Below are 72,089 nucleotides of genomic sequence, written 5' to 3' on the forward strand. Positions count from 1 at the left end.
TTTCTTGATCTGTTGAACCTAAGCACTTTATAGATCCACTGCTTCAAATCAACAATTTAAATATTTACATATATAGAATAAAATGCCTATTTTGAGGATACTAGTATTGATTATAACATCAGAGTCATCAAGTTAGAGGTCTCCAGGAGAAATAGTGTGAAAAAAAAAAAAAAAAGGTGAATCTGTTGCCTAAAGTAGTAGCTTTGAGCCACATCAACAATTTCAAAAGATAATAAATATAACTCTTCAATTATTATTTTATAAATATCTAAAAATTTTCAAAACTAACATTTAATCATTACATAAAATCTCACTTTAATGACTAATAAAGCTTGCTCAATGAATTTACTATGTTTATTCTAAATTTGGACTTCCCTGGTGGCTCAGATGGTAAAGAATCTGCCTGCACTACAGGAGACCCAGGTTCAATCCCTGGGTCAGGAAGATCCCCTGGAGAAGGGAATGGCAACCCACTCCAGTGTTCTTGCCTGGAGAATACCAAGGACAGAAGAGGTTGGCAGTCTACAGTCCATGGGGTTGAAAAGAGCTGGACACAACTGAACAACTCTTTACCATTTCATTCTCAATTTACTGTCCTTTTTTAAATTGTAGAACCCACTTTTAACTCATAGGATTTATTGAATACTCTGTCCTAGTTATACTCTGAAGTTCCTAGAACTTCACAATGAGAAAATCAGACAAAAACTCTTCCACAGAAAATAGCCTGAGAGATTTAGGATTAATATGGTGGAGTTTGCTAGTGGAGGTAAATTTCTATTGTAAGTATATGAGAAACTTGGGTGAGGTGTTTATATTTAGATATCATTGGTTATGACAAAAAAAATGAGAGAAAAAGGTAAAGTTATCTCCAAGCAAGTTATCCCCTTCACATTTGGTTAGGCAAGAAAGAGTAACTCAAACATGTCTGAGAAGGAACATCAGATAATTGGACAAAATCAGGAATATATACTTTTATTGTTCATTCAAAAGAGGAACATTTTTCTAGTAATACTATTTACCAGAACAAGCATCTAAAAAAACTGAGAAGAATCTGAAAGAAGGGTTAGAGAATGAATAAGTCAGAGGAAAAAGGTTTTGAGAAGCCTGTCTACAAAGAGGAACAGAGAAAATAGGCTGTGTTTGAAGTAAAGATGTGGCAAAGTGAGTGCCAGTCACTCAGTCACACCCCACCATTGGCAATTCCATGGACTGTAGCCCGCCAGGCTCCTCTGTCCATGGGATTCTCCAGGCAAGAAGACTGGAGTGGGTTGTCATTTCCTTCTCTAGGGCATCTTCCCAACCCAGGGATCAAACGGGGGTCTCCTGCACTGCAGGCAGAGTCTTTACTATCTCAACCACCAAGGAAACCCTAATGTGGAGAAGCCCTAATGTGATTCAGTGCAATCAATGATGAGTTCACCAATGAGGAATAGTCCCTGAAAAAATAAAAAGGGTACGGCCAGTGGGAAGGGTGGCCAAGATAAACGTGGGGACATGGGAGATACAAACGATTGGGTGTGAGAGAGGCACAAGGGTGTGTTGTACAGCATGGGCTATCTAGCCAATACATTGTAATAGCTAAATGCAAAGCAACTTTTAAAACTGTATAAAAACTTAATTTAAAAAATTAAAAATAAAAAGCCTATGGCATCCAGAATACACTGTAGTGACTAATTTTTGATAGAAAAAGGATAAATCTCATCATAGAAATGAAAGAAAACAGTAGGAGCACAGATTAGTAGTCTACTGTATTTATGGATAAATATATTTATATGGTTTCTGTCCATTCATGGCTATTTCAGCCATTAGCTGAAAGTGAAGTGGTGAAAGGGAATGAAAGATTTGAAAAGAGAAAAAGTGATATTAACTATCCCTTGGGGAATGTGAAAGTGATTTTATAGCTATTTATCAAAGAAATGGAGTACATTGCTGAGCCAGCTAAAGGTTTATCTGATCTTGCAGATTCTGAATTCAAACGGATCCAGTCTGCATAGGAGGTCACTTTTTTCCAGCCATGCTTAGTCCCTACCTCCCTACTTCCTACTGTAGGAAACAAGAGAAGGATAGAGGAAAAATAAATCTGAGACAATTTTTTATAGTGAATTTATGAAAGGTCATGGATATATTAGTTTCCTTGGGGTTGCCATAACAAATTGCCACAAATGAGTAGATTACTACTAGAGAAATGCTCTCTCACAGATGTCTAAAAGTTCTAGGAAAGAATCTTCCCAATTTCTGGTGGCCTCAGATGTTCCTTTGTCTGTGTCAGCATAGTTCCGATCTCTGTCTCCTTTTTCCAAGGGCATTCTTCCCTCTGTGGATCGGTCTAAATCCACCTCTCCTTCCTCTTATTAAGATTCCAGTCATTGGATTTAGGTTCTACCTAACTCCAAGGAGACTTTATATTTACACCCTTAACTGATATATCTGCAAAGATGCCTTTAAAAATAATTACAGGCAGTCATTTCACTATGGCCTAGAGATAATTATTTTCAAAATTAGCTGAAATTGAAAATCTCAAATGCAAGCATTAAGGGGTCATCAGAAAGAAGAAAGAGGAAGTTCTAACTGGTACAGAAATATTTAGCCTTCACTGAGGTTATGAGCAGATCTTTCAATATTACTGGAATGAAATGGAAAAAAGAATGAGTATTATAGGCAATTTTGGAGACGGATGGTGAAAGTTTGAGAATTAGCTCATTTAATGTCATTTTTAAAAATTGTGCTACACAAATATGTGCTGAATTTCAGGCAACGATTTTGAGCTCTGAGAATGAAAGAAATGTTTAAAATTGAGAGTGAACATTAAGAAATACTGCAACTGCAAGGAGATCCAGCCAGTCCATTCTGAAGGAGATCAGCCCTGGGATTTCTTTGGAAGGAATGATGCTGAAGCTGAAACTCCAGTACTTCGGCCACCTCATGTGAAGAGTTGACTCATTGGAAAAGACTCTGATGCTGGGAGGGATTGGGGGCAGGAGGAGAAGGGGACAACAGAGGATGAGATGGCTGGATGGCATCACTGACTCGATGGACGTGAGTCTGAGTGGACTCCGGGAGTTGGTGATGGACAGGGAGGCCTGGCGTGCTGCGATTCATGGGGTCGCAAAGAGTCGGACACGACTGAGCAACTGAACTGAACTGAACTGAGGCAATGGTTTTGAGCTCTGAGAATGAAAGAAATGTTTAAAATTGAGCGTGAACATTAAGAAATACTGCAAGAGTTTGAAGAGAAAAATTACAAAAGAAAGAAAAATATCATGGGTCAGGATTTTGGTTTAATAAAATCAGTGACCATGCTCTTAAACACAATTCTCTAATGTCTCCTAAAGCCAATATATGTAATGTATAAGTTTTTATATGCCAGATGTTTTACATCTATTATTATTGAATCTCACTAAGACTCTTTAACTTTGGTACAGTTATTTTTACACAGGAAGATTTTAAGACAATGTTAAGATTCACTGCATTGCACACTTTGAAAGATAGTCTACCATATTTTATTTTATATCAAGAAGTAGCAAAATTAGAATTATGTACCTTTAAGAAATATACTATTATTTGGAAAAATACTAGGGCTTGCTTCATTAAAAATGAAGATTAAAATCTAATAAAAATAGAAAATAACTGGGGCAAAAATCCTTAGAAATAATTTTCTCAGATTAATTTTCTTGCCACCATAAGACAATATACTTCATACAGATTTGTTTTGTCCATACACTAATTTGCTTTTATCACTGAACGTCTTTCTACCACTTGAATATAAACTGCTAGATTTTGCTTAATATGATAATTTAAATGTCTTTTTCTTTTTAATTACCTGCAAGAGAAGGTGAGCCAGAACAATTTTATGCTTCATATGGTGTTCATAATTTGGCATACTACAATCATGAAAAGACCAAAAGCATGGAGTTTAAACAGATGTCTAACTTGTACAGGTCCATAATACGTTGGCAGCTTTTTCATCATGAACTTTGAGGCATCCTGATTTCAGTTAGGTGGAAGAAAAGATAGGCCTGATAAATGTCTAGGAGGAAAAAAATAAATCAGTGCAGCTGTGACCCAGGTCAGGATTATTCTTAATATTCACAATTAATTTCTGGAGAACAGCTTGTATACAACATTACCAGCTGCTTTTTAAACAAATATGTGCACATTTTGGCAACCATAGATTTAGTAATTTGCTCTACTCACATGAAAACCAAAAGGTGAACTCATTTTGCACGCTTTTCTTTTTTTTCCTAGTTTCCTTTATAGTGATAATGCTTTTCATTGTATGAATTACAAGTGAAGTAAATTAAGAATGATGTGATTGACATCGGAGCTATGAATGAGCATTGTTCAAGTTAGGATACATGTCTTAATTAAAATGTTGGTGAATGGTAAAGGTAGACTTCTCAGTAACTTTCTTTTCTTTTTTGTTCTGAATCATTGTAGAGATAGTTTCATTTTTGCTAATCTGTTTATGTATTTTGCCTAAAGTGTAGATATCGATTTAGATTATATTAGTTTAGATTTAGTCTGGAATGACTTGAAACTGTAATGAAAAGACACCCTTTGTGTGTGTGTGTGTGTGTGTGTGTGTTTCCTTTATAGAGATGAATGCTTGAAAGCAGCCCATGTGTATCTCCTATGCAAGGTGACACCCCTCTCTCCTACTGAATCTCTTTTAGGATTGTTTTTTATAGATTCCTGTCCAAGGGCTGAAGGATGAATTACATGACCTTTCAACATCAATTCCATCTGCATGCAGTCTTCTAACACTAGAAGATACACTAATTAAGAAAATTCAATAGTATCATGTGAGTATTAGTTAAATGTGTTCAAAGGTGAGGGGGCAGTATTAGAATTCTATAAAACCAGAACTGGGGGGAAATACAGACTTTGTTTTTGCACCTTATCAATTACAACCAGGGTTTACTTAAAAGATCCAATATTTTTGAGTTTGATTTATAAAAATGAGTATATGAATGTATACATAGGATTACTGAAATGCAGGTTCAAATATCTGACATCACATATATCATTTTGTGAATCTGGTGCTTAAAATGAATACAGATTATGACCCTCCTTTCTAAAATAGATTTGAGAAGATCAAGAACTAAATAATGTGAGAGGAATAGGGGAGAATTCCTAAGGATTATACTAAAAAATCTAGTGTAACAGTTGAATAATAACCAATTTTTATTTTGAGCACTTGTATACTCAAAGAAATAATGGAAAGGACCCACTCAAAATTCATATTTTATTCATTGAAAAATAAGTTCTACTATTAATTAAATTAACCTATAGATTTTTTATAACTTTTGCTTTTTTGTGAAAGTAAATATTTTTCAAATACCTTTTTTAAAAATTTATTTGTAATATATATAGCCTCTGTTATTTCAGGGATGACTGGGAGAAATTAGGACTTGATTTTCTTTAAAATTCACATATATCCAAGTAGTGCCTTAATTTGCTGGGGTTGCCATATGAAATGCCACAAGCTAACTGGTTTAAACAGCATAAATTTATCTCCTCACAATTCTAGAGACTTGAAATCCCAGGATCAAGGTAAAAGCAGGGTTTAATTTATTTTAAAGCCTTTCTCTTTGGCTTGTATATGTCCATCTTCTCCCTGAGTCTTCTCCCTACTTCTCTAAGTCTCACTGTGCTTGTCTGTGTCCAATCTCATCTTATAAGAATGCTAGTCAGATTGAATTAAGGTCCCCCCGTACGACATCATGTAATTGTCTCCTTAAAGACCCTTGATCCTAATACAGTCACTTTCTGAACTACTGGGGGACTAGGCTTCAGCCTATGAATTGGTGAGGGAGGCATGATTTATCCCATAGCATATGCCTCACTATGATTATAAATGTGTTGTATTTTTAAAAATTTATTTATTTCTGATTGCATTGGGTCTTCGTTCCTGCATGGGCGGGGGATACTCTTTAGCTGTGATTTGTGGGCTTCTCACTGCAGTGGTTTCCTTGCTGCAGTGCATGGACTCTAGAGCGTAGACTCTGTAGCTGGGGTGCATTCACTTAGTTTTCCCTAGGCATATGGAATCTTCCCGAAATAGGGGTTGAACCAATGTCCACTAAGCTACAAGGGAAACCCAGTATGTTCTTTTTTTGCCTTACAAAGAAATTGGCTTTGCAATACTCAACGATATAGTACATGGAACAGCATAGGACACACTTGAAGATTTGTGTATTAGTCATTATGAAATACTGATTTTATCCCTTTCTAGTATCTTGATCTTCAATTAAACTGAAGACTATTGCTATCAATGCTTTTTTTTTTTTTTGTAGTTTATATTCACTTGCCTGCTACTTTACCATTACATGACATTCAGTGATGCTGTATTATTATTTTCTTGTTGCTGTTGTTCAGTTGCTCAGTCATGTCTGAATCTTTACAACTCCATGGACTGAAACATGCCAGGCTTTCCTACCCTTCACTATCTCCCAGAGTTTGCTCAAACTCATGTCTACCAAGTCGATGATGCCATCCATCCATCTCATGCTCTGCTTCCCCCTTGTCCTCCCGCCTTCAATCTTTCCCAGCATCAGGGTCTTTTCTTGAATATTCATTGGAAGACTTGATACCGAAGCTGAAGCTCTAATACTTTGGCCACCTGATTCGAAGAGCCAACCCATTAGAAAAGACCCATACTTAGCCCGACCCAGAGACATCTGATATAGTCAGTTCCTACTTAGTTCAGTGCAGTTCAGTCTCTCAGTCGTATCCAAGTACTTGTGACCCAGGGAATGCAGTACGCCAGGCCTCTCTGTCCATCATCAACTCCCAGAGCATACTCAAGCTCATGTCTACCAAGGTGGTGACGCCATTCAACCATCCATTCCTCTGTTATCCCCTTTTCCTTCCACCTTCAATCTTACCCAGCATCAGGATCTTTTCAAATGAGTCAATTCTTCTCTTCAGGTGGCCAAAGGATTGGAATTTCAGCTTCAGCATCAGTCCTTCCAATGAATACCCAGTACTGTTTTCCTTTTGGATTGACTGGTTTGATCTCCTTGCAGTCCAAGGGGGTCTCAAGAGTCTTCTCCAAAACCACAGTTTAAAGGCACCAATTTTTTGGCACTCAGATTTCTTCATAGTCCAACTCTCACATCCATACATGATTACTGGAAAAACCATAGCTTTGACTATATGGACCTTTATTGGCAGAGTAATGTCTCTGCTTTTTAATATGCTGTCTAGGTTTGGCATAGCTTTTCTTCCAAGGAGTAAGCATCTTTTAATTTCATGGCTGCAAGCACCATCTTCAGTGATTTTGGAGCCCCCCAAAATAAAATCTCTCACTGTTTCCACTGTTTCCCCATCTATTTGCCATGGAGTGATGGGAGCAGATGCCATGATTTTTGTTTTCTGAATACTGAGTTTTAAGCCAACGTTTTCACTCATCTCTTTTACTTTCATCAAGAGACTCTTTAGTTCTTCTTCACTTTCTGCCTTAAGAGTGGTGCCATCTGCATTTCTAGGTTATTGATATCTCTCCCGGAAATCTTGATTCCAGCTTGTGCTTCATCTACCCGAGCATTTCTCATGATGTATTCTGCATATAAGTTAAATAAGCAGGGTGACAATACACAGCTTTGACTACTGTTCTCCTTATTTGGACCAGTCTGGTGTTCCATGTCCAGCTCTAACTGTTACTACTTGACTTGCATACAGATTTCTTAGGAGGCAGGTCAGGCTGTCTGGTATTCCCATCTCTTTCAGAATTTTCCACAGTTTGTTGTGGTCCACACAGTCAAAGGCTTTGACATAGTTAATAAAGCAGAAATAGTTGTCATTCTGGAACTCTCTTGCTTTTTCAATGGTCCAATGGATGTTGGCAATTTGATCTCTGGTTCTTTTACCTTTTGTAAATCCAACTTGAACATCTGGAAGTCAGGGTTCACATACTGCTGAAGGATGGCTTGGAGAATTTTTGAGCATTACTTTGCTAGTGTGTAAGATGAGTGTAATTGTGAGGTAGTTTGAACATTCTTTGGCACTGCCTTTCTTTGAAATTGGAATGAAAACTGACCTTTTCCAGTCCTGTGGCCACTGATGAGTTTTCCAAATTTGCTGGCATATTGACTGCAGCGTTTTCACATCATCATCTTTTAGGATTTGACATAGATCGACTGGAATTCCATCACCTCCACTAGCTTTATTCATAGTGATGCTTCCTAAGGCCCACTTGACTTCACATTCCAGGATGTCTGGCCCTAGGTGAGTGATCACACCATCATGGTTATGTGGGTCATGAAAATCTTTTTTGTATAGCTCTTCTTGCAACCTCTTCTTAATATCTTCTATTAGTTCCATACAATTTCTGTCCTTTATTGAGCCCATCTTTGCATGAAATGTTCTTTTGTTGTCTGTAATTTCCTTGAGGAGATCTCGAGTCTTTCCCATTCTATTGTTTTCCTCTATTTCTTTGCATTGTTCACTGAGGAATTCTTTCTTATCTCTCCTGATCTTTGCAATTCTCATTCAGATGTGTATATCTTTGCTTTTTCTCTTTGCCTTAGATTTCTTTTCTAGCTACACATAAGGCCTCCTCAGACAACCATTTTGCTGTTTTGAATTTCTTTTTAGGGGGAGATGGTCTTGATCACTGTCTCCTGTGCAGTGTCATGAACCTCCATCCATAGTTCTTCAGGCACTCAGTCTATCAGACCTAATCCCTTGCCTCTATTTGTCACTTCCATTGTATAATCATAAGGGATTTGATTTAGGTCATACCTGAATGATCTAGTGATTTTCCTTATTTTTTTCAATTTAAGTCTGAATTTGGCAATAAAGAGTTCATGATCTGAGCCACAGTCAGCTCCCCATCTTGTTTTTGATGACTGTATAGAGCTTTTCCATCTTTGATTGCAAAGAATATAATCAATCTGATTTAAATATTGACCATCTGGTGATGTCCACATGTAGAGTCATCTCTTGTGTTGTTGGAAGTAGGAGATCTCTATGATCAGTGCATTCTCTTGGCAAAACTCTATTAGCTTTTGCCCTACTTCATTTTGTGTTCCAAGGCCATATTTGCCTGTTATTCCAGGTATCTCTTGACTTCCTACTTTTGCATTCCAGTCCCCTATAATGAAAAGGACATCTTTTTTGGGTATTAGTTCTAGAAGGTCTTGTAGGATTTCATAGAACTGTTCAACTTAAGCTTCTTCAGCATTACTGGTCAGGGCAAAAACTTGGATTACTGTAATATTGAATAGTTTGCATTGGAAATGAACAGAGATCATTCTGTCATTTTTGAGATTGCATCCAAGTACTGTATTTCAGAATCGTTTGTTGATTGTGAGGACTACTCCACTTCTTTTAAGGGATTCTTGCCCACAGTAGTAGATATAATGGTCATCTGAGTTAAATTCACCCATTGCAGTCCATTTTACTTCACTTATTCCTAAAATGTGAATGTTCACCCTTGCCATCTCCTGTTTGACCACTTCCAATTTACCTTGATTCATGGACCTAACATTTCAGGTTCCTATGCAATATTGGTGGTTATAGCATTGGACTTTACTCCCACCACCAGTCATACCCACAACTGGGTGTTGTTTTTGTTTGACTCTGTCTTTTCATTCTTTCTGGAGTTATTTCTCCACTCTTCTCCAGTAGCATATTGGGCACCTACCGACCTGGGGAGTTCATCTTTCAGTCCTATCTTTTTGCCTCCACTTCCTCCTATCTAATAACTTTTCTCAATCTTCTCCTTCACCATGCCCATGAAGGACCTCCTTTTCATTCTCAGTTTTTCCAAGTTCTTTGCCTAGAATTTGCATATAGTACTTCTTGCTGGAATGAAATTCTACAGCTTGTGACACTGTTGGCCAAGACTAACCTTTAAATTTTCAGGTTGTATTGTTTCTCTTCACAATAGCGTTCTGTGACTTTGCTTTCTGTTATGCTACCAGCTTTTTTTTTTTTTTTTTTTTTAATTCCAGTCATTCTGTCACATTACCATCCCTTATTTCTTTCACAGGCCACCTCAGCATTGAAATTTCGTCTCTGTCATGTTACTTCTATATTAATACTTTTCAATAGAGAGTTGTACAATAATCGAAGTGTTCTATTTGCATTGTCCAGTACCGTAGCCACTAGCCACGTGTGTCTATTGAGCACTTGAATGTAGCCATTGAGACTGTGGAACTAAATGATTAATTTCATTAAATTTCAGTTCATTCACATTTAAAATTATGTAGTCAAATGTGTCTGGTGGGTTCTATATTGGGCAGCACAATTCTGTCTCCTCCATTAAATGCAAAATTCCAGAATAACAGGAAATTTTTCTGTGATAAGGACTCATCTACCTTTATAACATAGTACTTAGAATGTTCATACTTAATGATAACATATATAATGGTATATGTATATAAAATATTTGTTTATATTACATTTATATAATGATAAGTATATAAAGAATTTGTAGAGTTAATAAATGAATAGATGAATAAATAATAGTACTATGTAATATATTCATATTCATTGTTGTTTTTCTTATCTTAGTTTGACCATCTTTCTTCTTTCCCCTCTCCTGGCTTCAGTTTGATTGATCAAATCTTCATTATTTGTTTTAATCTTATACATTTGGATGTTCAAATTGCAATCATAATATATTTTAAATTATTAGTAATTAATATCTGACATGTCTATGAGTTCTTCACTTTTCTTACCTTGTCTGATGCTCACAATAGCCCCATGAATTGAGCTTCTTCATTACCCCCATTATATAGACAGGGAACCTAAGGCATAAGGCATTGAATTCGCATGCACAAATTACTTATGTCATAAATGAGGGATGAGGTTTTACTCTATAGCACAAGGAACTATATTCAGTATCCTGTGATAAATCATATTGGAAAAGCATATTTAAAAATACATATATATGTATTACTGAATCACTTTGCTGTACAGTAGAAACTAACACAACTTTTAAAATCAACTATATTTTTATTAAAAAACTAATATGTATATGTATATGTATATATACATACATATATATATATAAGATTAAAAAAGTGAGGGAAGGTGGTTTCAAAGGTTATTTTCCATAAGTTTTACATTGCTTCTAAATTTGTAAGCATTCTTATTATGCTAGTAGCTATCCTTAAATTAAAAAATTTGAAATTATATTTACTATTATGTGCAGTTGCTCAGTCATGTCCAACTCGTTGCAACCCCATGGACTGTAGCCTACCAGGCTCCTCCTTCCATGGGATTTTCCAGGCAATAGTACTGGATTGGGTTGCCATTTCCTTCTTTAGGGGATCTTCCCAACCCAGGGATAGAACCTGGGTCTCCCGTATTGTAGACAGATGCTTTACCATCTGAACCTATATTGAAATATAAATACTAAGAATCACATGCTGCAACTGAGTCCACGTGCTCCAACGAAAAGTTTTGCATGCTGCATTGAAAAATAGAAGATCCCACCAGTTTCAAGTAAGACCCAGCATAGCCAAATAAAAATAAATATTAAGAAAAAAGAATTGAGTATTAAAAAAATATATCTGTATGGCACTTTCCTTTCTAGCAGTTTCTATATTTTACCATCAGCATTACCCCAGGCTGACAGTTGTGCTGTACAGTTTGGATTTGGAAAGAGTTGAAAGGACAGTTGTCTCTTTTCAATAATTCCTGGCTTCACCAGGCAAGACCCTAAAGGAATTTCAGAACCAGCTAAGCCACAGGCTACAACTGTGGGCTCTTTCTTTTCTATACAGGTCCTATCAATTCAGGAGACCATAAAAGATGCAGGTTCAATCCCTGGGTCAGGAAGATCCCCTGGAGGAGGGCATGGAAACACTTTCCACTATTCTTTTCTGGAGAATCCTATGGACATAGGAGCCTGGCTGGCTACAATCCATAGGCATAGGGTTGCAATGAGTTGGATGTGACTGAAGCGACTTAGCACACATGCATGAACAGCTACCTCAAATACCAAAATGCAACAGGACATGATGCTTTTTTCTCATCATGTTTCCTTCACACTTCCATACTGACTAACTGATAAATAGGTAAAGCAAATGTGATATATAGTTATATAAATTATTAATGTTACAGATTTATCTATAGTCAACAGGAAAACTAATTGCTCTATAGAAACAAAAATAAGTAAATAAATTAAAACTCTTATGCTTAGAAATACATATTTATACACAACCCAAATCCATCTTTTGGCTCTGTTTGCATTTTTGACTTGTCTTTCTGGAACTATCTGTGTCCAAGTACTGCCTACAGTCATTCCCAAATTAGACTTGCTTCTCCACTCTTTATTTACATGTCATTTATGGCATTTAAACTCAAGTTTGGAGCTTGCATCCTTGAAACCTGTGCATTTATTTCTTTGTAATGACCCTAAAGCTAGCTGATTCTCTTCCAAATGTCCAGAGAATATGTTTCTGTGATCAAAATTATAGAAAGAACCAAATGTCTACTTTCTATTATAAAAACCAGTTGGTATTAATATGACCTTCACACTTCTTATTTTATTATTTATTATTCTTATTATGGAGTTTATTTCTAAAACACTATGTGTTAAATATTAATATATTTCAGTTTTTTCTTTAACATTTTACTCCCAAGATGTATAGATACATAAATAAAAATAGGAAAATATGTAAATTCAAATTCTGATAGAATTAAGGCAAAAACAATACCTTAAAATTTAATACCCAAAATGTAATACCCAAAACAATAGAAAATGTTTTTTGGACCTGGTATGGGAAGGGATTTCAAAGTAAGATGTATAAGAAAAGTTTCATAATTTGACTGCATTGAAGTAAAACACACTTAACAATTGTATAGATTACAAACTGTGAAAGACTTAAACAGGCACAACGAAGAAAAATATACATATGAGGATTACATAAATAATTTGTAAAAATCAATAAAAACATCACAAAAAAATAGGAAAGAAAAATAATATTAACAGATAGTTCGAAGTCTAGGAACCACATATGACCAGCTAACATACAGAAAGATGTCTAAACTGTAATCATAAATTCCAGTTGTCTCTTTTTATTCTTTTATTTAATTTTTTTCAGCACTGTATAATGTGGTCACATTCCTTTATGAATCTCTTTTCTTTTCTGGCTTATAGTCCATCCCCAATCACACTCCTTTACTTGTCAGACAAATTTCTTCATGTTACAACCTCCTGCTTATTCTTAGTTCAACAGTTTCATGTAACAAACTTGCTAATACACCTTTGTATCCCAAGTGTTGACTCAGGAATGATAGGAAATGAAAAAGATAAAGCCTTTTTTCTCCTTGTCCTTGAAGTGCTTATGATCTAGTAAAAGAAGACAGACACATCACAGCTAATTTTTAACATCAACTTTCTCACTCAATGATTCCATCATACTAATATGATATATAACCTCCTCTCTGAAACCTCCTCAGAGTTAGCTTGTCAGCTGTCACAGACAATCTAGGTCCTATGGGTACCATGATGACTTTGTTATCTGCTTTTTGTGGGCAGAAATGAAATTTCATATGGTCTAAGAAGAGGATAACCAATGGAACATATCATAAAATTTATGTTATACATTCCATAATGAAAATAATAAAAATGCATAGAATTTTAATGCAAATAAAATCAATGGGAGAAACTTTCAAAAGGAAACAGCAGGGGAACTATATGATGGTCAAAATGGATATATTGGTAAAGACACATTAGAAATAGGAGAAACATGATTCAATGTTTATTTTGATGTATGTAGAGAAATTAAGGCTGTGATTTGGCTCCAAAGAGGTCTTTGGCATTATAAACTTTGTTTCAAATCAACTAGAAATCATGAGCAAAGAACTGGTCACAATTTTAATAAAAGAGCATGTTTAGGGTATATAATGCTAATGTAGGTGACTATTGCACATATAAATTATATCTCCTGCATTTAAAGAACTACAGTATTGTGAGAAAAAACATAGCTATATAACATAGTATCAAAAGTGCAAGAAGTTAAGAGAGATGAGTTAGAGATCATACTGATAGTTACAAGGTTTTTCTCTAATTGTAGGAGTATTTGTGTGTGACTCTGCTTTAGTTCAGAGAAGGCGATGGCACCCCACTCCAGTACTCTTGCCTGGAAAATCCCATGGACAGAGGAGCCTGGTGGGCTGCAGTCCATGGGGTCGCGAAGAGTCAGACGTGACTGAGCAACTTCCCTTTCACTTTCATGCATTGGAGAAGGAAATGGCAACCCATTCCAGTGCTCTTGCCTGGAGAATCCCAGGGACGGCAGAGGGCTGCCGTCTATGGGGTCACACAGAGTTGGACATGACTGAAGTGACTTAGCAGCAGCAGCAGCTGCTTTAGTTCTTGTATAAAAAAGAATGAGACATTTTGTAATCTCTTGTAATTTATAATGCTGCTGAAAGTTTATGCGTAGCCAAGTGAAGTCTCAGAAATCATCAAACTTTAGTATTTGTCTAAATTCTTTAGTTTTGGTGAGTGGCATAAATGTACAGCATGGATAAGGATAGACTAATTTCACTATTATATTGGTTGGCAGATAATAGTCTGAAGGATTTGGACAGAAATATTTAAAAAAAAGACTCCCTCAAAACTAGCAATTATGTATGCTACAAAAATTGAACATAAGTAACCTGAAATCTGACCTTATTTTTATGTTAATTTATTCAAACATTTTAAAAGTTCATTCAAAAATATCTATGCTATGAGGGCTTACTATTTCCTGGGTTTAATGCTGGTGACTATGTGTGGACAGTGATAGACATTTCCACTTCAAAAAGCTCAGAGTTCAGTGCAAGAAAAAGACATGTGAATAGATGGTAGCCTGAAGGGAAAAACAGTAGTGTATATACTAGAGGGGTGACCTCTGGGAAAGAAACGGTCTTCACACCTGTGGTAATATTAGAGGTGGCCTCCAAGTGGCTCACTGGTAAAGAATCTGCCTGTAAGCGTATGAGACGTGGGTTCAATCCTTGGATTGTGAAGATCCCCTGGGGTAGGAAATGGCAACCCACCGCAGCATTCTTGCCTGGAGAACTCCTCGGACAGAGGAGCCTGGCGGGCTACAGTCGACGGGGTTGAGAGCAGTCAAACATGGCTGAGCACCATGCTGTGTCATTAAGGCTGATCATGATACTGAATTGATGTGAAGAACAGCATTTCAGGTGATTTGCTTCCAACCCAACCCTACCATAGCCCACAACAGTCAAGACTACTTGATTTCCAGTCATTGCTCTACTCGTTGATCCTGGATTCTTTTTTTAGTGCTGAATCTCATCACAAAGTCAAGTTTCTATGAGTAGCTTGATGGAGCTGACTGTCTCTCAAGATCACGATGTAAAACTTCCCATGATTTGAATCCACTTATTTTAACTAATTCACTCCTATGCTTCAATTATTTTTGTATTTTTCCATATGTTTTTATGCCTATTAATATCAGAGCTGAGTTTTCCATTATGGACAGTTTCCTAATGGTCCCACTGATGCACAAATCAATTAACAGTGTCCTGGTGACAAATTTCATGAAGTCCCATAAAACCAATTTAATGCTTTTCTTCATCAACTTTGAATCACATTTATTTGTCCATATTGACTAGATACACTTTTAGTACTTATTCACATCTTTCTTTGTCCTAAGCCCTGTAACTAGTGCTATTTTTTCTCTTTTTTCCCCTTGAATTTCAGTCTTCTTACTGTACATAAATATGCTATATGTATGTATATATTTTTTTCTTTATGATTAATATACTTCTTCAATTTATATTAACAGATCATTCACGGTATGCCAAGTAATCATGAATTGTATTACAATTGTATCCATGCCCACAAAATTAATCTTGGTAGCATAAACAAAATGCATTTTACAATGCCATTAACTTTCCACCCTCTTTGGTGACTTTAAGACAAGACATTATTTGCAGAACATTTTTAATGCCTAATGGTAACTTTATTCTCTGAATTGAAGGTGCAATTTTTATTTCTGAAGATTTAAAAACTAGTTAAGAAAAACTTGAAAAAAGGAAGAGACAGTGTGTACATAAACATTTTGCTTTTCTCAAGGAATTCGAAGTTTAATTAAAGTAAGTTGATCGATCATTATTTTTAATCTCTTAATCAGGTGCTATTTGCATTTTTTTCAATTTGAATATGCCTATATCTTTTAAGCTAATGAACTGTATAGTTACAACTAGTCTGCAATGCTAAAAAGGCAGACTTTCCAAATCATCAGGACGGGTTGGGTAACATAAGTCAATTTAATTTGTGTAAAGTAGATCTCCCTATCAGGGTTTTTTGCTGCAGGTCTTTTAATTTCCCTATAGGTTTTCAACTCCATGATGATTTTTTGTAATTAAGAGTTATGGATCTAATGACATGAGGCTTGTGAGGTAAAGTGCTGCTGCCTACATTGCTAACAGCAAACTAAGAGCACATTCTGAAAGGCTTGCTGCATTTCCCAGTTGAAACCATAGGACTCTAAGCCTTCCTCTGCAGTAAACGTGCCACACTATTAGACTTGTAATTTTTCCAGTTCATAAGCAAAGGTTTGCACTCAACAGACTCCAGAAACAATCCCATAGTGTTGAAAGGTTTCAGATACTAAGGAAAACTATACATAGTTTAAGACTATAGTTAAATTGAGACACTTTTCAGTTGCTACAAGGTGCTACAAGCTACAAGTTGCTTTTATGTCATAGGCAAAATAGTAAATAATAATAATAATAAAAATCTAATAAAATAAAACAATGCTTCAAAGTAACCAGACTATTATTGAGGAGATGTGAGATGGTGGATCTCCTATAGGAGCAACCTCATTGTGAAGATGTTCACTATGACTTGTAGCTAAAATATATGACATTTATGCTCAACATTTTAAAATAATTCTGAGTTTTGGATTTTTTACAGTTTGGATCATTTGAATCATTGCTTAGTGATTCTACCAGACATGAAAATTACTTATTAATCATTTGGAGGTTTATATTGTGAGAAGGTTGAAATAAATGTAAAATAATATTTTTAATTCTTTAGGTGACACAGCAATATGTGCTTCAGAGGACTTGACAATTTCAGTGGCACTTGAATAAAAATGATGACTACTCAACTTTTCAGGCACTCTCGCTGATCCTTAATAAAATTGTGAATGACATGAGCTTTATTTCAGCTGAGTTTGTAATTCACCTCTGCTTTAGACAGAAGGTGGTCTTCTGTTCTCTCTTGGCTGCACACATACAGCTTCTCAATGTACAGGCAGAAAGGCAAATTCTATTTTTCTCTACTTCCTCTAAAAAATGCTTTATGTTTTGTCCTCATTCCTTCAGTGTTCATATTTATGTCAGTTTATATGATACAATTATACCTGTTAATTTGCTCAGTGTGAGAAAACTTCTTTGAAATAAAGAAATGATCAAAGTTTACTCAAGAAGTGAATGGTCTCTACATATTAATAACCTGCTGCAATACCCTAGTCTAGATAGCAATCCTTGTGAATTCTACAAAATTGTGGAAGAAATCATAAAAATTCTACACAGAATCTCTCAAAATCTAAAACAAGAGAATAATACCTAATTTAATCCGTGAGTCAAGAATCACTGCTACCCTGCTATAAAAACCAAAGACACTAAAAATGAAAGACAGAAAGAGAGAAAACAATCATTGCAATGCATGCAGGAAGAGCATTTGAAAGAAATTCACCCTTTCATGATAAAACAACAACAACAAAAAAAAAAAACAAAAAAAAAAACAAAAAAAAAATTAGCCATGTGAAAATAGGAAAGTCCTCAAGCAGGTAAAGGCATCTATAAAGAGTTTTATATTAGCATAATTTTTAATAATGTAAGAATGTATGCCTTCTCCCAAAGACTGGGAAAAGGAGAAAGACAAACGCACACAATACTTATAAACCTAGCCAGTGTAACTGAGTGAAAAATAAATAAGCAAATGAAAATTCTGCAAAATTAAAAACTGCTTTCTCTTCAAAGGACAATGTTTTGAGCATCAAAAAAGCCAGCCACATACTGGGGGACTATACTTGAAAATCACATAACTGATAGAGGATCATATCCAGATTATATAAAGAACTCTTACTAATCAATAAGAAGAAGAAAAACAACTCGATAAATAAACATGGGTGAAAGGTTTGACCAGACATCCACCAAGGAAGATATACAAAAGGTATAATCACTAAAAAGCTGCTCAAAAATGTTAGTCATTAAGAAAATGAAAATTAAAGCTATAATGAAATACCATTACTCTCACCTGAATGGCTAAACTTACAAACACTAACAATATCAAATTCTGGTAAGTTTAAGGTTGTGAAGCACCTGGAATTCTTGAATATTGCTGGTCTAAAAAAAAAAAAAAAAAGAGTATAAGCACATTGTAAAAAATGTTTTCACATTTTTTTATAAAGTTAAGCACACATTGACTTTTCCTGGTAACTCAGTGGTAAAGAATCCACCTGGCAATGCAGGAGACTTGGGTTCAATCCCTGGATCAGGAGGATCCCCTGGAGAAGGAAATAGCAACCCACTCGAGTATCCTTGCCTGGGAAATCTCATGAACAAAGGAGCCTGGTAGGCTACAGTCCATGGGGTTGCAAAGAGTCAGGGTTGCAAAGAGTCAGACACAGCTAAACAACAAAATCACACACTCACCACGTGATCCAATAATTGTACTCCTAAATATTTGTGTGTGCTGTGTGCTTAGTCATCCAGTAGTGTCTGACTCTTTGCAACCCCATGGACTAAAGCCTTCCAGGCTCCTCTGTTCTTGGGGATTCTCCAGGCAAAAACATTGGAGTGTATTATCATGCCCTCCTCCAAGGGATCTTCCCAACCCAGGGATCAAAACCAGGTCTCCCTCATTGCAGGCAGACCTACACAAGTGCTCATAGAAATATTATTAAAATTGTAAAGAACCAATGTCTACCAACTGCTGAATCTATAAATAACTTATGTACTGTCCATGCAATGGATTACTCAGAAATTTAAGAGAATACACTAATAAGGCACACAGAAACATGCTGCTGCTGCTGCTGCTAAGTCACTTCAGTTGTGTCCGACTCTGTGCGACCCCACAGACGGCAGCCCATCAGGCTCCCCCATCCCTGGGATTCTCCAGGCAAGAGCACTGGAGTGGGTTGCCATTTCCTGCTCCAATGCATGAAAGTGAAAAGTGAAAGTGAAGTCGCTCTGTCGTGTCCGACTCTTAGTGACCCCATGGACTGCAGCCTACCAGGCTCCTCCATCCATGGGATTTTCCAGGCAAGAGTACTGGAGTGGGATGCCATTGCCTTCTCACAGAAACATGAGTAAACCTCAAAAGCGTTATACTAAGTGAAAGAAGTCACATAACAACAGACCATATGCATATAAAACAACGTATCAGACATTCTAGGAATGGCAAAATAATAATGATAGATAACATCAGTATTATCACAGGCCAGGTGGTGTGGGGAAGAACTAAATTCCAACAAGCAAGAGGGAATTTTATGAATGCTAACAATATTTTGTCTCATGATTTCCATAGTTGTTACAGGATGGTATTAAAAAACAAAAAACTGATGTATTTTGCACTTACATTTGATAGATTTGATACATAAATAAAACCAAATGATGAAAAACCAAGAAGCAGAAAGTGGCAGTTTAATTCAGTTACTGTTGTCAAACAATCAAATCACTAAAAATAAGAAAGAATGACTTGTTTTTTCATTCAATGCCATAGAAGTATATGCTTTATGTATTGTTACATTAAGAAAACAAAGTATGTATAGAATATAATTTACTTGTGTTTTAAAAATAAGAATTATCTGGGTGAGTATGAAAATTATAATCAAATATGTGTAGATAGCATGTCAAAAATTTCTCTAAAATGTATTTCATGATGAGAGGAAAATAGGGCATTTTACTTCTTATTGCACAAAATTCATTTCTATGTGATTTTGGTTTAAATAATGAATGTATTTTAAAATAATTATAATACATTTTAGAAGGTGAATTAGTATTATTATAACAAAAAGTTAGATTATTCTTTTTAAGTAATGCAAAATGTGAGGCACTATAAAATTGATGCAAATTATCAATAAGTTAGTAGAGGTCCATAGGTGGATTCTAGTCTTAGAAATTTCCCTAAACTTGAAATTCATAAAATCCTTCCTTGGGAAAAACTAGTGTTATGATATATTATTTACATATAACTATTAGTTTAAATACGATACATTACATATTAAAATTCTCATCCAAAATGTTCCATTCCTTCTTATTTTTCTTCCACTTATTTTAATATTTTGTCACATCATCTCAATAGAAATACAAGGGTTATTAATAGAAATGGAATAGTTGAAAAATGTACCAGAAATATTTTCAGTTTCTTCAACTCACAGATATGGCCAAGTATTATTGCTGGAAACCTTCCACAGAGGTGAAGATTAGTTGTACTGGTTTTTATTAAGATTTTTCTCCATACTGCCTTATTTATTCTCATAATACACTAGTGAGACAACACTGGTTGTTCAAAACAAAAGCGTTTAACTCAGCTTTGTTTCGGAGAAGGCAATGGCACCCCACTACAGTACTCTTGCCTGGAAAATCCCATGGATGGAGGAGCCTGGTAGGCTGCAAGCCATGGGGTCGCTAAGAGTTGGAAACGACGGAGCAACTTCACTTTCACTTTTCACTTTCTTGCATTGGAGAAGGAAATGGCAACGCACTCCAGTGTTCTTGCCTGGAGAATCTCAGGGACGGGGGAGCTTGGTGGGCTGCCATCTATAGGGTTGCACAGAGTCGGACATGACTGAAGCGACTGGGCAGCAGAAGCAGCAGCAGCTTCGTTTGTATTTGATAAAATTCTCAATTAGTCTTAGTTCTCAATCAGTTCAGTTCAACTCAGTCACTCAGTTATGCCCGACTCTTTCTGACCCCACGGACTTCAGCAGCCAGCCCTCCCTGTCCATCAACAACTCCAAGAGTTTACTCAAACTCATGTTCATTGAGTCAGCGATGCCATCCAACCATCTCATCCTCTCTTGTTCCCTTCTCCACCCACCTTCAATTTTTACCAGCATCAGGGGCTTTTCAAATGAGTCAGCTCTTCGCATCAGGTGGCAAAAGTATTGGAATTTCAGTATCAGTCCTTTCAATGATTATTCAGGCCTGATTTCCTTTACAATGGACTGGTTGGATCTCCTTGCAGTCCAAGTGACTCAAGAGTCTTCTCCAACTCCACAGTTCAAAAGCATCAATTCTTCAGTGCTCAGCTTTCTTTATAGTCCAAATCTCACATCCATACATGACAACTGGAAAAACCATTGTTTTGACTAGACACATCTTTGTTGGCAAAGTAATGTCTCTGCTTTTTAATATGCTGCCTGAGTTGGTCATAACTTTTCTTCCAAGAAGCACAAGTCTTTTAATTTCATGGTTGCAGTCACCATCTGCAGTGTTTTTGGAGCGCAAAGAAATAAAGTCTGTCACTGTTGCCATTGTTTCCGCATCTATTTGCCATAAAGTGATGTGACAAGATGCCATGATCTTAGTTTACCGAATGTTGAGTTTTAAGCCGACTTTTTCACTCTCTTCTTTCACTTTCAACAAGAGGCTCTTTAGTTCTTCGGTTTCTGCCATAAGGGTGGTGTCATCTGCATCTCTGAGGTTACTGATATTTCTCCTGGCAATCTTTATTTCAGCTTGTGCTTCTTCCAGTCCAGTATTTCTCATGATGTACTCTGCATATAATAAGTTGAATAAGCAGGGTAACAATATACAGCCTTGACTACTCCTTTCCTGATTTGGAACCAGACTTTTGTTCCATGTCCAGTTCTAACTGCTGCTTCTTGACCTGCATGCATGTTTCTCAGAAGGCAGGTCAGGTGGTCTGGTATTCCCATCTCTTGAAGAATTTTCCACAGTTTGTTGTGATCCACATAGTCAAAGGCCTTGGCATAGTCAATAAAACAGAAGTAGATGTTTTTCTGGAACTCTATGGCTTTTTTGATGATCCAACGAATGTTGGCAATTTGATCTCTGGTTCCTCTGCCTTTTCTAAATCCAGCTTGAACGTCTGGAATTTCATGGTTCACATACCGTTGAAGCCTGGCTTGGAGAATTTTGAGCATTACTTTGCTAGCATGGGAGATGATTGCAATTGTGTAGCAGTTTGAACATTCTTTGGCATTGCCTTTCTTTGGGATTGAAATGAAAACTGACTTTTCCATGCCTGTGGCCACTATAGAGTTTTCCAAATTCACTGGCATATTGAGTGCAGCACTTTCACAGCATCATCTTTTAGGATTTGAAATAGCTCAACTGGAATTTTATAGCCTCCACTAGCTTTGTTCATCATGATGTTTCCTAAGGCCCACTTGATTTTGCATTCCAGGATATCTGACTGTAGGTGAGTCATCACACCACTGTGGTTATCTGGTTCATGGAAATTTTTTGTATAGTTTTTTTTTTTTTTTAATTCTAGCTATCTTTTCTTAATATCTTCTGTTAGGTCCATACTATTTCTGTCCTTTATTGTGCCCAACTTTGCATGAAAATTCCCTTGGTATCTCCAATTTTCTTGAAGAGTGTTCTAGTCTTTCCCATTCTATTGTTTTTCTCTATGTATTTGCATTGATCACTGAGGAAGGCTTTCTTATCTCTCCTTGCTATTCTTTGGAACTCTGCATTCAAATGATTCTCAGTAATAACTTATAAAGTCTTACCATGTGGCACAGTTAAAGACCCCGCCTGCCATTGCAGGAGATACAAGATATGCTGATTTTATCCCTGGGTCAGGAAGATTCCCTGGAAAAGGAAATGGTAACCCACTCCAGTATTCCTGTCTGGGAACCACCATGGACAGAGGAGCCTGATGGTCCACAGTCCATGGGGTCGCAAAGAGTCAGACACGACTGAGCACTCACACCACCACCAGTAACTTATAAGCACAAAGTAATTTTCTTTCTACAAATCACCAAATGTCCCTGTCTAAAATAGAATAATCCCCACTTACCTATTAGACAGACACAATTAACTTTTCTGAAGGAATTTAAATACCTCTGCAAAAGTCTTTCAAAAGAACTTTGTATTTTCTACACTTCACTTTTTTCCTTTAACAAATATTAGATAATGAAATCCTCATGCTTTATCATTATTATTTTCATCCGTTTTAAAATGTCTATTGTAAACAATAGAAGGCAATGGCACCCCACTCCAGTACTCTTGCTTGGAAAATCCCATGGATGGAGGAGACTGTTAGGCTGCAATCCATGGGGTCGTTGAGAGTCGGACACGACTGAGCGACTTCACTTTCACTTTTCACTTTCATGCATTGGAGAAGGAAATGGCAGCCCACTCCAGTGTTCTTGCCTGGAGAATCCCAGGGATGGGGGAGCCTGATGGGCTGCCGTCTATGGGGTCGCACAGAGTCGGACACTACTGAAGTGACTTAGCATTGTGAATAATTGCTTTCATGGTTTTCTGTTACCTTCTCTTACCCAGGATTCGAATCCAGGTCCCCTGCATTGCAGGCAGGTTCCTTACTGACTAAGCTATGAGGGAAGTCCTCTCTTCTATTACTCATTCTCTTATATAAACATTGCTCATAAACCAGATTGCATAATTTCAAGAAATTTGTGTCTGGGAAATTCTGTTGTTTTGGAGGAACTTTCATAATTCTAGAATATTATTTGATATCACTTTACATAGAGATAGAATAAATATCACTCCTTCTTACATTTAGCTCTTACTTCTTCTTTTACTGGTATTTTTAACCATATTTTATTTGTCCAAGCCTATGTTATTTCCTGCCTTTAATATATCACCATTCTATATAACTATTTTATAAAAATATTATTATATTTGAACAACTGAAATTCATTTATTCAGAATAAATTAGCTTAGCACTGAACAAAAAAGATAAATATGGATAAATATTTTAGAGATGGTTTCTTCTCAGCATAATAAATTAGGTTTTCACAAAACTGGCAATACTAATTATAGTTGTCTATTGCTGCTTAAACATCTTGTTTTTTTCCTATTGTTAATAGCCAAGTATTCTACACAACCCCTAAAGCTCAACGTTTTTAGTCAGATATTCATCTAAATTATCTTGTCTTTTATTTCAATACCTTGAAAATTTGGGGTCCTATTTCCAAATTTCCTCTTGCCTCAAAGACCTTATTGTAGTATTTGTTTACTCTGGCTAAACTTTACTTTGTACTGAGTTAGAATCCAATCCGAACTTTTACTTAAGTGAAAGAAACACAAACGTTTGAAGCAGTTAATTTTAAAAATTATTTTTGATTCAAAAGCAACCCAAGTGACTAAGCTCAATTTGCATGCCTAAGGTGTAACTTTTATATATAAGTAAAATCAATTTTAATTTTTCCCTTTTCATTTGATTATGCTTAAAATCTCCAAAATTTTCATTAAGAATGTGGTAACTGTTTTAGCATCCTTTTAATTAAATTTTGGTTTCAATTAAAAAATACTTGTATTGACAAATACTTTGTTTCACCATTTTGCCCAGGTATATTACTATGCTTTCCTTTCTAGGAAAAGTCAAATATTTGTTGTATAATTATACTATCACTCTATGGCTTTGAATTGTATCGTTCAAACAGTTTTGATCATGAAAATTATCTAAATATGTACATCCTGACAAAAATGCATAACTATTTTACTTGGCCTTTAAATTTGAATAATATTTAATGATATTCAATAAAAAAGATAAAAGAATAGTTTATAGAAATGTGTACACATATATACATGTAGAATAATTTTAATGAAAACTTTACATTTTTAAATTTGAATCACCAATATATACAAAATAGAAATTATATAAAGATCTTCAGCAGGACTTCCCAGGTGGTGCTAGTGGTAAAGAACCCACCTGCAGGAGAGGCAGTCCTAAGATGGTGGAAGAATAGAATGGGGAGACCACTTTCTCCCCAACAAATTCATCAAAAGATCACTGGAATGCTGAGCAAATCCCACAAAACAACCTCTGAACGCTGGCAGAGGACACCAGACACCCAGAAAGGCAGCCCATTGTCTTGGAAAGGAGGTAGAACAAAATATAAAAGATAAAAAGATAAAAGAGTTAGGGATGGAGACCCATCCTGGGGAGGGAGTCTTAAAAGAGAAGTTTCCAAACACCAGGAAGCCCTCTCACTGGCAGGTTTGTGGGGAGTTTTGGAATCTCATAGGGGAACATAACCAGGGGGAAAAATAAATAAATAAATAAATAAAACCCACAGATTTCTTGCTTAATGGCAACTCCCAGCAGAGAAGTAGCCCAGACACTCACATCCACCACCAGCAAGAGGGGGACTGAACAGGGAGGCGCGGGCTGCATTGCTTAGGGTAAGGACTGGGCCTGAATGCCCTGAGGGCAATCTGAGGGAGCTAACGTGAGATAGCAACCCAGACTGTGGGATAGCCAGAGACAGGGAATAAAAAAAAGAGAGAGAGGATTATCCCCTGAGAAGCCCTAACTTAAGGCACTGCCGGGCCCGCTCACAGAACAAAGGACTGAGCGAATACCAGAGGAGAGCTAGCTGGCTGGGGACTGGTCCATCCCCGGAGGCAGGGAGACAGGCAGTAGCCAGAGCTGGAAAGGGGCAAACTTGGCCTCAGAGATGGCATCCTCTACCAAACTGCAAGCAGGCTTCTAGTAGCTAACCAAGACTTCCTGGGATTCCCTGACGGTTGACATCCACTGGGAGGGTTGCAGCCAGAGATGAGCTCCCCAGAAGAAACACAGCACACCTGAGAGGGCACGCCTGCTGCCACCCAGGAATTCAAGTGGCTGGCAGGGAGGTGATAAGATGCACCACACCTAGGGAGAGTGTGCTCGCCAAGCACCTGGTTGCCTGAGCTGCTCGGACCTGGGAAGGACACAAAATGCAGGCCCAACTGAGTCTGTGCGTTTGTGGAGTACCCAAGAACCTGAACTTGAGTGTCTTAGACCTGAGAAGTGCACACAGCTCAGGGCCTGCTCCCTGCAGAGCAACCTGAAGCCTGAGCAGTGTAGACTAGAAAAGCATACACGCCTTGAACGGGCACAAACCCAGTGTGGCCAAGACACTGCAAGCACTCCTCACACATGCCTGTGATATTTGTTTGCAGTGTTCCTCACTACCCACAGCACCACTGAACAAGTGAGCCTAAATAAGTGACCACCTTCGCCCCCTTGTATCAGGGCAGAAATTAGACACTGAAGAGATCTGCAAACGGAAGAAGCCAAAATAAACAGAGGGAACCACCTTGGAAGTGACAATTGCAACAGATTAAAACCCTGTAGGTAACACTGACTACATTGGAAAGGACCTATAGATCTTGAGAAGTATAAACTGGAACAAGGAACTATCTGAAACTGAACTGACTCCACTGCCCACCACAGTTCCAGAGAAATTTTTAGATATATTTTTACTATTATCATTTTTTTAATTTAATTTTTTTATTTTTAAATCCTCTATTACTCCTTAAATTTTCATTTTTATAACCTATTATATTGCAAAAAAAAGACCCTATTTTTAAAACAAACTTCATATATATTTTTAAATAATTTTTGTGATTTTGTCTTTTTTTTAATATTGTATTTTTGAGAGTGTAACATCTACTTTAGATTTTTAATCCTTGCTTTTTGGTATTTGTTATCAAATTTGTATCATTAAGAATCCAATCTTCAGTATCCATTTTTACTTAAGAGTGTGATTACTGGCTTGATTGCTCTCTCCCCCTTTTGACTTTCCTTTTTCTTCCCCAGGTCACCTCTATCTCCTCCCTCCCCCTTCTCTTCTCTTCCCAACCCTGTGAATCTCTATGTGTTTTCTGGGCTGTGGAGAACACAGGGAACTGATTACTGCCTAGATCTGTCTCTCTCCTTTTGATTCCCCCTTTTCTCCTCCTGGTCACCTCTATTCCCTTACTCCCTCTTTTCTTCTCTATGTAACTCTGTGAACCTCTCAGAAGGTTCCAGATTGTGGAGAACACATAGGGAATTGATTACTGGCTAGATTGTTCTCTCCCCTTCTCTTCTCCTCTCTTCTCCTTCTGGTCACCTCTATCTCCCTCTTCCCCTATCTCCCTCTTCCCTCTTCTCTTCTACATGTAACTCTGTGAACCTTTCTGGGTGTCCCTCACAGTGGAGAATATTTTCACCATTAACCTAGATGTCTTATCATTGGTGCTGTATGGATGGAGAAGTCTTGAGGCTTCTGTAAGAATAAGGCTGAAAACCAGAGGCGGGAGGATTAAATCCAAAATGTGAGACACCAGAGAACTCCTGACTACAGAGAACATTAATTGATAAGAGATCATTCAAAAGCCTCCATACCTACACTCAAACCAAGCACCACCAAAAAGCCAACAAGTTCCAGAGAAAGACATACCACACAAATTCTCCAGAAACACAGGATCATAGCCCTGAGCTTCAACATAAAGGCTGCTCAAAGTCACACCAAACCCAGAGACATCTCAAAACTCACTACTGGAAACTTTATTGCACCCCAGAGAGAAGAAATCCAGCTCCACCCACCAGGACAGACACAAGCTTCCCTAACTAGGAAACCTTGACAAGCCACTCATCCAACTCCACCCACAGGGAGGAACCTCCACAATAAAGAGGAACCACAAACTGCCAGAATAGAGAAAGACCATCCTAAACAGCAATCTAAACAAGATGAAAAGGCAGAGAAGTACTCAGCAAGTAAAGGAACATGATAAATGCCCACCAAACCAAACAAAAGAGGAGGAGATAGGGAGTCTGCCTGAAAAAGAATTCAGAATAATGATAGTAAAAATGATACAAAATCTTGAAAACAAAATGGAGTTACAGATAAATAGCCTGGAGACAAAGATTGAGAAGATGCAAGAAATGTTTAACAAGAACCTAGAAGAAATAAAAAAGAGTGAATCAATAATGAATAATACAATAAAAGAGATCAAAAACATTCTGGAGGGAACCAACAGTAGAATAACCGAGGCAGAAGATAGGATAAGTGAGGCAGAAGATAGAATGGTAGAAATAAATTAAGAAGAGAGGAAATAAGAAAAAAGAATTAAAAGAAATGAGGGCAACCTCAGGGACTTCTGGGAAAATGTTAAATGCCCCAACATGATGTCCCAGAAGAAGACAAAAAGAAAGGCCATGAGAAAATACTTGAGGAGACAATAGCTGAAAAATTCCCTAAAATAGGAAAGTAAATAGTCACCCAAGTCCAAGAAACCTAGAGAATACCAAACAAGATAAATCCAAGGTGAAACACCCCAAGACACATATTAATCAAGCTAACAAAGATCAAGCACAAAGAACAAATATTAAAAGCAGCAAGGGGAAAACAAGAAATAACACACAAGGGGATTCCTATAAAGATAACAACTGATCTTTCAATAGAAACTCTTCAGGCCAGAAGGGAATGACAGAACATACTTAAAGTGATAAAAGAGAAAAACATACAACCCGGATTACTGTACCCAGAAAGGATCTCATTCAAATATGAGGGAGAAATCAGAGCCTTTATAGACAAGCAAAAGCTGAGAGAATTCAGCACCACCAAAGCAGATCTTCAACAAATGCTAAAGGATCTACTTTAGACAGGAAACACAGAAAGGGTATATAAACTTGAGCCCAAAACAACAAAGTAAATGGCAAAGGAATCATACTTATTAATAACTACCTTAAATGTAAATGGGTTGAATGCCCCAACCAAAAGACTGGCTGAATGGATTAAAAAAAAAAAAATAGCAAGACTCCTATATACGCTGTCTACAAGAGGCCCACCTCAAAACAAGGGATACATACAGACTGAAAGTGAAGGGCTGGAAAAAGATATTTTATGGAAACAGAGACCAAAAAAAAAAAAAAAAAAGTAAGAGTAGCAATACTCATATCAGATAAAATATACTTTAAAATAAAGGCTGTGAAAAGAGACAAGAAGGACACTATGTAATGATCAAAGGATCAACCCAAGAAGAAGATAAAACAATTATAAATATATATGCACCCAACATAGGAGTCCCACAATATGTAAGGGAAATGCTAACAAGAATGAAAGGGGAAATTAACAATAACACAATAATAGTGGGAGACTTTAATACCCCACTCACACCTATGGATAGATCAACTAAACAGAAAATTAACAAGGAAGCACAAACTTTAAATGATACAGTAGACCAGTTAGACCCAATTGATATCTCTAGGACATTTCACCTCAAAACAATGAATTTCACCTTTTTCTCAAGCACACACAGAACCTTCTCCAGGATAGATCACATCCTGGGCCATAAATCTAGCCTTGGTAGATTCAAAAAAATTGAAATCATTTCAACCATCTTTTCTGACCACAATGCAGTAAAATTAGATGTCAATTACAGGGGAAAAAAAAAAAAAAAACTATTAAAAGTTCCAACATATGGAGGCTAAACAACACGCTTCTGGATAACCCACAAATCACAGAAGAAATAAAAAAAGAAATAAAAATACTCATAGAAATAAATGAAAATGAAAACACAACAACTCAAAGCCTATGGGACACCATAAAAGCAGTGCTAAGGGGAAGGTTCATAGCAATAAAGGCTTACCTCAAGAAACAAGAAAAAAAGTCAAATAAATAACCTAACTCTACACCTAAAGCAACTAGAAAAGGAAGAAATGAAGAACCCCAGGGTGAGTAGAAAGAAATAAATCTTAAAAATTAGGGCAGAAATAAATGCAAAAGAAACAAAAGAGACCATAGCAAAAATCAACAAAGCTAAAAGCTCGTTCTTTGAGAAGATAAATAAAATTGACAAACCATTAGCCAGACTCATCAAGAAAGAAAGGAAGAAGAATCAAATAAAAAAAATTAGAAATTAAAATGGAGAAAACACAACACAGAAATACAAAAGATCATAAGCGACTACTATCAGCAACTTTATGCCAAAAAAATGGACAACTTGGAAGAAACGGACAAATTCTTAGAAAGTATAACTTTCCGAAACTGAACCAGGAAGAAATAGAAAATCTTAACAGGCCCATCACAAGCACAGAAATGAAAACTGTAATCAGAAATCTGCCAGCAAAAAAAAGCCCAGGACCAGACGGCTTCACAGCTGAATTCTACCAAAAATTTAGAGAAGAGCTAACACCTATCTTACAGACTCTTCCAGAAAATTGCAGAGGAAGGTAAACTTCCAAACTCATTCAATGAGGCCACCATTACCCTAATACCAAAACCAGACAAAGATGCCACAAAGAAAGAAAAACACCAATACAGTATACTAACGCATATATATGGAATTTAGAAAGATGGTAACAATAACCCTGTGTACGAGACAGCAAAAGAGACACTGATGTATAGAACAGTCTTATGGACTCTGTGGGAGAGGGAGAGGGTGGGAAGATTTGGGAGAATGACATTGAAACATGTAAAATATCATGTATGAAACAAGTTGCCAGTCCAGGTTTGATGCACGATACTGGATGCTTGGGGCTGGTGCACTGGGACGACCCAGAGGGATGGAATGGGGAGGGAGGAGGGAGGAGGGTTCAGGATGGGGAACACATGTATACCTGTGGCGGATTCATTTTGATATTTGGCAAAACTAATACAATTATGTAAAGTTTAAAAATAAAATAAAATTTAAAAAAAAAAGACTCCTAGAGGAGAACATAGGCAAAACACTCTCCGACATAAATCACAGCAGGATCCTCTATGACCCACCTCCCAGAATATTGGAAACAAAAGCAAAAATAAACAAATGGGAACTAATTAAACTTAAAAGCTTTTGCACAACGAAGGAAACTATAAGCAAGGTGAAAAGACAGCCTTCAGAATGGGAGAAAATTACAGCAAATGAAGCAACTGACCAAGAATTAATCTCAAAAATACACAAGCAACTCCTGCAGCTCTATTCCAGAAAAATAAATGACCCAATCAAAAAATGGGCCAAAGAACTAAACAGACATTTCTCCAAGGGAGTCATACAGATGGCTAACAAACACATGAAAAGAGGCTCAACATCACTCATTAACAGAGAAATGCAAATCAAAACCACAGTGAGTCACCATCTCACACCAGTCAGAATGGCTGCAATCCAAAAATCTACAATCAGTAAATGCTGGAGAGGATGTGGAGAAAAGGGAACCCTCTTACACTGTTGGTGGGAATGAAAACTAGTACAGCCACTATGGAGAACAGTGTGGAGATTCCTTAAACAACTGGAAATAGAACTGCCACATGACCCAGCAATCCCACTGCTGGACATACACACCGAGGAAACCAGAATTGAAAGAGACACATGTACCCCAATGTTCATCAGAGCACTGTTTACAATAGCCAGGACATGGGAGCAACCTAGATGTCCATCAGCAGACGAATGGATAAAAAAGCTGTGTTACATATACATAATGGAATATTACTCAGTCATTAATAAGAATACATTTGAATCATTTCTAATGAGGTGGATGAAACTGTAGCCTATTATACAGAGTGAAGTAAGTCAGAAAGAAAAATACCAACACAGTATACTAACACATATATATGGAATTTAGAAAGATAGTAATGATAACCCTATATGTGGGACAGTGAAGGAGACACAGATGCATAGAACAGTCTATTGGACTCTGTGGGAGAGGGCGACGGTGGGATGACCTGAAAGAATAGCACTGAAACATGTATATTATCATATGTGAAATGTATTGCCAGTCTAGGCTGGATGCATGAGGCAGGGTGCTCAGGGCTGGTGCACTGGGATGACCCAGAGGGATGGGATGGGAAGGGCGGTTGGAGGGGGGTTCAGGATGGGGAACACATGTACACCGTGGCTGATTCATGTCAATGTATGGCAAAAACCACTACAATATTGTAAAGTAATTAGCCTCCAATTAAAATAAATAAATAAAAAGAACTCACCTGCAAATGCTGATCTGAGTGGCAGGTTCAATCTTTGGATTGGGAAGATCCCTTGGAGGAGGGCAGGGCAACCCACTTTAGTATTCTTGTCTGGAGAATCCCAAGGACAGAGGACCCTTGTGGGCTATAGTCCATGGGTTCGCAAAGAGTTGGACATGACTGAAACGACTTAGTATGCACACACACGTAGATCTTCAGCACATCTGTTACTGAGTCCAAGCTCATTCTGCTTACTACAGGACAGGCCAATAAATTGGGAGAAGGGTTGTTGGAGCAAGGAATAACGTCTATATTCAGAATAATCAGCAGCCAGAAAGACAGACTAATGTCTTAGAGAACGATCTTTCAGTTCAGTTCAGTCTTTCAGTTGTGTCCAACTCTTTGCGACCCCATGGACTGCAACACGCCAGGCCTCCCTGTCCCTCACCAATTCCCGGAGTCCACCCAAACCCAAGTCCATTGAGTCGGTGATGCCATCCAACCATCTCAACCTCTGTTGTCCCATTCTCCCCTCACCTTCAATCTTTCCCAGCATCACGGTCTTTTGCAGTGAGTCAGTTCTTCACATCAGGTGGCCAAAGTATTGGAGTTTCAGCTTCAGCATCAGTCCTTCCAATGAACACTCAGAACTGGTCTCCTTTAGGATGGACTGGTTGGATCTCCTTGCAGTCCAAGGGACTCTCAAGAGACTTCTCCAACACCACAGTTCAAAAGCATCAATTCTTCGGCGCTCAGCCTTCTTTATAGTCCAACTCTCACATCCATACATGGTAAAGAACCATCATTACCAACTTAAAAATCAGCTTCTTTTATCCTAAAAGGGAAGGGGATGTGTTTGGTTGCTGTAAATTTCTTGGTGTCAGAATCCTTTGTTCTTGCATCTGTCCTCTTAGTTCAGGTCATGATGTTCCTGCAAACTTCCAACAAGTTAAATGCTATTCTATTCTGCAATTTTTTGTCTCCATATGAATGGAAGAGTGTTATACCTATACAGGTCAGAGTCTACAAAATGGTCTACCTTGTGTGTTTCAAGCTATAGAAGCATTCTTTTACAGAAGATGAAGAGGTAGTATAGCTAAGCACTGGCAACAGAAGAGCACACGGGTTAAAGTGAAGGAACTAGATCTGCCACGGAATAGGGTTTGTTCTATCATATTACACATCCAGGTATTCAGGCCTCCTAGTTTTTGTTTAAAATTCCATTATTTCTGATACAGATATACTTTCAGGTTCAATAAATTACTTCACTGCAATATATTGAAAATTATTTTACATGTTGAGTATATGAACATGACATAGCAAAACACTGTGTATTGCACTCAGATTTTTTTAAAGAATGGCCATGTATGCAAACATATTTATGTTTTATGTGTGCAAGTTTTACCTGGCATGTTTGGATTCAAACTTTTTGAACATAAATTTCGTCCACATTTTTTATTACTAATATTCTTTAGCTGAAATTTTTTTGTTGTTTTGTTTTGTTTTTTTTAAATTGAAATTTTAAAGTGAGTTTTTATTCTATTTTCTAAAGTTTCCTAGCTAATAACTATCTTCAAGAATTTTAGTGATAGTCATCTTTATAACTGATTTTCATAGACTTGGGACTACTTTTCTATTAGACTAAACGTCAACTGGCTTTCAGCCTATTTGTACATAATATATTATAGGCATAATTAATATATCCTAAGTTGCTTTGTAGATGCTTCAAGGTAGGGAATCTTTTTTTGGTCTACTTTAACTATGAAGTATGTGGGCATGACTACACGATGATTATTTTTTCCAGAAAGATACCAGAATATTTCAAGCATAGTGGTTGAAATATTTCACTCCATCTATGAGTGAAATGGTCCTTTTTGATATATTTTTAACATATTTTTATATATATTTCCATGGTTTGAAAAAAAAATCCCAAACTTTAACAATTGAATTAATATTACAAAATTTAACAAATTCTTATAAACTTCCAAAATCTTAAAATGTTAGAGATTATAGCTAAGAATTACTTAACCAAACATTTATTGAATATCTACTATATACTAAGCACCATTTTGACATGCATGGTAAAGCTATGCGAAACCTCATTCTTTGGCTGCTTTCTCTCTGGTGAGTAAAAATATCTTTCTTAAAAAAATACTATTCAAGTGGAGATGAGTGATGTAGATAAAATAGAATAAGGTAATGTAAGAAGCATCACTGACTCAATAGATATGAATTTGAGGAAACTCCAGGAGATAGTGAAGGACTGGCACACTGCAGTCTACGGGGTCACAAAGAGTTGGCCATTTTTAGATAGAAATTCTACAAAGTTCAAGATGTTAAAGATGCGATAAGATAGTACAAAAAAAAAAAAAGCCAATATACAGGGCGCATGAGAGTAGTTGTATTGGATGCTTTGGGAAATATAGGACAATCTGATGCAAGCCCTTTCTTGTGCAAAAGGGCATGGCATTTCAATTTTATGCAAATAGTAATAGGATATCCTAGGTGATAGGATAATGATTATTTGATGCAACAGCTACCTTGAGTGTTGCCACTCACTAACCCAAATTTACAAACTATTAGATTCAGTGCCAAACTACAGTAGAGTTACTTGCTCTGCTCTCAGCAGTTGCTCTGCTGCTGCTGCTAAGTAGCTTCAGTCATGTCCGACTCTGTGTGACCCCATGGACTGCAGCGTACCAGGCTTCTCCATCCATGGGATTCTCCAGGCAAGAACACTGGAGTGGCTTGCCATTTCCTTCTCCAACTACAGTTGCTCAGACATACAAATAAGTTTGAAAATAACTATATTCCCATATTATCTTCTGTTAAAATGAAGTAGGGCAAAGGCTAAAAAAGTTTTGCCAAGAGAATACACTGGACATAGCAAACACCCTATCCCAACAACATAAGACACAACTCTACACATGAACATCACCAGATGGTCAATAATGAAATCCCTTATGATTATACAGTGGAAGTGACAAACAGATTCAAGGGATTAGATGTAATAGACAGAGTGCCTGAACAACTATGGATGGAGCTTTGTGACATTGTACAGGAGGCAGTGATCAAGACCATCCCCAAGAAAAAGAAATGCAAAAAGGCAAAATGGTTGTCTGACAAGTCTGTAAAGATAGCTGAGAAAAGAAGAGAAGTGAAAGGCAAAGGAGAAAAGGAAAGATATACCCATCTGATTGCAGAGCTCCAAAGAAGAGCAAGGAGAGATAAGAAAGACTTCCTTAGTTAACAATGAAAAGAAATAGAGGAAAACAATAGGATGGAAAAGAATTGAGATCTCCTCAAGGAAATTAGAGATTCCAAGGGAACATTTCATGCCAAAATGGGACAATAAAGGACAGAAATTTTATGGACCTAACAGAAGCAGAAGATGTTAAGAAAAGGTGGTGAGAATAAACAGAAGAACTGTACAAAAAATATTTTCATGACCCAGATAATCACGATGATGTGATCACTCACGTAGAGCTAGACATACTGGAATGTGAAGTCAAGCAGGCCTTAGAAAGCATCACTGCAAGCAAAGCTAGTTGAGGTGATGGAATTCCAGCTGAGCTACTTCTAATCCTAAAAGATGATGCTGCAAAAGTGCTGCATTCAATATGCCAGCAAATTTGGAAAACTCAGCAGTGGCCACAGGCCTGGTAAAAGTCAGTTTTCATTCCAATGCCAAAGACAGGCAATACCAAAATATGTTTGAACTACTGCACAATTGCACTCATCTCACATGCTAGCAAAGCAATGCTCAGAGTTCAAGCCAGGCTTCAATAGTAGGTAAACTGAGAACTTCCAGATGTTCAAGTTGGATTTAGAAAAGGCAGAGGAACCAGAGATCAAATTTCCAACATCCACTGGATCATCAAAAAAGCACGAGAATTACAGAAAAACATCTACTTCTTCTTTATTAACTACACATATTCCTTTGTGTGGATCAGAATAAACTGTGGAAAATTCTTAATGAGATGGGAATAACACCTTACCTGCCTCATGAAATATCTGTATGCAGCTCAAGAAGCAACAGTGAGAACTGGATATGTGGCAACAGAGTGATTCCGTATCAGAAAAGGAGTAGTCAAGGCTATATATATGTTGTCACCCTGCTTATTGAACTTATATGCAGAATACATGATGCGAAATTCTCAGCTGGATGAAGCATTAGCTGGAATCAAGATTGCCAGGAGAAAGATAAACAGTCTCACATACTCAGATGACAACACCCTTATGGCAAAAAGTGAAGAGAAACTAAAGAGCCTCTTCATGAAAGTGAAAGAGGAGAGTGAACATGCTGGTCTAAAACTCAGCATTTAGAAAATTAAGATCATGGCATCTGGTCCCATCAAGTTCATGGCAAAAGATGGGGAATCTTCGGGAACAGTTACAGATTTTATTTTCTTGAACTACAATATCACTCCAGATGGTGAGTACAGTCATGATATCCAAATATGCTTGCTCCTTGAAAGAAAAGCTATGCCCAACCTACACAGCATATCAAAAAGCAGAGACATTGCTTTGTCAACAATGGTCCATCTAGTCAAATCTATGGTTTTTCCAGTAGTCATGTATGGATGTGAGAGTTAAACTATAAAGAAAGCTGAGAGCTGAAAAATTGATGATTTTGAATTCTGGTTTTGGAGAAGACTCTTGAGAGGCCCTTGGACTGCAAGGAGACCAAACCAGTCAATCCTAAAGGAAATCAGTCCTTGAATATTTATTGGAAGGACTGATGCTGAAACTGAAACTCCAATACTTTGGCCACCTGATGTGAATAATGGACTCATTGGAAAAGGCCCTGATGCTGGGAAAGATTGAAGGCAGAAGGAGAAGGGGATGATAGAGGATGAGATGGTTGAAATGTATCACCTAGTTGATGGACTTGAGTTTGAGCAATCTCTGCGACTTGATAGACAAGGAAGCCTGGAGTGCTACAGTCCATGGGGTCACAAATAGTCAGGCATGCGTGAGCAACTGAACTGATCTGAAATGATTTGATATTTATCACTATTTCAATAGAATATCTTTATTTAAAATGAATATTATATTTACTGTGTCGGTCCATATTTTTTACCTTACTTAGTGACTTCACTTTCACTTTTCACTTTCATGCATTGGAGAAGGAAATGGCAACCCACCCCAGTGTTCTTGCCTGGAGAGTCCCAGGGACGGGGGAGCCTGTTGGGCTGCCGTCTATGCGGTTGCACAGAGTTGTACACGACTGAAACTTCTTAGCAGCAGTAGCAGCAGCAGCATAATCTTTTGTTATACTGTGTAGTCATGAAGGTACAATGAAAGTGGCTCCAATATCATGTCATGATCTTACAGATAGTGTTCATTTCCTCATTTGATGACTGTTGGACAAAAACAAAGATTCTGAAATGATTAAATATTAATAGCAGACATGAAATGCTCTTGCATCATCATCATTTCAATATTTGCAATTTGCTGTAGAAAAATTATTTAGATCTTTAAGTTATTTACTTACTGTTTGGTTGCTACATTTCTTACTAGTGCTTTTATTTACATGGGAAAAATAAAATACCAAAAGAAAAATATTACTTAAAGAATTAGTCTAATCAGCATACCCTAAATCTAAGAGTTCAGTTATTATGGAATTTTTAAGGCAAGTACTGCTCTGGTTAATTAGCTGAGTGAAAGTCAACTCTTTGCTGCCCTGCTTGCAAAGACAACCTAAACTCTCTGTTTATTTTCAATAATTTACATTTAATGTAATTATTGATATGGTCAAATTTTAAACTATTAGCTTGATTTATTTTTTCCATCTCTTTCTTTTTCTTTTCTTCTTTCTCTGCCTTTTTTTTTATTAACTACTTAAAAATAATTTAGTTTATTTCCTTTTTTGACTTTTTTGACATTAGATATAACCCTTTGCTTTTTTAAAAACTGATGTTTTTGGACTTCCCTGGTTGCTCAGATAGTAAAGCATCTGTCTACAATGTGAGATACCTGGGTTCGATCCCTGGGTTTGGAAGATTCCTTGGAGAAGGAATGGCAACCCATTCCAGTACTCTTGCCTTGAAAAGTTTGGTTCAGGCTACTATCCATGGGGTCGCAAAGAGTCGGACACAACTGAGCAACTTCACTTTCTTTTCTGTCTTTTTTTCTGTAGAGTGGATTTACAACTTCTGTTAGTTTCTACTGAACAACAAAATGACTTAGTTATACATATATACACATTTTTTAATATATTATTTTCCATTATGGTTTATCACAGGTCATTAAATATACTTCCTTGTGCTGTACAGTGGACCTCATTTATATCCATTCTATGTATAATAGTCTGCATGTGGTAGCTCCAAACTCGCAGTCCGTATCTCCCCCACATCCCTCCCGCTTGGCAACCACAAATCTCTTCTCTAGGTCTGCATAGCTCTTTTTAAAAACCTTTTATTTTGTATTGGAATCTATTTGATATATATTTGATTAGCAATGTTGTGGTATCAATAGCTTCAGGTTTATAGCAAAGTGATTCAGATATACATATACATGTATCCTTTTTAGATTCTTTTCCATTTAGATTATTATATGATAGTGAGCAGAGTTCCCTGTGCTATACAGTAGGTCTTTGTCATCAATTTTAAGTATAGCAGTGTGTACATGTTAATCCCACATTCCCTAACAATCCCACCCCCCCACCATTTTCTCCTGATAACCATAAGTTCCTTCTCTAAGTCTACGAGTCTGTTTCCATTCTGTAAATAAGTTCATTTGGCCATGAAGTGCATGAAAAGATGTTCAACATGGCTAATTATTAGAGGAATGCAAATCAAAATTACCATAAGATATCCCCACACACCAGTCAGAATGATTAAAAATCCACAAATAAATACTGGAGAGGGTGTGGAGAGAAGGGAACCCTCCTACACTGCTGTTGGGAAGGTAAATTAATACTGTCATTATAGAAAACAGGATGGAAGTTCCTTGAAAAACCAAAAATAGAACTACGACATGATCCAACAATCCCAATCCTTGGCATATATCCAGAGAAAACTATAATTCAAAAAGATATTTTACTGCAGTGCTGTTTACAGTAACCAAAGCATGGAAGCAACCTCAATGTCTATAGACAGTGAAATGGATAAAGAAGATGTGATACATTTATACAATCGATATTACACAGCCATTAAAATGAATAAAATAATGTCATTTGCAGCAACATAGATGAACCTGATTATTGTCATACTGAGTGAAGTAAATCAGACAGAGATAGAGAAATATGGTATTATATTGCTTATATGTGAATTCTAAAAAGAAATCATACAAACTCTTTGCTCTTTTTTTCTTTAGAACTGAGAGTATGGATCTTTAACTCATCACAATCTGCCATCAAGTAGGAACCATAAAATAATATCATTTTTCTTCTTCTGACCATTGTGGTAATGTTGTTGGGCATTTTATTTTTGGAGATTCTAGGCGATAACTAGTAGAAATAGACTTCTGTTTTGTGATGACTCTCCAACTGTAATACATCAATAAATTAAATTATATGCAGGCATTATTCTGGAAAATAAAATGTTTTCTCCAGAGTTTTTCTGGCTTATAATTTATCTCAGATTACCATTAGTCAGATGTAGGACATTATTTATAATTTATTTCAGGTATTCAGTGCTTATAGAAATGGAGTTAATATATCTCTGAATTGCAAGCCAATCACTTTACAAATCTCTTTTGAGAGAAAGCTTTCTCCTGAACTATTCCAGAAAGTTAGGTTTGTTTAAGCTTATAGACTGGATTATTTTCCTATTGATAAAGTTATATTTTGTTATTTATTTATTAATATTTATGTCCATCACAATCATATACACACAAAACCATTTGATACAATTTTCATGGAGATTAATAACAGCAGACACGATCAACAAACTAAATGGGAAAAAAGTACTATATCAGAATTTAATGATCTTTCTCTTGCCATGTTGAACAGAGGCTACATGCTCTTATCTTCAAGCTTGAGCCCGACACATATTCAAATAGAGAATCTAAAGATTTGTTGATAGAAGAAAAGTGGTTCCCTGTTTGCATTGAGAATAAGCCTTGGGTGCTTTAATATAAGATGTTTGCTTACATAAAATGTTTATCTTATAATAGATTGCTTGTCCTACCTCGACCCTGAAATTCAACTCTAAAACAAATTTTGTTATGCAGGACTCTCACACAAAACTGCTTACACATCTATCATTGTCCTCTACAAGGCGAGCTTTGAGTCTGTACTATATTTATTATGCAAATTCTTTTGAAATCTGTAGTGCAGGTGTCTCATGCCTTTCAAAATTAGTTTGCATATTAAATGTAGTATAGAAAATGATGGCCCACAAACTTTAGCTGCTTGATTTTAATGAGAGATTGTAGAATAAAATGCTTTGGGTATTCAGAATAATTCACACACAATGGGAATAATTAATGGGAAATACTCTAGCACACAATTTGTTTCAAACTACACAAGTTGAAGAAAGCATCTGTTACCCAAACATGTTTTCCTCAATTGTTTCATTTTATTTGAAAAATATCTGAACAAGACAAATATGTACAACCCTTGCTAGAAGGATATTTGTGGGACTGACTGACTTTTTTTTTAAATTTACTTTTATTAAGTTAAAAAAAATTGCCTCAGGATGACAAATATACTTTTCTGATGACTGTATAATGAGAATGGACAAATGCTTTATGAAAATATTCATCAGAAAACTAATCACTGGAGCATTATTTTTTAAGTAGAATGAATTTAAATAAGTTATAAATCAGCAAATAAATTGATGCATAATTTGAAGCATTTCAGAAATGGAATATTTTAGTGCCTGTTTTTATGATGATAGCTGAATTATAGGACCACAGTATGAAAATGTATTTATAAAATACTTGCAAGTAATGGGGAGAGTGATAAATAGTTAGAGCATGGGGATTTTAAGGGCAGTGAAAATATTCTGTATGATATCACAAGGCTGGATACTTTTCATTTTATATCTCTCAAAAATCCAAAGAATATACAAGAGTAAACACTAACCATTAAAATTTTGGTGATTATGATGTATCAATGTAGGTTTATCAATTTAAGCAAATGTCCCACCCTGGTGGGGGATGTTGATAATAGTTGAGACTATACTTGTTCTGAGGGAAGAGAGGATATAGGCAAAATTTCTATAACTTCCTTTGAATTTTGCTGTAAACCTAAAACTGCTTCTAAAAAAATTGTCTTTTTAAAAATCACTCCCAGATAATGTTTAAATACCACTTACAAAGATGACAGAGAACTTCCAGTTTCAGCTCCAATATTTAAAGAGCTTATATGTTATCACTCCATTTTTTCAAGAATAAATAGTAAAATAACCTGAAAATCAGTGACTTTTCTTGGATCAATAAGAAAATTGAAATTTCAGGGAAGCTGCACCCTAAAATTTGGAGAGACAGGCAAATCCAGAGAATTACAGTCAGAGATCAAATTACCTGGAGCAGGAGACAATGAGGCAATTAACTGCTAAGAACACTAATACTGCTGACAAATTGCTACAGACTGAGAGAAAGTGAGAAAGTTACTGAGTCCAAGCTTCCTCTGCTCACTGCACAACAGGCCAGTAAATTGAAAGACAAGTTGTTGGGGAGAAGGAATAGATATTTTAGTGGGAAAGCCACCAGATTGACAAGACAGTGGACCATCTTTCCTGGGTTTGGATGCTAGTTTCTTTCATGCAACAAAGGGGGAGGTGAGGAAGTAAAGTTAAAAAGATGAAAAGCTGTTGCAAGTACTTCCTGGTTCCAGCCAGAGTCCAGAGAAGATATGCTTGTTTCTTCATTCCTGTTCTAATTATTTTACAAGATCTTTCAGATCTATTGGCTTCCCAGGTAGCTCTAGTGATAAAGAACTCGCCTACCAATTCAGGAGACATAAGAGATGTGAGCTGGATCCCTGTGTCAGGAAGATCCACTGGAGGAGGGCATGGCAACACACTCCAGTATTGCCTGGAGAATGACATGGACAAAGGAGCCTGGTTGGGCTACAGTCCATGGGGAGGCAAAGAGTCAGACACAACTGGGGCAATTTAACACTAAAAATTCATTTAATCCTTGCCACAAACTTTGAAGATAGAAAACATCATATCTGCTCTTTACAGATATCAGAGAAAAGTAGAAGAGAGTAAATGCTCAAAATTGTACAGCTAATAAATTATGAAACTGTGATTTGAGCCTAAATTAAGGAGAAATGTAGGGAACATTATTCTGTGTCCTTCTAAGTTTGCTTTGAAACATGGATTGGGTTATAGAGTTGAAAAGACAGAACAGCTAAGTAACCCTTTCTGAAATAGGTATAAGGCTCCATCTCTGTGTGTGCTTAGTCGCTCAGTCATGTACAACTCTTTGCAACCCTATGGACTGCAGACCACCAATCTCCTCTGCCCATGGGGATTCTTCAGGCAAGAATGCTGGAGGGGCTTGCTATGCCCTCCTTCAGCAGATCTTTCCAACTCAGGGATCGTACCCAGGTCACCAGCTTTTCAGTCAGATTCTTTACTGCCTGAGCCACCAAGGAAGCCCAAGAATACTGGAGTGGTTAGCTTATCCTTTCTCCAAGAGAGTTTCCTGATCCAGGAATCAAACCTCGGTCTCCTGCATTGCGGGCTGATTCTTTACCAGCTAAGCTTCCAGGGAAGCCCAAGGCTCCATCAGTGGAACATAAATCTGAAGTTTCTGAAACAGATGGGCACTACAAGGATTCCCAGGCAGCAGTGGAAAATCTTTAACACTCAAAGAATGAGTGACAGTTTTAAGTAACCTGTAGCTTTGTGAGGGTTAGATGGATAGCTGGAATGGCTAATAGGTATGAGTGCCATCTTTCTTTATCAGAAGAATCAGGAGCAACACAGAGGCTGTCAAGGCTTATCACATTGGACACCGTGACAGAATTCTGATTCATGTGAGAACAGGCACAGAATCAGAAGACTTATGGCATGTATTATTAATAAAGATGATATAAGAAGTGGGGCCAGACTGTGGTAGGAAACTTTTTAGCAAGTTAAAATTAGGAACTGTAAAAACCCCCATTGTAATGACGGAAATGTGGGAAGTCATGATGATGAGGGATGTGACAGCTATCCTAAGTATAAAAGTTCCCACTCAATGGTCACACACTCCATGTCAGAAATTATATTAAGCATTAAAATATTTCCTTCCACTTAACTTTTACAAACATCACTTCTTCTTAAGAGTTAGAAAGACAATCTGAAAAAAAAAAAAAAGATCTATCTGATCAAGTCCGTGTTTAAAAAACTTTTCCTAATAAATTGCGATAAAATGTTAAAGCATTAGAGAAAATGGCTCTTATCTATAAGATTGTAATGAGGAAGATAAATTTAGAATTAAAGATTTTATCAATTGATAATAATGTGATCAAGTCAGCTTATGAAGATCAAGAAGCTCAGGTACAAAAGGAGAATTCTTGACTTATTCAAACCAATTATATAAACAGTACATTTAAAAATATTTATGTATGAAAAAGTGTTCTACATTATGTGTTAGGGGAATACAGAATAAAATAACCGTCAAACTCTTCAGTTCAGTTCACTTCAGTCACTCACTTGTGTCTGACTCTTTGTGACCCCACCTACTGCACTATGCCAGGCTTCCCTGTCCATCAGCAACTTCCAGGGCTTGCTCATACTCACGTCTATCGAGTAGGTGATACATTTCAATGATCTCATCCTCTGTCGTCCCTTTCTGCTCCCACCTTCAATCTTACCCAGCATCAGGGCCTTTTCCAATGAGATCTTTGCATAAGGTTGCCAAAGTATTGCAGCTTCAGCTTCAACATCAGTCCTTCCAATGAATATTTAAGGACTGAATTCCTTTAGGATTGACTGGTTTGGTCTCCTTGCAGTCCAAGGGCCTCTCAAGAGTCTTCTCCAACACCACAGTTCAAAAACATCAATTCTTCAGCGCTCAGCTTTCTTTATAGTCCAACTCTCACATCCATACATGAATACTGGAAAAAGCAGAGCTTTGCTTTGGCGAGAGACATTTGTTGGTAAAGTAAGGTCTCTGCTTTTTAATATGCTGTCTAGGTTGGGCATAGCTTTTCTTCTAAGGAGCAAGTGCCTTTTAATTACAGTGCTGCAGTCACCATCTTCAGTGATTTTGGAGCCCCCATCCCCCCAAAATAAAGTCTGTCACGGTTTCCATTGCTTCCCCATCTATTTGCCATGAAATGATAGGAAAGGATGTCATGATCTTAGTTTTCTGAATGCTGAGTTTTAAGCTAACTTTTTCACTCTCCTCTTTCACTTTCATCAGGAGGCTTTTTAGTTCTTTGCTTTCTGCCATAAGGGTGGTGTCATCTGCATATGGGAGGTTATTGGTATTTCTCCCAAAAATCTTGATTCCAACTTGTGCTTCATCCAGCCTGGCATTTCACATGATGTAGTCTTCATTTAAGTTATATAAGCAGGTTGACAATATACAGCCTTGACTACTCCTTTCCCAATTTGGACCAGTCTGTTGTTTCATGTCCAGCTTTAACTGTTGCTTATTGACTTGCATACACATTTCCCACGAGGCAGGCAATGTGTTCTGGTATTCCCATCTCCTTAAAAATTTTCCACATTTTTTTTATGACCCACACAGTCAAAGGCATAGGCGTAGTCAATCAGCAGAAGTGGATTTTCCAGTGGATGTTGTCAATTTGATCTCTGGTTCCTCTGCCTTTTCTAAATCCAGCTTGAACATTTGGAGGTTCATGGTTCATGATTGTTGAAGCCTATCTTGGAGGATTTTGAGTATTTCTTTGCTAGTGTGTGACATGAGTGCAATTGTGTGGGAGTATGAACATTCTGTGTCATTGCCTTTCTTTGGGATTGGAATGGATACTGACCTTTTCCAGTCCTGTAGCCAGTGCTAAGTTTTCCAAATATGCTGACATATTGAGTGAAGCACTTGGACAGCATCATCTTAGTGGATTTGAAATAGCTCAGCTGGAATTCCATTACCTCCACTAGCTTTGTTCATAATGATGCTTCCTAAGGCCCACTACTTCACATTCAAATATGTCTGGCTCTAGGTGAGTGATCACACCATCATGGTTATCTGTGTTGTGAAGATCTTTTTTGTATAGTGCTTCTGGGTATTCTTGCCAGTTCGTCTTAATATCTTTGTTTCTGTTAGGCCCATACCACTTCTGTCCTTTATTGGGTCCATCTTTGCATGAAATGTTACCTTGGTATCTCTAATTGTCTTGAAGAGATCTCTAGTGTTTTCCATTCTATTGTTTTCCTCTATATCTTTGCATTGATCACTGAAGAAGGCTTTCTTTTCTCTCCTTGCTATTCTTTGGAACTCTGCATTCAGATGGGTGTATCTTTTCTTTTATAATTTGCCTTTCCCTTCTCTTCTTTTTTCAGCTATTTGTAAGGCTTCCTCAGGAAACCATTTTTCCTTTATGCACTTCTTTTTATTGAGGATGGTCTTGATCACTGCATCCTGTACAATGTTAGAAACCACTGTCTATAGTTTCTCAGTCACACTCTATCAGATCTAATCCCTTGAATATATTTGTCACTTCCACTCTATAATCATAAGAGATTTGATTTAGGTCATACCTGAACGGTCTAGTGACTTTCCCTACTTTCTTCAATTTAAGTCTGAATTTGGCCATTTGGAGTTCATGATCTGAGCCAAAGTCAGCTCCTGGTCTTGTTTTTGCTGGCTGTATAGTGCTTCTCCATCTTTGGCTACAAAGGATATAAGAAATCTGATTTCCTTGTTGACCATCTGCTCATGTCCATGCGTAGTCTTCTCTTGTGTTTTTGGAAGATAGTGTGTGCTATGACCAGTGCATTCTCTTGGCTAAACTCTGTTAGCCTTTGACCTGCTTCTTTTTGTACTCCAATTCTAAATTTGCCTGTTACTCCAGGTATTTTTTGACTTCCTACTTTTGAATTCCAGTCCCCTATAATGAAAAGGATATCTTTTTCCAGTATTAGTCCTAGAAGGTCTTCATAGAACAGTTCAACTTCAGCTTCTTCAGCTTTACTGGTTGGAGCCTAGATTTGGGTTACAATGATAGTGAAAGGTTTGGATTACTGTGATAGGAAATGAGCAGAGACCATTCTGTCATTTTTGAGATTGCATGCAAGTACTGCATTTCAGACTCTTTTGTTGACTATGAGGGCTACTCCATTTCTTCTAAGGGACTTTTGCCCACAGTAGTAGATATAATGGTCATCTGAGTTAGATTTCCCAATCCAGTCCATTTTATTTCACTGATTTCTAAAATGTCAATGTTCACTCTTGCCATCTCCTGTTTGACCACATTCAATATACCTTGATTCATGAACCTAACATTCCAGGTTCCTATGCAATATTGTTCTTTACAGCATTGGCCTTACATCCATTACCAGTCACACCCACAACTGGGTGTTGGTTTTGCTTTGTATCCATCTCTTCATTCTTTCTGGAGTTATTTTTCCATTCTTCTCCAGTGACATATTGGGCACCTACTGACCTGGGGAATTTAACTTCTAGTGTCCTATCTTTTTGCCTTTTCTTACTGTTCATGTGGTTCTCAAGGCAAGAATACTGAAATTTTTTAAGGCAATGGCACCCCACTCCAGTACTCTTGCCTGGAAAATCCCATGGACAGAGGAGCCTGGTAGGCTGCAGTCCATGGGGTCACTACAAGTCAGACACGACTGAGCGACTTCACTTTGATTTTCACTTTCATGCATTGGAGAGGGACATGGCAACCCACTCCAGTGTTCTTGCCTGGAGAATCCCAGGGATGGGGGAGCCTGGTGGGTTGCCGTCTATGGGGTCGCACAGAGTCGGACACGACTGAAGCGACTTAGCAGTAGCAGTAGCAGTACCATTCCCTTCTCCAGGGGACCACATTTTGTCAGAACTCTCCACCATTACCTGTCCGTCTAGGGTGGCCCTACACAGCTCATAGTTTCATTGAACTAAACAAGGCTGTGGTCCATGTGATCAGTTTGATTAGGTTTCTGTGATTGTGGTTTTCATTCTCTGTGCCTTTTGATGGATAAGGATAAGAGGTTTATGGAAGCTTCTTGATGAGAGAGCCTGACTGTGGGGGAAACTGAGTTTTGTTCTGATGGATGGGACTATGCTCAGTAAATCTTTAATCCAATTTTCTTTTGATGGGTGGGGCTGTTATTTGACCTGAGTCAATACTCTGGTGAAGGTAAGGAAGATAATGGCAACCTCCTTCAAAAGGTTCTGTGCATGCACTGCTGTACTCAGGGCCCTCAACCCTGCACCAGGCCACTGCCGACCCACACCTTTCCTGGACATTCATGGGCAAGTCTGGGTCAGTCTCTTGTGGGATCACTGCCCCTTTCTCCTAGGTCCTGGTGCACACAAGGTTTTATTTGTGCCCACCAAGAGTCTGTTTCCCCAGGCCTGTTTAAGCTCTGGCAGCCCTATGATTGGGTTAATGGTGACCTCCAACTATTAGAAAAGCCAAAATCCAGAACACTGACAAAACCAAATGCTGTTGAGAATGTGAAGCAACAGGACCTCTCAATCAATTGCTCTCCAAAAGTCAACATTCTACTTGAGGGTGGGGGATAATGAACACAATAATAAAATATGGAAGAGTAAAATAAAACAAGGTGAACTTAGAAAAAACTTGGAGAGACATAAAATTTAGATAAATTAGTGACAGTAGTCTCATCATAGAAGGGGCTATTTCAGTTGAATCCTGAGAGAGCGGGAGAAAACTATCAGGCATCTAAGAATATTGGGAATGTGTTGAAAAATGCAATAATTTTGAGGAGGAGATGAGATGAGTAATCTACTGAGACAGACAGAAGTCCTGTATCTAGTGTCTATTCATCTCATTTTGTTTTTCATGTTTATTATAGCTTATTTTATTTCACAATTATATTAGAAGGCAAAGCAGATCTACCATTTAATTTCAATTCTAATAGAATGCTTCTTTCTCTGAAAACTAGCATTGAACAAGATAACAATTTGATATGATATTTTTCAATAAACATTATACTTATTCCCCTCTGTTTCACAGTACTTTCAGGTGTGCTTTTAAAATCCAAATCATAGTTTCCTGCCAGATTTTTGGCTTAATGATGTTATGATAGTGTTGAGAGAAGGAATCTGGTGTGCAGATGAGTCTCTGCCCATGGAATAGTCTCTGAATTAGGTAAAACTGCTGCAGTCCATGGGGTCGCTAGGAGTCAGACATGACTGAGCGACTTCCCTTTCACTTTCTTACATTGGAGAAGGAAATGGCAACCCACTCCAGTGTTCTTGCCTGGAGAATCCCAGGGATGGGGGAGCCTGGTGGGCTGCCATCTCTGGGGTTGCACAGAGTCGGACATGACTGAAGTGACTTAGCAGCAGCAGCCATTAAGAAGCTGCCAAAAAGAGAGAGAGAGAAAGACTCAGCCAGACCTGCCTTTGAGTGTTTGAGCATCTCCTGTGGAGGTATGGGTCGGCAGTGCACTACCACAGGGGCAGAGGCTCTGGGTGCAGCAGACCTGGCTGTGGCATAAGCCCACTTGGAGGAGTTCTCCATCAACCTCAACATAGAACCACAAGAACTTACAAAGAACTGGGGAAACAGACTCTTGGAGGGCACAAACAGAACCTTGTGCACACCAGGACCTGGAATAAAAGGGCAGTGACCCTACAAGAGACTGATCCAAACTTGCCTGTGAGTGTCCAAGAGTCTCCAGTGGAGGCATGGATTGGAGATGGCCTGCTGCAAGGTCAGGGGCACTGAGTGCAGCACTGCATGCATAGAATTTTTTGAAGGAGGTTGCTATTATCTTTATTACCTCCACCATAGTTTGGTCTCAGGTCAAACAACAGGAGGGAACACAGGCTGGCCAATCAACAGAAAATTGGATTAAAGATTTATTGAAAATGAGCATGGTGACTGCAGCCATGAAATTAAAAGAGGCTTGCTCGTTGGAAGAAAAGCTATGACCAATCTAGACAGCTTATTAAGAAGCAGAGACATTACTTTGCCAACAAAGTTCCATCTAGCCAAAGCTATGGTTTTTCCAGTAGTCATGTAGAATGTGAGAGTTGGACTATAAAGAAAGCCGAGGGCCAAATAATTGATGCTTTTGAACTGTGGTGTTGGAGAAGACTCTTGAGAGTCTCTTGGACAGAAGGAGATACAACCAGTCCATCCTAAAGGAAATCAGTCCTGAATATTCATTGGAAGGCTGATCCTGAAGCTGAAACTCCAATACTTTAACCAACTGATGTGAAGAAGTGACTCATTGGAAAAGATCCTCATGCTGGGAAAGATTGAAAGTGGGAAGAGAAGGGAATGGCAGAGGATGAGATGGTTGGATGGCATCACTGACTCAGTGGACATGAGTTTGAGTAAACTCTGGGAGTTGGTGATGGACAGGGAAGCCACGGGTGCTGCAGTGCATGGGGTTGCAAAGAGTCAGACACAACTGAGTGACCTAACTGAATTGAGCATGGGTCTGCCCATCAGAATAAAACCCAGTTTTTCCCACAGTAAGTCTCTCCCATCAGGTAGCTTCCATAAGCCTATTATCCTTACCCTTCAGAGGGCAGACAGAATGAAAATAAAAATCACAGAAAACTAATCAAACTGATCACATGGACCACAGCCATGTCTAATTCAATGAAACCATGAGCCATGCCATGTGGAGCCACCCAATAAGGATGGTTCATGGTGGAGATTTCTGACAAAATTTGGTCCACTGGAGAAGGGAATGGCAAACCACTTCAGTATTCTTGCCTTGAGAACCCCAAGAACAGTATGAAAAGGCAAAAAGATATGATACTTAAAGATGAATTCTCCAGGTCAGTGGGTGCCCAGTACGCTACTGGAGAAGAGTGGAGAAATAATTCCAGAAAAAATGAAGAGACAGAGTCAAAGCAAAAACAACACCCAGTTGTTGATGTGACAGGTCATGGAAGTAAGTCTGCTGTAAGGAACAATATTGCATAGGAACCTGAAATGTTAGGTCCATGAATCAAGGTAAATTGGAAGTGGTTAAGCAGGAGATGGCAAGAGTGAACATCAACATTTTATGAATCAGTGAACTAAAAGAGATTGGAATGGGTAAATTTAACTCAGATGACTATTATATCTACTACTGTGGGCAAGAATCCCTTAGAAGAAATGGAGTAGTCCTCATAGTTAACAAAAAACTCCAAAATGCAGTTCTTAGGTGAAGTCTCAAAAAGGACAGAATGATCTGTTCGTTTTCAAGGCAAACCATCCAATATCACAGCAATCCAAGTCTATGCCCCAACCATTAATGCTAGTGAAGCTGAAGTTGAACAGTTCTCTGAAGACCTACAAGACCTTCTACAACTAACACTGAAAAAAAAAAGATATACTTTTCACTATAGGGGACTGGAATGCAAAAGTAGGAAGTCAAGAGATACCTGAAGTAATGGCAAATTTGGCCTTGGAGTACAAAATGAATCAGAGAAAAGGCTAACAGAGTTTTGCCAAGAGAATGCATTGGTCATAGCAAGCATCCTTTTTCAACAACACAAGAGAAGATTCTACACATGGACATCACCAGATGGTCAACACTGAAATCATATTGATATTATTCTTTGCAACCAGAGATGGAGCAATACATTTGCTGACTCTATACAGTCAGCAAAAACAAGACCAGGAACTAACAGTGGCTCAGATCTTGAACTTATTTTTCCAATATTCAGACTTAAATGAAAAAATAGGAAAACCACTAGACCATTCAGGTATAACCTAAATGAAATCCCTTGTTATTATACAGTGGATGTGACAAATAGATTCAAGGGTTAGTTCTGATAGACAGAACGCTTGAAGAATTATGGACAGAGGTTCCTGAAATTGTACAGGAGGCAGTGATCAAGAACATCCCCAATGAAAAGAAGTGCAAAAAGGCAAAATGGTAGTCTGAGGAGGCTTTACAAATAGCTGAAAAAAGAAGAGAAGGGAAAGGCAAATTAGAAAAGGAAAGATACACCCATCTGAATGCAGAGTCCCAAAGAATAGCAAGGAGACATAAGAAAGCCTCCATCAGTGATCAATGCAAAGAAATAGAGGAAAATAATAGAATGGGGAAGACTAAAGATCGCTTCAAGAAAATTAGAGATACCAAGGGAACATTTCACGCAAAGATGGGCTCGATAAAGGACAGAAATGGTATGGACCTAACAGAAACATAAGATATTAAGAAGAACTGGCAAGAATACTCAAGAAGCACTATATAAAAAAAATTTTCATGACCCATATAATCACGATGGTATGATCACTCATCTAGAGTCAGACATCCTGGAATATTAAGTCAAGTGGGCCATAGGAAGCATCACTACCAACAAAGCTAGTGAAGGTGATGGAATTCTAGCTGAGCTATTTCAAATCTTCAAAGATGATGCTGTGAAAGTGCACTCAGTATGCCAGGAAATTTGGAAAGCTCAGTAGTGGCCTCAGGACTGGAAAAGGTCAGATTTCATTCCAATCCCAAAGAAAGGCAATGCCAAAGAATGTTCAAATTACCTCACAATTGCACTCATCTCTAGCTCAAAATTCTCCAAGCCAGTCTTCAATAGTATGTGAACTGTGAACTCTCAGATGTTCAAACTATATTTAGAAAAGGCAGAGGAACCAGAGATCAAATTGCCAGCATCCATTGGATAATCGAAAAAGCAAGAGAGTTTCAAGAAAACATCTACTTCTGCTTTATTGACTATGCCAAAGCCTTTGACTTTGTGGATCACAACAAACTGTGGAAAATTCTTAGGAATGGGAATATCAGACCACCTGACTTGCCTCCTGAGAAATCTGTATGCAGGTCAAGAAGCAACAGCTAGAGCTGGACATGAAACAACAGACTGTTTCCAAATTGGAAAAGAAGTAGCCAAGGCTGTATATTGTCACCCTGCTTATGTAACTTATATAAAGACTACATCACAGGATGCGGATGCTTGGGGCTTGTGCACTGGGATGACCCAGAGGTATGGTACAGGGAGGGAGGTGAGAGGGGTGTTCAGGATGGGGAGCACGTGTACACCCGTGGCAGATTCATGTTGATGTATGGCAAAACCAATACAATATTGTAAAGTAATTAGCCCCCAATTAAATAAATTTAAATTAAAAAAAAAAAAAAGACTGCATCATGCAAAATGCCATGCTGGATGAAGCAGAAGCTGGAATCAAGATTGTCCGGAGAAATATCAATAACCTCAGATATGCAAATGACACCACCATTATGGTAGAAAGTGAAGAAGAACTAAAGAACCTCTTGATGAAAGTGAAAGTGGAGAGTGAAAAAGCTGCCTTAAAACTCAATGTTCACAAAAGTAAAATGGCATCTGGTCCCATCATTTCATGGCAAATGGATGGGGAAACAATGGAAACAGTGTAAGATTTTATTTTCTTGGGCTCCATAATCACTGCAGATGGTGACTGCAGCCATGAAATTAAAAGATGCTTGCTCCTTGAAAGAAAAGCTATGAGAGCCTAGATGGCATATTAAAAAGCAGAGACAATACTTTGCCAACAATGGTCCATCTGATCAAAGCTATATTTTCCCAGTAGTCATGTATGGTTGTGAGGATTGGACTATAGAGAAAGCTGAGTGCCAAAGAATTGATGCTTTTGAACTGTGGTGTTGGAGAAGACTCTTGCAAGTCCCTTGGACTGCCAAGAGGTCAAACCAATCAGCCCCAAAGGAAATTGGTCCTCAATATTCGATGGAAGGACTGATGCTGAAGCTGAAACTCCAATACTCTGACCACCTGATGCTAACAACTGATTCATTGGAAAATACCTTAATGCTGGGAAATTTGAAGGCAGGAAGAGAAGGGAAGGGCAGAGGATGAGATGGTTGGATGGCATCACTGACTTGATGAACATGAGTTTGTTTAAGCTCCAGGAGTTGGTGATGGACAAGGAAGCCTGACGTTTTGCAGTCAATATGGTCACAAATATTCGGATAGTACTGAGTGACTGAACTGACTGACTGAGCTTTTTAAATCTATTCTTTGAAGTAATATTTGATTCATGCATTTACTCATTTTTCCCATACGATGATCCAGTTTTGTAACATACCTGTGCTTATCATCATTCAAGTATAATTTGCTTCTCTCTTGTGTAGAATGACTTGCTATCAAGATTCTAGGAATAATAAATACCTCATTAGCCTGCATTATCATTCCCTATCTCTCATATACTGCTCTTATCAATGATCTTTTTCAGTCTTTGTCTACTTTGACCTATCAACAGCTTTTGGTAAGATTGACCAGTATATCACATTTTTGTCTGAACTTTTCTTCCTTTTAATCTTATGGCATGGCTGTCTTTTTGATTTCCTCTTGCTCTCTGATTACCTCTTCTGTCTTGTTCAGTGTCTTTTATTACACCACACTACACACAGTGTTTCCATGGTTTCTCTTGTCCAGCATCTTGCCTATCTAATTTGATTCTGTCTTGATGATCTCAAACACACCATGGCTTTATCTATCTTCTTTCTGTATATGATTCTTTTCTTCTAAAATGTAAGCTTCACTAGGACATAGGTGTGTATGTATGTATGAATGCACTTGTGTTTTCCATTCGTATGTCCCAGCAACAATGCCAGTTACAGATATAATAGGTATCCAATACTTAAGTGTTCCTGAAATAACTTCTAAGTATACAATCCCAAGAAATCTCTAAGTTTAATATGTGTTATGATCACCTACAGTGTTTAGGTGTCATATCATCAAGTCTAATACCAAAAGATTTCTGTTTATTGGTTTGATCTAAAACAAGAAATGTTCATGTCTAGGTTCTTTGGTGACAGATGTAATTCTTGCTTTTAGAAACACTGGATTAGACAAGTATGTTTAACTGCTATGAAATATCTGTTGCTGAGTATACTATTAATACTTTTAATATTTTAATTTAACACTTTTCTTTTAAATGTTTACTCTTCTGTTTCTAAGAATGTAGTCTCTTTTATGTTTTTCCTACTTTAAAAACACCTATAATTCTCCTGTATACTTAACAGTTAAGATTTTTCCCATGTATGTTCCTTCTATTGAGCTCTTTTCTTCCCCCTCCACTGCCATTTAACAATTTCAAGAACTTAAAGTATGATCTTGATTTATCGTCTTAGTTTAATGCTTTAAACAAAAGGTGTTATTACTACATGGACAATACCATTTTTATTCAGTTGCTCAGTCATATCTGATTCTTTGCAACCCCATGGACTACAGCAGGCCAGGCTTCCTTGTCCTTCAACATTTCCCAGAGTCTGCTAAAACTCATGTTCATTGAGTTGGTGATGCCATCCAACCATCTCATCCTCTGTTGCCCCCTTCCCCCAACATCATATCCTCGAAGAATTTGAAAATAGAGATTAAACCTGAGCAAACATGAATTTAGAATGAGAATAAATGTAAAAATAAACAAAACATACTGAATAGATTTATGACCTAAATGTTATTTTATAAATCTTTGTATTATATGATATTGCTTTTCATCAAATTATATTATATTGTTTTTAATATCTTATCAACAAAGATCCAAGTCATGGTTTATCCAGTAGTACTTGTTTTTTCAGTAGGTAGTGGTGTAAGAGTTGGACCGTAAAGAAGGCTGAGCACCAAAGAATTGATGCTTTGACCTGTGGTGCTTGAGAAGACGCTTGAGAGTCCCTTAGACAGCAAAGAGATCAAACCAGTCAATCTTCTAGAAAATTAACCCTGAGTATTCATTGGAAGAACTGATGCTGAAGTTGAAGCTCCAATACTCTGGCCACCTGATGAGAAGAGCCAACTAATTGGAAAAGACCCTGATTCTGGGAAAGATTGAGAGCAGAAGCAGAAGGGAGCGACAGAGGATGAGATGGTTGGATGGTATCATGGACTCAATGGATATGCATTTGAGCAAACTCTGGGAGATAATGAAGAATAGGGAAGCCTGGCATGCTGCAGTTCATGGGGTCACAAAAAGTTGGACATGACTGAGCAACTGACTACAAAAATCTTATTATTAGTATTTATTGAGAATATATACACATAAGAGAGCAATTTAAGTGCTTTGGGGTTATTTGTATTATACATGTAAAAAGATTATGTATTATAACATTTCAGGATGGGGAACACATGTATACCTGTGGTGGATTCATTTTGATATTTGGCAAAACTAATACAATTATGTAAAGTTTAAAAATAAAATAAAATTAAAAAAAATAAAAAAATACACTTTAATAAAAATGCTATGAAAATAGACCTCTATAAGGAAAAAAAAAAAAAAAAAAAGAAATTTGAAGGAAAGGAAAATGAATAGACACAGCTAAGTTAAGGGGAAGACTGTTCTAAGTTTTAACAATTATATAGACAAATAATAATAGAAATAAACTTTTGTGTTTGTGTGTTCTTGTGCATATGTGTGTGATATTGTGTATTTGTGAAAACAAATGTTTAGATGATTAACTCAATTATAAGAATAATTTTCTATTCTTGATGAAATAATGCCTGCCTTTATTATGTCACATAAAACTCTGTATTTTTATTGTAGGGTTTTAATTCAGTCTCTTTTTGCTGTCTTTCCCTAGAGATTGAAATTTTTTTCTTATACCTAACCAAAAACCTTTGTATATTTTACAGGGAATCAATCAATCAGTAAGAAGTGAACAGTAGTAGATATTTACAGAACAATACAGTTATATTTAGAAGCAATTTTAGTTCTTTTTGAGTACTAATTCTATTATAAATAGTAATATTTCAGCTTAATTTTGAAAAATACTCAGTATATAAATACTTTAATTTAGTTTCATTTTTATTCTGAAGCAACAGATGCATAAAATAAAGTACAATTTTTAGATTCAAGCTTTAAATTATTTTAGCAATGATTGTTTCATTTTCTATTATACTAATTCCATTTGTTAGCTATACATTAAAATGTAGACAAATATCAGTACATAAGGAATTTAATAACAAATCAGTTTGAAATTTTCATAGGGTAATATTTTTTAAAATATATGATTATGATTTCTTTTTCTCTCTTTTTTCTGAGATTTTCCCAGGAAGTGTTACCTTTTTGGACATCTTAAGACATCTGTAATGCTGAGGATGTGAAAAGTGGAAAGATAGGTATAGCAGAAGTTAAGCATTTGTATTTTAAAGACTGATTTTAATTTTTACATTGAGATCAGAGTTTTAACCCATGTTTCCTGGGAAAGATAATTATTTCCTAAATTGTATATTTCCTTGAATGTCAGTGAAATTATAGTAGATAAGTCTGGTGTACTTGATCATATAATTTTAAAAATAGCTTATACAATGTCTTTTCTTCTATAGAAAACGTCTTTTCTATAGAAAAATGTATTTTTCTTCTATGGAAGAATCAACAATAGATATGGCCTGTAAAAACGGTACAACTGTACAGTTTTAAAGTCCTGATTTGTTAGTGTAACTGTCTTTGTGGCATAATGTTCTACTGCTTATGATGCCATTTTGTCCAATTACTAGAAAAGCTTTGGCTTTAACATTAGTTCAGCAGAAATAGACAAAATCACCTAGTGAAAGTTCATGTCATAGGCTCTGCCAAGTATCTGTCCTTTCTGATCCAGCCTATTATGGAATGCTTTAGGAAAACAGAAACAGATGGTACCATGCTCAGATACGGTTTGCGATCCTCTCATTCTGTATACTTCCTGGAGAGAAGTGGTTAAAATGTTGAGAGTGATTCGAGGCAAAAAAGTGTAAGATCTTAGGAAATGTATAAAAATAAATTTGGGATGAAAATAAATTCAGTAGAAGAGAATATTTATGGTCTGAATTTACCTCTAGCTGGCAGCTCTTGGCTTCTGGTTTTGTATCATACACAACATGGACTTTCCATTGTAGGTAGGAACTTTATTCTACAATTCTGTGGGGTAAGGCTATCTTTATTCTTCTGTTTTCTAACATTGAGACAGGTACAGGGAGTGCCAATATGATAAGGTGCCTTTTTAACAGCCCACCATGTTCATATTATAAAGGACATCAGGAATCTGGCTATGTCACCTTGTTGCTTAGAACACATGAGTGGCTTTGTATTACCTTCAAGGATAGATTTCAACTCCCTTTTCCTGGATAGGAAACTCAGAATAGTGGTCTGTCTATTTCCCTTCCCACTATGTCATGGCACCCATTTAATCATTCCAAACACTGAAGTTTGTGGCTCTCATGCCTCTTCTAATTGTGTCTTTTATTTTTCAACTTCACTAGTTTTGTTCTCTTCTGGAAAACTTCTCCCCTCCTCTTCACTTGGCTAATTTCCTTTCAACTTTCAGAAAACTCAAGAACCACCTCTTCCAGGAAGCCTTATATAAGTTTCCAAGTTGATTGTAGAAGGCTTCCCATCCTTTTGCTCCCCAAATAAATTCACTCCTGAACAGACCCAAAGTTGCTCTTGATGAAAATAGCTTCATTAGAGCAAAGCATATTTACATTTCTTAACATGAGAAGACAACAAGAAAGCTTGGGTTCATATAACAGACAATACTGATGCTGTAAAATCCCAGAATACCTGAATATGTTCTAGTTCACACATGAAAGGAGGGCACACATTTAACTGTTGTTGGTAACAGTCCAGTGGGGTATGTAGCAAACAACTGGAATCCAGAATTGCCATCTGCTCTCAAGGAGGTTATGTGACAGTTGGTTGCTGAGGACCTTTCCAGTGGGTATCAAAATGGTGAAGTAGTCACAGAATTCAGGGCAAGCCAGAAAAATGAGAAGGAGTAGAAAAATGTGATTTATATTTCCAAGCTGTAGAAACTCCAACAATAGCTCAAGTGGAGTCTCAGGGAAAATCATTTGACCCAACTGAGTTGAGGGAGAATAGAGCCAACATAAAACCAGCCATCCAGAACTTCTAAACCAGTAGTCCCCAAACTTTTTGGCACCAGGGCCTGGGTTTGTGGAAGACACTTTTTTCACAGACCAGGGGACAGGATGGTTTGGGGATGACTCGAATGTATTACATTTATTGTGTGCTTTATTTTATTATTAGTACGTTGTGATACATAATGAAATAATTACACAACTCACCACAGTGCAGAATCAGTGGGAGCCCTGAACTTGTTTTCTTGCAACTAGATAGTCCCATCTGGGAGTGATGGGAGACACTGACACACAAAGTATGTTGCTTGTGTCCAGTCTATTCCATAATCTTGTTTTGGTTGCTGTCACTGCAGAAAACCCTGCTTCACAAATATAGGATGTTGGAAATGGAAGTGGGCTTTTCAGTGATTTTGTGACAGTCTCAGGATATTCAGCTTTTATTTTAATCCAGAATATGTGGAGATTTGGAGCTGTCTCAAATACACTTTTAAGGACATCATTACTTGTCATCTCAAGGAATTGATCCCATTCTAGCACAGTTAAAAGTGGATTCACCTAGCTTATTCACAAATGTCTCAAGAATCCCTTGCTTCCCAGTTTGGGTGCCTTTTGTGGTTAAGAAGTAATGCTCAAACTCTTTTGAAAGCTGAGATAGATGATTATGCACCAGCTAGGAGAAAGTAGGCCCTGGATCATTATCTTTCAAACCTCTGCTAATGTTTAAAACATGCCAAAAATACAAGTGTTCACTCATCATCCCCATAATTCCAATTTGACTTTGAATGCAGGGACTTCGTCCACTGACTTGAAGACAGCTGTTATTCTTTCCTGAAGTGACAGATTGAGTTTGTTGCAAGTAACAGTAACAAAGTTTTGCAACTCATTCTGTGTGTCTGAAATGCCCTGCCAGTGGTGACTTTTTTTTTTTTTTAAGAAATCTCTGATTCATTAGAACTGATGAATCAGTTCTAATGAGGTGGATGAAACTGGAACCTATTATACAGAGTGAAGTAAGCCAGAAAGAAAAACACCAATACAGAATACTAATACATATATATGGAATTTAGAAAGATGGTAACAATAACCCTGTGTACGAGACAGCAAAAGAGACACTGATGTATAGAACAGTCTTATGGACTCTGTGAGAGAGGGAGAGGGTGGGAAGATTTGGGAGAACGGCATTGAAACGTGTAAAATATCATGTATGAAACGAGTTGCCAGTCCAGGTTCGATGCACAATACTGGATGCTTGGGGCTGGTGCACTGGGACGACCCAGAGGGATGGAATGGGGAGGGAGGAGGGAAGAGGGTTCAGGATGGGGAACACATGTATACCTGTGGCGGATTCATTTTGATATTTGGCAAAACTAATACAATTATGTAAAATTTAAAAAAAAAAAAAAAAAGAAATCTCTGGAGCGTCCCTTGTAACTCAAAAACTCTGGCCAGTGACCTACATTTAGAAAACTGTCTCATTTCCATGTATAAGAGAACATATGTGTGCTCTGCATCTGTCTCCTCACAAAGCTGCACAAACAGACATGAGTTAAGGGTAGGTACTTTAATATGGTTGATCATTTTGTTACCAAGTCCAAACTTGCCCTGCTTGCTGCATGACAGGCCAATAAATCTGAGGAATGAGCTGTTGAGGCAAGGGATATAACTTTATTCAGAAAGCCAGCTGACCAAGAAGATGGCAGACAAATGTCTCAAAATAATCATCTTACCTGGGTCTCTGGATGCCAGGTTCTTTTACAGAACAAAGATGGGGAGAGGTAAGGAAGTAAAGCAAAACAAACAAAAAAATAAATAAAAAATAGCAAACCTTGGGAAGGGGATGTGTTAATTTCTTCCTTCCTGCCATCCACAGGTGGATAGGGTTCTGAATAAAGACAGTTGAGTTTTACTCTGACAGAGGGTCAGAGTTCCCTGAGGCAGGCCTTTATGTATAAACAGTATTCTTCTAGTAAACAAAAGCAGTGGGAAAGAAAGGTTAAAGTTAAACAAATAGACACAATATTGAGTCAGAATTGACTCTTCCCCACAACAATTTTACTTAATCATATCCTTCAAAACACTGTTAAATTCAGGTGACATTTTTAGGCTAGCCAGCATTTCTCTATGGATAACAGTGCATAGACTCACATTCAGAAGCTTCCTCTTCTACCCAAGCAGGGACACCCGAAAGCCATCCAGTCGTGGCAGGTGCTCTGTCTATACATACACTGCCACAAAATGACTAGTCTCATTTTCCTGATGTGTACTCATTCAAAGGCTTAGATGGTTCTGCAGCTGTGGTGTTGGTTAACAAGAGTGCACATAACATACCCTCAAGCACATCTTCCTGAAAAATATATCTCACACACACACAAAAAAAGCATTGTTTCCTTGTTGTCAATATCCTTAGACTTGTCAACCTGGAGTGCAGACCACAGTAACTCATTAATCCTGTCTAATAATTGCTGCTCAGTATTCTCTGTTATTTAATCAATTTGACTAATTATGGTGCTAATCAAAAGAGGAACTCATGCCACCTTTTCAACTGTAGCCTCTCCTACAAGTTTATGATGAATGTCATTAGCAGCAGTCAGCTATATATCACTGACAGTAAAGGGATTCTTAGTTTTAGCACTGTGGTTCAGTTCAGTTCAGTTCAGTTGCTCAGTCATGTCCGACTCTTTGCGACCCCATGAATCACAACACGCCAGGCCGTCCTGTCCATCACCAACTCCCAGAGTTCACTCAGACTCACATCCATCGAGTCAGTGATGCCATCCAGCCATCTCACCCTCTGTCGTCCCTTTCTCCTCCTGCCCCCAATCCCTCCCAGCATCAGGGTCTTTTCCAATGAGTCAACTCTTCGCATGAGGTGGCCAAAGTACTGGAGTTTCAGCTTTAGCATCATTCCTTACAAAGAAATCTCAGGGCTGATCTCCTTCAGAATGGACTGGTTGGATCTCCTTGCAGTCCAAGGGACTCTCAAGAGTCTTCTCCAACACCACAGTTCAAAAGCATCAATTCTTTGGCACTTAGCCTTCTTCACAGTCCAACTCTCACATCCATAGGTGACAACAGGAAAAACCATAGCCTTGACTAGACGGACCTTTGTTGGCAAAGTAATGTCTCTGCTTTTCAATATGCTATCTAGGTTGGACATAACTTTCCTTCCAAGGAGTAAGAGTCTTTTAATTTCATGGCTGCAGTCACCATCTGCAGTGATTTTGGAGCCCAGAAAAATAAAGTCTGACACTGTTTCCACTGTTTCCCGGTCTATTTCCTATGAAATGATGGGACCGGATGCCATGATCTTCGTTTTCTGAATGTTGAGCTTTAAGCCAACTTTTTCACTCTCCTCTTTCACTTTCATCAAGAGGCTTTTTAGTTCCTCTTCACTTTCTGCCATAAGGGTGGTGTCATCTGCATATCTGAGGTTATTGGTATTTCTTCCGGCAATCTTGATTCCAGCTTGTGTTTCTTCCAGTCGAGCATTTCTCATGATGTACTCTGCATAGAAGTTAAATAAGCAGGGTGACGATATACAGCCTTGATGTACTCCTTTTCCTATTTAGAACCAGGCTGTTGTTCCATGTCCAGTTCTAGCTTCTGCTTCCTGACCTACATACAGATTTCTCAAGAGGCAGGTCCGGTGGTCTGGTATTCCCATCTCTTTCAGAATTGTCCACAGTTTATTGTGATCCACACAGTCAAAGGCTTTGGCAAAGTCAATAAAGCAGAAATAGATGTTTTTTCTGGAACTCTCTTGCTTTTTCCATGATCCAGGGGATGTTGGCAATTTGATCTCTGGTTCCTCTGCCTTTTCTAAAACCAGCTTGAACATCAGGAAGTTCACAGTTCACATATTGCTAAAGCTTGGCTTGGAGAATTTTGAGCATTACTTTATTAGCATGTGAGATGAGTGCAATTGTGTGGTAGTTTGAGCATTTGGAATGAAAACTGACCTTTTCCAGTCCTGTGGCCACTGCTGAGTTTTCCAAATTTGCTGGCATATTGAGTACTTGTGGTTAGTCACTAAGAATGATGCTCTCAGTACAGACACATCTGATAAAAGTGGTTCCGTTCAGTTCAGTTCAGTCGCTCAGTTGTGTCTGACTCTTTGCTACCCCATAAACTGCAGCACGCCACGCTTCCTGTCCATCACCAACTCCAGGAGCTTACTCAAACTCATGTCCATTGAGTCAGTGATGCCATCCAGCCATCTCATCCTCTGTCGTCCCCTTCTCTTCCTGCTTTCAATCTCCCCCAATGACTCAGTTCTTCATATCAAGTGGCCAAAGTATTGAAGTTTCAGCTTCAACATCAGTCCTTCCAGTGAATATTCAGGACTGATTTCCTTTAGGATTGACTGGCCCAATCGATCCAAGGGACTCTCAGGAGTCTTCTCCAACACCACAGTTCAAAAGCATCAATTCTTCTGCACTCAGCTTTCTATATGATCCAACACTCACACCCATAAATGATGACAAAACAAAACAAAACAAAACATAGCTTTGACTAGATGGACCTTTGTCGGCAAAGTAATGTCTCTGTTTTTTAATATACTATCTAGGTTGGTTATAACTTTTCTTCCAAGGAGCATGCATCTTTTAATTTCATGGCTGCAGTCACCATCTGCAGTGATTTTGGAGCCCAAAATTGCTTCTGTTCTCCTTGTTCACATTTATTCTTCTGGAAAATTCCAAAGGCTTGTGTTTTAATTCAGGATGCTTGGTCTTCATATGGCAAAACAGTTTTGAAGCTTACATGGCTTTGTTGGATACCCACAAACAGTTGCCATATATTATACAAAGCAGCTTTGGAGAATGTGACTCACTTGTTGCAATGAACCCATTATTTAGGTAGGTCTTTGGTATTTTCTTTAAAATGCAACTTTTTTTTCCAATGTCTTATCCTTCAGTCTTTCACATTTTTCAAAGAAGCTCTCTAATGATATTTATTTTTTACTCACTTTAGCTAGGGTTAGCTTGAGAGCCTACCAAAACTGTGACTGCAATAAGTGCATAGTTTGGGAATGAGCCATGTATGAAAGTGGTAAATAAAATAACGTGTGGGCCGCTCTCAGATTAAATTAAGTGCTGGATTATGATTTAAAACCTGCCACCAGATGCCCTTTAATTGTCACATGTCACTCACTGATAAACTTTTAAGATGAGTACGCAAGCAATTGATTTATTATGGTCTCTGTGCAGTCAAACCTCTTTGCTAATGATAATCTGTATTTGCAAAAGCTTCCAAGTGTTAACATCACCATCTCAGCTTCATCTCAGATCAGCAGGCATTAGATTCTAGATCCCTTGCATGTGCAGTTCATAGTAGAGTTCATGCTCCTCTGAAAATCTAACGCCACATTGATCTGTCAGGAGGAGAAGTTTAAGTGGTAATGCGAGCAATGGGGAGCAGCTGCAAATACAGATGAAGCTTTGTTCACTTGCCTGCCTCTCACCTTCTCCTGTGTGGCCTGGCTCTGAACAGGCCATAGGCCAGTACCTGTCCATGGCTCAGGGGTTGGCCCCTGTTCTAAACCATTAATTTCAGGAGAATGAGCAGTAGCAGGTGAAAAGACTATTGCTACAGATACCACAGGAATTGAAAGACAATGCTAACATTCAATATGAAACCTAAAATGATAGGTCACTTTTTTGCCACCACCCTGCCTTGGAGGTTGTGTAAGCCCTCCTTCCACATATATCATTGTCAGGAAGAAAGAGAAAGGGGAGGATGCCGGAAAGCCTGGAGATTTAAATAAATGAAGCTGGATTACTCAAGGAAAAGAGATTATTAAAATTGAAATGTGATTACTGGATTCATCTCAATTTAGCATTTTAGTTCAATACTAATAAATAAGATGAGAACCTCAAAAGGACTACAGTTGATTATGGAAAAAAATATGTTATGTTTTCTTTATACTTCTGGATGGAGAATCAGTGGATGTAGATTCTGGTGTATAATAAACCTTTAATTGATATGTGTGTGTATTTCTCTTATGAATTTATGTCACTTGGAAAGGATTGAACATTTTATATATACTGTGAATATCTCTTGCTAGATTAAAATAACTAGAATTAAAAACCTACATATGTCTAAATTCAAATACTGAAAATAGGAAAAGTCTTAATTTGTATTTATATATTGAAAATCTCTTTAATTTTAGTGAAAACGTGCTCACACTCCATCCCTCAAAGTTATCAGCTCTGTTATTCTTAAATAATGTCATTATTAGCAAAGTAATACATTTTATAAGTTAAGACATAATTCACAATAACTTTAGTTTTTAATAATGCTTTATTATTTATCTCACAAAAATCATGATTACTCTTTTTATTCTTCTTTACCTTTGAAGAAAATATCTAATATTATGCATAAAATAAACTGAAAACTATATAAATATAATGTTCCAGACAAAATCATTGCAGTATATTTTTGGGTTTTATACTACTTTGGGGCATAAATGATTTATACTACTCTTATTATTCATTATCTCTTGTAGCTTTCCATATTTTACTTGAGATAAGTGTTTCAAAATTTGATATGATTTCTCATTTTAGTGAAAACACAAATAATTTTTGTGGTATCTCCACTTTCTCTTTATTCTTATAAATTAAAAGGTAAAAATGTCTCTTGTTACTATGAAATAATTAATAATAAAAAGACATTTTTAAGAGTTTCATTTTTTAGAATAAACTGTTCAATTTTCCATCTTATCTTAATAACCCTTTTTTTTAAATTATAGAGACAATAGGCATTGAAGTGTTAATTATCTATTAGATTGTAATAGGAATTGAGGATCATTATTTTTATAATTTTGTATACCTGTGGTGGATTCGTTTTGATGTTTGGCAAAACTAATACAGTGTTTCAGGTTTAAAAATAAAATTAAATTTAATTAAAATTAAAAAAAAAATAAAATATTACCAAATTAAAAAAAAAACACCTTATATTTTTATTTGCTATGTGAGAGTTTTAAATGATGATGCTTTAAAACTCTAAGATATAAAATGAAGAAATTTAATGAATATATAAAAATATAATCCTAATTAATTATTTTTTAAATAGGGCATGGAAATTAATATCAACAGATTTTACTTTGAATGAATGTATGAACTTACGAGAACTTTCAAAAATAGTAAGGCATATCTCATCTAAGAGTTAATCTAATTTAAGAAGTGCTCATTATATTTTAAATGTAGAAATATAATATTTCCTTTATCAAAGGAAATGCCACCTAGAGAGACCGAGGTGTTAGCAGGGTATACTATGATGGACATCAGTATGCAATAATATTGCCTTGTCTATAACTAATTCTTATCCTCAGATGACACAGACATGCTTGGAGGAATGCAGTTCTTTGTTCAAAGTCTCACATATAAAACCAGTGGGAGCAAGAGGTAAAGCAGATGGTCTGGTTCCAAAACCTGTACTCCTCACTACTATACTGATAACTTCCCTTTGATGTATAAAACTCCCTCTTATGGAAGTGAATGATAGGGATCTACAAGTCATAATTTCCTCAGGAAAGGAGGACCCAAACATTACAAAAACTGATCAATGAGGAGATAGCCAATTAACACAAAGGCATTATTTCAGCAATAGTTGACATTACTGAGGTTGTAAAGACACAGTCTTACTAACAGCTTCCAATTTTGTGGAGTATAAATTAGAAACATAGAATACATACATCCAAATGTAAAGAATAGTATTCAACTCATGCAAGTATACAGATTATCAACCCTGATGTAATAGACTGTAAGGAAGTCACAGCCACCAAGATCCAGGGTCAGACAGAAGGAAAACAAAAGTTGTTAAAAATCTGGAAAAGGTTCATGGCAGAAATAAACTTTAAAATTGAATTTATCTTTTCATAAAATGAAATCATTGGTCATTCTTATTATAAATATTTTCATTTGCTTTTTAAAAAAGTTATTTTATGCCCATTGACCATTTCTTTCTAGATAACAAGCTTGATTTGTTACTTGTTTTATTTTTAGACATTTTATTTTTAAAATTTAATGAAAAGCTAAGAAGATAGTACACAAAGTTCCCATATGCCTCATCTCCCATTTTCACACCTTGTTTCCCCAATTATTAATATCTAGAAGTAATATAACTTGTTACAATGAATTAATGAATATTGGAAATTAAGAGTAACTAAAGTATATAATTTACATTGTTTCACTCTGTTTGATCTGCCTCTTGAGAAATTTGTATGCAGGTCAGGAAGCAACAGTTAGAACTGGACATGGAACAACAGACTGGTTCCAAATAGGAAAAGGAGTTCGTCAAGGCTGTATATTGTCACCCTGTTTATTTAACTTATATGCAGAGTACATCATGAGAAACGCTGGACTGGAAGAAACACAAGCTGGAATCAAGATTGCTGGGAGAAATACCAATAACCTCAGATATGCAGATGACACCAACCTTATGGCAGAAAGTGAAGAGGAACTAAAAAGCCCTCCTGATGAAAGTGAAAGAGGAGAGTGAAAAAGTTGGCTTAAAGCTCAGCATTCAGAAAACGAAGATCATGGCATCTGGTCCCATCACTTCATGGGAAATAGACCGGGAAACAGTGGAAACAGTGTCAGACTTTATTTTTCTGGGCCTCCAAAATCACTGCAGATGGTGACTGCAGCCATGAAATTAAAAGACTCTTACTCCTTGGAAGGAAAGTTATGACCAACCTAGATAGCATATTGAAAAGCAGAGACATTACTTTGCCAACAAAGGTCCGTCTAGTCAAGGCTATGGTTTTTCCTGTGGTCATATATGGATGTGAGAGTTGGACTGTGAAGAAGGCTGAGCACCGAAGAATTGATGCTTTTGAACTGTGGTGTTGGAGAAGACTCTTGAGATTCCATTGGACTACAAGGAGATCCAACCAGTCCATTCTGAAGGAGATCAGCCCTGGGATTTCTTTGGAAGGAATGATGCTGAAGCTGAAACTCCAGTACTTTGGCCACCTCATGCAAAGAGTTGACTCATTGGAAAAGACTCTGATGCTGGGAGGGATTGGGGGCAAGAGGAGAAGGGGACGACAGAGGGTGAGATGGCTGGATGGCATCACTGACTAGATGAACGTGAGTCGGAGTGAACTCCGGTAGTTGGTGATGGACAGGGAGGCCTGGCGTGCTGCGATTCATGGTGTCGCAAAGAGTCAGACAAGACTGAGCGACTGATCTGATCTGATCTGATAGGTCTTGATAACTGCATAATGTTATATACACATCATTACAGTGTGATACAGAATAGTTTTACAATTCTGTATAATCTAAACATTTCCTCTTTATCTATTCTCTCTCCTTCCTCCTTCAACCCAACCCCTTAGTAATCATGGATATTTGTACTGTCTTCACAGTTTTGCCCTTTCCAGAATGTGATACATACAGCTGGAATCACACAGTTGATGGCCTTGTCAGACTAGCTTGTTTCAGTTAGCAATGTACATATGAGTGTTTTGGCTTCCCAGGTGGTGCTAGTGGTAAAGAACCCGCCTGCCAATGCAGGAGACACAAGAGACATGGGTTCAACCCTTGGGTCAGGGAGATCCCCTGGAAAAGGAAATGGCACCCCGCTCCAGCATTTTTGCCTGGAAAACTCAATGGACAAAAGAGCCTGGCAGGCTGCAATCAATGGGATTGGAAAAGAGTCAGGCGTGACTGTGGGACTGAGCATTTGAGTGTTTAATTCTGCTTTTCATGGCTTTTCATGGCTTATTTCTTTTTATTGCTGAATAATATTTCATTTTTCATACATACAAATATACCATAGTTTATCTATTTACCTATTGATGAGCAGCTTGGTTGCTTCTAGTTGGCAATTATAAATAAAACTGCCGTAAATGTCTGTGTGTAAGTTTTTGTATGTTGTTGTTTAGTTGCTAAGTCATGTCCTGCTCTTTGTGACCCACCTATGTGTGAGATATCCCAGGTGAGAATATTGTAGTGGGTTGTCAGTTTCTTCTCCAGGGGTCTTCCTGACCCAGGAATTGAGCCTGCATCTCTTGCATTGGCAAGTGGATTTTTTTACTGCTGAACCACCAAGGAAGCCTGAGATTTTTGTGTAGAGATAAGTTATCAACACAATTGGGTAAATACCTAAGAGGAGATTTGCTAGATCATATGGTAAGACTATGTCTAGATTTTTAGAGACTGTTTAACACTTGCAAAATAACTGCATCATTTTGAATTTCTACCAGCATCGAAGGCATAATGGAACTCCATGATATACTCTCCAGCACCTTATCTTGTCAGGTTTTCCTATATAAGATGTTCAAATAGGTGTACAATGTTATCTCATTTTTGCAACTTCCTAATTCCATGAAGTTGTGCATCACTTTATATGCTAATTTTCACTAATTTATCTTCTTTGATATGAAGTCTTCTTATATATTTCCTCATTTTTGAATTAAATTGTTTACTTCTTTCTTTTCTTTTTGCTTTTTAAGGATTATTTGTATATTTTAGTTACTAATCCTTTATCACATCTTTGTTTCTTAAATATTTTCTTCCATTAAGTAATTTATCACAATTCTCTTAATATCTTAGTCTTTCACATAGGAGCTTTTAATTTTAATAAAAACAATATTTTTATTTCAAGTGGGCATTATATATGATTCCATTTTATCCCCTCTTAGCATGCTAATTTTACTTTCATTTTATTGTCTTTAGTAGTTACCCTAGATTTGCAATAGACCTTTACAACTAATTTAAATCCACTTTCAAATAACACTCTAACATATTACTTGGAGAGTAGCTCTAATTTATGACAGATTATTTCCAAATCCTCCCTCCAATCTATTATAACAAGCGACTTAGCACACACATGCATCTTTTGTAACAGTGTTGTCATTTGTTTTATTTAGTATTTATTATTTGTTAATCACTCAGTACAGTTGCTTTTGTTACTTTGAACACATTTTTTTCCTATTAGGTTAATAAAAATAAGAAAAAAAACATGTTTTATTTCACCTTTGCTTATTCTTTGAGGTACTTCCTCTTTGTGTATATCCAATGTGTATGCTATGTACTTATGCTATGTAATTTTCCTTCTCTCTAGAGAATTTCTCTTAACACATCTAGCAAGGTAAGTCTACTGGCCATAAATTCCTTCAATATTTGTCTATGAAAATATGTCTCCTCTTTTGAAGGATTTGTTGTTGTTTAGTCACTCAGTTGTGTCTGACTCTGCAACCCCATGGACTGCAGCATGCCAAGCCTCCCTATCCATCAACACCTCCCGTAGTTTACTCAAACTCATGTCCATTGGGTCTGTGATGGCATTCAACCATCTCATCTTTTGTTATCCCCTTCTCCTCCTGCCCTGAAACTTTCCTAGCATCAGGGTCTTTTCAAATAAGTCAGTTCTTTGCATCAGGTGGCCAAAGTATTGGAGTTTCAGCTTCAGCATCAGTCCTTCCAATGAATACTCAGGACTGATCTCCTTTAGAATGGACTGGTTGGATCTCCTTGCAGTCCAAGGGACTCTCAAGAGTCTTCTCCAGCACCACAGTTCAAAAGCATCAATTCTTCGGCACTCAGCTTTCTTTATAGTCAAACTCTCACATCCATGCATGACTACTGGAAAAAACATAGCTTTGACTAGACTGAAGCCACTTCAGTATTCTTGCCTTGAAAACCCCATGAACAATATGATTATTATCCTAGTTTCTACCTAAAATACATGTTAAGGGGTTTTTAACCCCAGTTTCACTGAAGATATTTTCCTTTGTCTTTTTGGAGTTTGAATATTGTATGCTTAGGTATTGGTTTCTTCATATTTTCCTGGTTAGTATTCTCTGAGCTATCTTGATTTATGGTTTGGTGACTGTTACTCATTTTGAAAAGATTTTAGATATTGTAACTGCAAATATTTCTGGTGCTTTTCTTTTTCTTCTTTGTTTAGTATCTTCACTAAGTATATATTATACCACTTGTAATTGTCTTACAGTGCTTGGATATCATTGTTCAATTCTCCCATTATTTTTGTCTCTTTGAATCTCAGTTTGGAAAGTCTATATTACCCAATTTTCAAGCTCGCTGATTCATTCCTTGGCTGTACCCAGGTGACAGATGAGTCCATCAAAGCCATTTTTAATTTCTGTAACAATGGTGTTGCTGTTGTTTAAATATCTGGATTTATTTTTGATTAGTTGTAACTACTCCTTTTTGGTTTCTAACTTTATATATTTTGATCCTCTCTTTTTCTTGATGAGTCTAGTTGATGGAATATCAATTTTGTTTCTTTTTAGAAAACTAGCTCTTTCTCTTATTTATCTTTTGTAGTTTAAAGATCTATTTCATTTTTTCTATTTTGATATTTATCTTACATTTTACTAGCTTCAGTTTAGTTCAGTTCAGTCACTCAGTCCTGTCCGACTCTTTTTGACCCCATGAATCACAGCACGCCAGGCCTCCCTGTCCATCACCAAGTCCTGGAGTTCACTAAGACTCACGTCCATCAAGTCAGTGATGCCATCCAGCCATCTCATCCTCTGTCGTCCCCTTCTCCTCCTGCCCACAGTCCCTCCCAGCATCAGAGTCTTTTCCAATGAGTCAACTCTTCTCATGAGGTGGCCAAAGTACTGGAGTTTCAGCTTTAGCATCATTCCTTCCAAAGAAATCCCAGGGCTGATCTCCTTCAGAATGGACTGGTTGGATCTCCTTGCAGTCCAGGGGACTCTCAAGAGTCTTCTCCAACACCACAGTTCAAAAGCATCAATTCTTCGGTGCTCAGCCTTCTTCACAGTCCAACTCTCACATCCATACATGACCGCAGGAAAAACCATAGCCTTGACTAGACGAACCTTTGTTGGCAAAGTAGTGTCTCTTCTTTTGAATATGCTATCTAGGTTGGACATAACTTTCCTTCCAAGGAGTAAGCATCTCTTAATTTCATGGCTGCAGTCACCATCTGCAGTGATTTTTGGAGGCCCAGAAAAATAAAGTCTGACACTGTTTCCACTGGTTTCCCCATCTATTTCCCATGAAGCGATGGGACCGGATGCCATGATCTTCGTTTTCTGAATGTTGAGCTTTAAGCCAACTTTTTCACTCTCCAATTTTACCTTCATCAAGAGGCTTTTGAGTTCCTCTTCACTTTCTGCCATAAGGTTGTTGTCATCTGCATATCTGAGGTTATTGATATTTTTCCCAGCCGTCTTGATTCCAGTTTGTGTTTCTTCCAGTCCAGTGTTTCTCATGATGTACTCTGCATATAAGTTAAATAAACAGGGTGACAATCTACAGCCTTGACGAACTCCTTTTCCTATTTGGTACCAGTTTGCTATGCCATGTCCAGTTCTAACTGTTGCTTCCTGACCTGCATACAAATTTCTCAAGAGGCAGATCAGGTGTTCTGGTATTCCCATCTCTTTCAGAATGTTCCACAGTTTATTGTGATCCACACAGTCAAAGGTTTGGCATAGTCAATAAAGCAGAAATAGATGTTTTTCTGGAACTCTCTTGCTTTTTCCATGATCCAGCGGATGTTGGCAATTTGATCTCTGGTTCCTCTGCCTTTTCTAAAAACCATCTTGAACATCAGGAAGTTCACGGTTCACATATTGTTGAAGCCTGGCTTGGAGAATTTTGAGCATTACTTTACTAGTGTGTAAGATGAGTGCAATTGTGCAGTAGTTTGAGCATTCCTTGGCATTGCCTTTCTTTGGGATTGCAATGAAAACTGACCTTTTCCAGTCCTGTGGCCACTGCTGAGTTTTCCAATTTGCTGGCATATTGAGTGAAGCACTTTCACAGCATCATCTTTCAGGATTTGGAATAGCTCAACTGGAATTCCGTCATCTCCACTAGCTTTGTTCGTAGTGATGCTTTCTAAGGCCCACTTGGCTTCACATTCCAGGATGTCTGGCTCTAGGTGAGTGATCACACCATCATGATTATCTGGGTCGTGAAGATCTTTTTTGTACAGTTCTTCTGTGTATTCTTGCCATCTCTTCTTAATATCTTCTGCTTCTGTTAGGTCCATACCATTTTTGTCCTTTATCGAGCTCATCTTTGCATGAAATGTTCCTTTAGTATCTCTGATTTTCTTGAAGAGATCCCTAGTCTTTCCCATTCTGCTGTTTTCCTCTATTTCTTTGCATTGATCGCTGAAGAAGGTTTCTTATCTCTTCTTATTATTCTTTGGAACTCTGCATTCAGAAGTTTATATCTTTCCTTTTCTCCTTTGCTTTTCGCTTCTCTTCTTTTCAAAGCTATTTGTAAGGCCTCCCCAGACAGCCATTTTGCTGTTTTGCATTTCTTTTCTGTGGAAATAGTCTTGATCCCTGTCTCCTGTACAATGTCACGAACCTCATTCCATAGTTCATCAGGCACTCTATCTATCAGATCTAGGCCTCTAGGTATTTTT

This window comes from Bubalus bubalis, chromosome 13, assembly GCF_019923935.1.
Source record: "Bubalus bubalis isolate 160015118507 breed Murrah chromosome 13, NDDB_SH_1, whole genome shotgun sequence".
NCBI classification, from domain to species: domain Eukaryota; kingdom Metazoa; phylum Chordata; class Mammalia; order Artiodactyla; family Bovidae; genus Bubalus; species Bubalus bubalis.